Below are 72089 nucleotides of genomic sequence, written 5' to 3'. Positions count from 1 at the left end.
AACACCTTGACTGCTTTCAGTGAATATCCAGACTGCCAAAAACCAAATCAAACCAGAGAAAAGCTGAGCTGAGAGAACTGGCCACTCCCTTTTCATTGTACAAGTGTTTCTTTTAAAAGTTGAAAGCCTTTTGTCTGAAGCAGTATCTGTTAGCTATAATCAAACTGGCCCTAAAACCCATGCAAGCCCAGTTTTTAACAACCTCCTGAGAAAAAAAAAACAAGGACAACATAACTTTGTTAAAGGAGCAACATCTACACGTTCAACATCTACCATTTGCTTAAGGTATTTCCAGGCTTGCTGGAACAAATTACTAGGTACTGTGCTTTATTAATATTCAGCTACTGCCATTAGTTTAAACCTAATGCTCTTCTCCAATGAAGAAGTGTCTGCAGAACCTTGATCAGGAACTTATTTGCAATTAGCTACCAGGCTTGACTTCACAAACAAAACTTATTTGGTCTATTTCTCTAACAGGATTTTATTCACAGCCCAAAAGTCATCTTTAGTTCATAGTTCCCAGCTCCAAACCAAAATTTATAAAAGAATAAAGCAAAAATAATTTTTTAAATCAGCAAGGGTTCTACCATTCCTATTCAGCACAGTGAAGATGATATAGATATTTTTAATTAACCTGTTTAGGTGTGTTATGACACACCTTTGGAGAAGGCAATACTTGAATCTGAGGCTCCTGGAAGAGAGAGTTTTATATGCTTTGAGGTACAAGACCAGAAAACTTAATAAGGTTTGAATTTGTGCTTGTAGTGTTTGGAATCAGGTGGATCTTATTGACTATGAGATCCTCGATTGGAGTTGTTAATCTTAGCCAATCAGGAAGCCCTGACTATCCAATTTAAACAGAGGCTTACGTTAGGGCCCGGGTGTCCTTGGAGAAGAAGCACGCGGTGTCGACCAACACCCTGGAGTTGTTCAGGGAGAGGTGGGCGCCGCAGGGAGTGGAGTGCATCATTTCTCCCTCCAATTCTATTTTGATTTAGTCCCTACCCTCCCCTTCACTGTTTTTGATCACACAGCACTGCCCTTTGATGAGAAGGGCAGTGCTTGTCACTGGCCACCCGGGTGTTTTCCTATCTTCCTGGTGGTGGAAATTGAATAAAGATTCGTGCACCTTGTGTCTTTCACTGTGTCTCCCACCTGCACACACACACCATGGGTGCTGGGGAAAAAATAAGCACTACCGCACTTAGGTGGTAGTGTGGGGGTTAAAGGGGAAAAAAAATATATATATAATCAGGGGATCTCCGCGGTTACGAAGAAAAAAAAAATTTTAAAAAAAAGAAAAAAAAAAGAGAAAAAAAAATGTAAACAGAGGCTTACGTTAGGGCCCGGGTGTCCTTGGAGAAGAAGCACGCGGTGTCGACCAACACCCTGGAGTTGTTCAGGGAGAGGTGGGCGCCGCAGGGAGTGGAGTGCATCATTTCTCCCTCCAATTCTATTTTGATTTAGTCCCTACCCACCCCTTCACTGTTTGATCACACAGCACTGTCCTTTGATGTGAAGGGCAGCGCTTGTCACTGGCCACCCGGGTGTTTTCCTATCTTCCTGGTGGTGGAAATTGAATAAAGATTGGTGCACTTTGTGTCTTTCACTGTGTCTCACACCTGCACACACACACCATGGGTGCTGGGGATAAAATAAGCACTACCGCACTTAGGTGGTAGTGTGGGGGTTAAATTTAAAAAAAAAAAAATTAAACAGAGGCTTACGTTAGGGCCCGGGTGTCCTTGGAGAAGAAGCACGCGGTGTCGACCAACACCCTGGAGTTGTTCAGGGAGAGGTGGGCGCCGCAGGGAGTGGAGTGCATCATTTCTCCCTCCAATTCTATTTTGATTTAGTCCCTACCCTCCCCTTCACTGTTTTGATCACACAGCACTGCCCTTTGATGCGAAGGGCAGTGTTTGTCACTGGCCACCCGGGTGTTTTCCTATCTTCCTGGTGGTGGAAATTGAATAAAGATTGGTGCACTTTGTGTCTTTCACTGTGTCTCACACCTGCACACACACACCATGGGTGCTGGGGATAAAATAAGCACTACCGCACTTAGGTGGTAGTGTGGGTTAAAGAGAAAAAAAAAATAAAATAAAAGAATGATAAAATAAAAAAATAAATCCCCCCTGGTCTCTCTGGGGAAGAGGCACTGGCCCTCGGAGGGGAGGGACTCTCCTGTAGCGCGCCGGCGGTGCTGCCCCTCTCCGGGGGACGAACCAACGGTAAGAAAAAAAAAAAAAAAAAAATTAAACAGAGGCTTACGTTAGGGCCCGGGTGTCCTTGGAGAAGAAGCACGCGGTGTCGACCAACACCCTGGAGTTGTTCAGGGAGAGGTGGGCGCCGCAGGGAGTGGAGTGCATCATTTCTCCCTCCAATTCTATTTTGATTTAGTCCCTACCCTCCCCTTCACTGTTTTGATCACACAGCACTGCCCTTCGATGTGAAGGGCACTGCTTGTCACTGGCCACCCGGGTGTTTTCCTATCTTCCTGGTGGTGGAAATTGAATAAAGATTGGTGCACTTTGTGTCTTTCACTGTGTCTCACACCTGCACACACACACCCTGGGTGCTGGGGATAAAAAAAAAGAGAAAAAAAAAGAAAAAAAAAAATTAAACAGAGGCTTACGTTAGGGCCCGGGTGTCCTTGGAGAAGAAGCACGCGGTGTCGACCAACACCCTGGAGATGTTCAGGGAGAGGTGGGCGCCGCAGGGAGTGGAGTGCATCATTTCTCCCTCCAATTCTATTTTGATTTAGTCCCTACCCTCCCCTTCACTGTTTTGATCACACAGCACTGCCCTTCGATGTGAAGGGCACTGCTTGTCACTGGCCACCCGGGTGTTTTCCTATCTTCCTGGTGGTGGAAATTGAATAAAGATTCGTGCACTTTGTGTCTTCCACTGTGTCTCACACCTGCACACACACACCATAAAAAAAAAGAAAAGAAAAAAAAAAGAAAAAATTTTAAAAAGGGAAGTGTCACTGCCCTCTGATGTGAAGGGCAGTGCTTGTCACTGGCCACCCGGGTGTTTTCCTATCTTCCTGGTGGTGGAAATTGAATAAAGATTGGTGCACTTTGTGTCTTCCACTGTGTCTCACACCTGCACACACACACCATGGGTGCTGGGGGAAAAAATAAGCACTACCGCACTTAGGTGGTAGTAAAAAGAAAAAAAGAAAAAAAAGGAAAAAAAAATACACAGGAATGTAATAAGCACTACCGCACTTAGGTGGTAGTGCGGGGGTTAAAGAGAAAAAAAGAAAAGAAAAAAATATATACACAGGAATGTAATAAGCACTACCGCACTTAGGTGGTAGTGTGGGGGTTAAAGAGAAAAAAAAAAAAAATTAAACAGAGGCTTACGTTATGGCCCGGGTGTCCTTGGAGAAGAAGCACGCGGTGTCGACCAACACCCTGGAGATGTTCAGGGAGAGGTGGGCGCCGCAGGGAGTGGAGTGCATCATTTCTCCCTCCAATTCTATTTTGATTTAGTCCCTACCCTCCCCTTCACTGTTTTGATCACACAGCACTGCCCCTTGATGTGAAGGGCAGTGCTTGTCACTGGCCACCCGGGTGTTTTCCTATCTTCCTGGTGGTGGAATTTGAATAAAGATTCATGCACTTTGTGTCTTTCACTGTGTCTCACACCTGCACACACACACCATGGGTGCTGGGGAAAAAATAAGCACTACCGCACTTAGGTGGTAGTGTGGGGGTTAAAATAAAAAAAAAATTTAAACAGAGGCTTATGGGGGCTTGCTGGGTCTGTATTGTCTGCACTTTTGTATGTAACAATACTGTCTAATGTACAACTGTCATTGCTGTTGTCTCTTTATATCTTTGTGAAACTGGGATTTGAGGTTTGTCCTCATGTCCCTGTAAACTGTTTGAATGGTAGGTTTTGCTGCCTGGCATTGCTGCTCCTCTCCCTGTAAAATTGCTGTCTCTTGTATGCAGCTGTAAATGTAACTGTTTGTTGTAAACTGTTTTTGTAATTTGTTTAATAAAATATTAAAAAAAATTAAACAGAGGGTTGAAATAAAAAAAATATAAATAGGGATTTTAAATCTTAAAAATAAAGGTTAAACAGAGGGTTATTGTTACTGTTTGTAATGATTGAAAGTGGGATTTGAGGTTTGTCTTCATTTCTCTGAAAACCAGTTGAATGTCAGGGTTTGGGCCCTTGGTTTGCCATTCCTCTCCCTTGTAAAATTGCTATTACTCTGTGTACAGCTGCAAGTGTTAATTGTTTTGTTAACTGAATTATTTAATAAAATATATTAATGAGGGTTACAATCTCCTCAGTCCAGGGACTGGCTCCAATCTGGCCAGCTGGTACTGTGCACAAGCAAATAAGGGGTGACTTGGTGATGGAATACTGTCCTCTGTTAAGTTATTTTAATGTTTACTAAAGAAGACGAATCTGACAAATATCAGTAGAGTCAAAAATGGTGGAGACAATAGATTCTGTACAAATTGAAGATGGGAGAAGGTATTGGAAGGGAATGCTATGTTTAGGATAGATAAGTCATGCAGTCAGAATGCCAGCATCCGAGGTTACCAAAGGAAGATAGTGGGATTGTTTAAAATTCTTATTCAAGAAAAGGCATAGGGCAGTCCTAGAAACACCAAGCTTCAAAAGAGTAGAAACAAGTGGCAGTTAGTCAGCTTTATTACTTTTGAATCCATAATTAAGGATGCAAATCAGTAGACATTTGGAGAAGTTTCAGTTAATTGAGGAGAGCTTTAACTGATTTGTAAAGAGCAGATTGTACTTGGCTAACATAATTGAATGTTTTGATGAAATCATGGAAAAAAAACTGATGAAAGGATGAATTGGATGTTGTCCATGTAGAGTTTAAGGAAGTATCTGTCAACGTACAACAAAAATTTGGTTCACAAATAGGAGGCTTATACGAAAGTAGGGTCAGAATCCAATTTGAAAAAAAATGATTTCAGGACACAGAGCACCAAGTACTGATGGATTCTGGACTGGAGGGTGGTAGACAAAAGTATTCACTAAGGGCTAGTAGAAGATTCATTGCTTTATTTGCTATATACCTGTATAAGTAAAACTTCAAAACTTCCCAATGATATCTAACTTGGAGGAATGGCAATTAATGAAGATTATACACATTGCTTGCAAAGAGCACAAAGATATGCTTGCAGAATGGAAGGCAAGTGGCTGGTGGAATCTAATACAGAAAAGTGTGAAATAGTGCATTTGGTAGAAGGGATATGGAGATGCAATAAGGAAGAACAGAGGAAGATGGTGCTGTTTGTTTATAACCAGTTGTTAAAGGAGGAGACCAGATATCATTCTTCACTCACCTTTAGATTTATCTACGAAATAAAACATCATAAATGTACAGCTTTTATTTCTGTGTTTGACACTAGATTCAACATGGTTTTTTCTTTATGCTCAAATAATTATCCAAGTGTCTTCACCTGTAGATACTTACTCTTAACGTATACAATAGGAGTTATACATACATTAATCTTCAAATATGACAGACCATATTGAAAGAGTGGTTTTCAAAGCATATGGGCTTCTGGAGCTTTGTAAATAGAGTTCTCTGGTCAGATTCACAAAGGCATGAGAATTCCAGTCTTTGTAAATCTAGCCATTAAAAATAGTTGCCCCACTCCCAATTTTCATTCCCAAGGATTTGGTAATATTGGAAGTCTGACCAAATCACCCATGAAGAACTGAGAACCTGTTGAGCTCTGAGTTAGGTTGGGCAGAAAGGCTGCCTCTAAGTTCCTCCAATGTGAGCAAGAATTAATGTAATCCCTCACACTTTTCTATTCTTCCTCACATCCAAGCCAACCCATGCTATCTAATGGCCTCTCCATGTCCCCATAGTCCTACCTTCATGCCATCCTATGCCTCTGTACACATGCCAATAGAGCCTTATTCTCTATACACCAGCCTGCTCGCCTCTGCTCCTACTCCATGACCCTTTCTATGTAAAATTAATGCCTACGTCCACTCACAAACTAATCCCATTCACTTAGCACATGGATACTAGTTACCTTCACAAGTACCCATGCACAGGAGATAAAGAAAACATTTTACCTAAAGCGTTGAAAACTAAACTCAATTGAGAAAAACCAATCTCTTGCATAAGGTCACATTTTAAATATCTTGACAGTCTTGACACCTTTTGATAGGTTTGGCCCTCCTTGATAGATCTTTTACAGGTTTGTCAGTTCCAAGGGCTTTATTCACCTTTTACACATGAAATTCTCTACAATTAAGAATCCCAAAGAATACCTGACTGCACCCACAAAGGGTACTTCATCCTCCAAAGAATAAGAAATTTCTGCCACCCAGGTGGCTTGAGATCATATGCAGAGGGGTACCTCAGCTCTTCAAGAGAGTACCCAGGTTAAACAAAAGATTGCACTGAGAACAGACATGCTCTATTCTCCATTTCCACCTCCAGAGATGGGCTGTCCAACATGGCAAAAATCCTGGCCATTCAGAACAAAAGCAGGGAAATTTTGTTCACATTTATAAAATTCTAGTTAGGGCCCAACTAGAATAATGTGTTCAGGTTTAGTCACCACACCTGAGGAAAGATGAAAACATCCCTGATAGAAGATTCATCAGAATTGTTCGAGGGATGGAGAATTTTAGGTTGGTAAAACTGAAGTTTCTCTCTTTGGTGCAAAGGAGATCTGGGACAATAAGATAGAGGGGTCTAAGATTATGACAGATTTAGATAAGGTAGTCAAGGGAAAATCTCTTCCTAGTAGCTGATGGTACAAAGATGAAACAAACACCAATTTTAGAAGGTTAGATCACATGCAATACAGGGAGAACTAGCTTATTGGATACAGAATTGGTTTGAAGGTAGAAGACAGAGGGTGGTAGTGGAGGGTTGCTTTTCAGACTGGAGACCTTTGACCAGCAGTGTGCCACAAGGATTAGTGCTGGGTTCACTGCTTTTTGTCATTTATATAAACGATTTGAATGTGAACGTAGAAGGTATGGTAAGTAGATTTACAGATGACACCAAAATTGGAGGTGTAGTGGACAGCGAAGAAGGTTATCTCAGAGTACAATGGGATCTTTGTCAGATGAGCCAATGGGCTGAGTGGCAGATGGAGTTTAATTTAGATAAGTGTAAGGTGCTGCATTTTCGAAAGACAAATCAGAGCATGACTTATACAATTAATGGTAACGTTCTAGGGAGTGTTGCTAAACAAAGATCTTGGAATGCAGGCTCATAGTTCCTTGAACGTGGAATTGCAGGTAGATATGATAGTGAAGGAGGAGTTTGGTATGCTTGCTTTTATTGGTCAGTGTGTTGAGTATAGGAGTTGGGAGGTCATGTTGTGCCTGTACAGGACATTGGTTAGGCCACTTTTGGAATACTGCCTGCAGTTCTGATCTCCCTGCTATAGCAAGGATGTTGTAAAACATGAAAGGGTTAAGAAAAGATTTCTAAGGATGTTGTCAGAGTTTAAAGATTTGAGCTCGGGAGAAGCTGAATAGACTGGCGCTTTTTTCCCCTTGAGTGTCGGAGGCTAAGGGGTGACCTTATATCGGTTTATAAAATCATGAGGGGCATAAATAGCGTGAATAGCCAAGGTCCTTTTCCGAGAGCATAAGTTTAAGGTGAGAGGGGAAGAACTTAAAGAACTTGAGGGGCAACGTTTTCATGCAGTGGGAGCTGCCATAGGAAGTGGAGGCAGGCCAAAATAACATTTAAAAGGCTTCTGGATGGCCATATGAAAAGGAAGGGAGCGGAGGGACAACCTTTTCACACAGAGTGGTTTGTGTGTGTAATGAATTGCCAGAGGATGGTTGGTACAGTTATAGTACATGCAGGTACGGTTACAACATTTAAAAGACATTTGGAAAGGTACGTGAATAGGAAGGATTCAAAGGGATATGGACCAAACACAGGCAACCGAGATTAGTTTAAGTTTGGAAGACTTGGTCTGCGTGGAGGAGTTGGACCAAAAGGTCTGTTTCTGTGCTGTATAAGTCTATGACAATATGATTTGATCCCCATAACTATGCAAGATTACTTCCTTCAATGTTCCATCCAATTTTTGAAATCAGTCCTTGTTTCTGCTTTAACCACCCTCACGCACAGTGAGTTCCAGGTCCTGACCAGTTATATAGTCATTGAGTCTTACAGAATGGAAACAAACCCTTCGGTTCAACTAATCTACACCAACCGTACATCCCAATCTGACCTAGTCCCATTTGCAAGCATTTGGCACATAGGAATCCTTCCTATTCACGTACCTTTCCAAATGTCTTTAAATGTTGTAACAGTACCTACACGTACTATAGCTGTACCAATCATCCACTGGCAATTCATTCCACACACAAACCACCCTCTGTGTGGAAAAAGTCACTTCTCAGGTCCCTTATAAAATTTTCCTTCTCTCATCTTAAAAATAACCTCCCTGATTTTGAACTCCCCCACCCTAGGGAAAACAGCTTTGCTATTCATCTTATCTTTGCCCCTCATGATTTTATAAGTCTATGTAACATCAGCTCTCAATCTCCTAAATTCCAGCTTATCCAGCCTCTCCTTATAACTCTAATCCTCCAGTCCTGGCAACATCCTGATGAAATGGGATTGAGAAGATTCACAATGGAAAGGCATTGTAGACTCAGTGGGCCAAATGGCCTCCTTCTGAGCCATAAATGGCTCTATGACTCTATGTCCTTATTTATGTACACAAACAAATTATTGAGTAATTTCTTGAGAGTTTAACTTGCCAAGATACGTGACTTGAATGTAGAAATGGGATTCATTGATGTGTTTAGTAAAATATTACAACAAAATATTATCTGATGATTGAAATCACAAAGTTGTACTTAACAGCAGGTTATGTGGCAAATGTATAAAGCAATACATGAGATAATAGGTTTTTGACAAATACAATAAATTTGATACCAAAACTAATTGATACAAACAAACATTAACCTTAGGAATTCAGTTTATTATTGACAAAAAACATCTTGGCCCTGGTAAACATTATAAAAGCTCAACTAAGGGTTCTGATATGGTTCTGGGTATTTGGATCAAAAAATATCACTGGTATTTCACAAATATTCTCATTCAATATGTGATGGTTAGATGACAAATAAATTCTGATAAAGATTTGGATGCAGTAGGTAGTTAGTAATAATGTCACAATAAAATGTAGATATATCATTACATAGTTACCAAGTAATATATGTTAATCATAACATTGCAGAATTTCCATCAAAATATTCAGTTCTTTATCTTTGTAAAGAATAACTAATTAACACAACCTTATGTTATTTCTGGATTACCAATCATGATTTTATCACAGTTCACAATATTATCAAAAGGAAAAAGCTTTTGATAACAATCTCAAGATGCTTTATTATTTATTGTTGAATGACAATTATCTGCTGCACTTTAATTATAGCTTTTTTAATTCCAGATTTTTATTGAATTCAAATTTCACCATTTGCCATGGTGGGATTCAAACCAATGTCCGCACAACATTGATCCAAATTTCTGGCTTAACAGTCCAATAATATCATCATTGTGCCACTACCTCCCATAGATATTTTCAAATCAACCTGTTCAGATATGTTATTATACATCATCTGAGTAGGTGGTACTTGAACATATAAAAGCCTATGTTTTATATCAAATAAAATCCATGCTGGGATCATGAAGTATTCCAACCAGTAAAATTCTAATCCCTTGATACAAAACTGTCATTAGCCTCACAAAAAAGCATCCTGGCATCTGCCTCCGCTTATTTTAAATGACAAAGTTCTGTATACCTATGGCAAATACAAATTGATCTCCTAACTGAAAGTGAAGTCCAGCTACTTGAAGTTTCAACACACTTCAATAATATGAAGTAATTGATTGCTGCCAATCAACTTCCCTGACATTGCAAATTAACTATGCCTCAGATCAGTTTTCATTCTTGGTTCTGAATTGTTGGCTGAAATTTCACTCCAGGACTTGAGCACGAAAACCAAAACCCTGATAATCCAGTATAATATTGAGAGACTGCTGTTCTAGTGAGTTGCTTACTGTTACATGTCACATTAAATCAAGGCTCCATTTCAAGAGGAACAGAAGGGTTACCTCCAGTATCCAGGTCAACATTTATCCCAACCAGAATCCCAAAAAAATGATTATCTGGTCATTATCGCATTTTCTTTGTGGGAGCGTTTAGTACAAAAAAATTGGCTGTCAGGTTTTCTACATTGCAACAATGACTACACTTCAAAGTGACTTGATTAGTTATAATGCATGCTTAAACATTCTGCAAGGTTGTGCATAAATGCAAGTTAGGGATTAGAATGAGGTCAGCCAGGTGGATCTAATGAATACGAATTCCCTGATTGGCCCAAATTAAAAGCATCAATCAGGAAGTCCTGGCTGACAAAAATAAACAGAGATTGCGGGGAGTGTAGTGCATTATTTCCCCCTCCAACTCTATTTTGATTTAGTCTCTACCCTCCCCTTCACTGTTTTTGATCACACAGCATTGCCCTTCGATGTGAAGGGCACTGCTTGTCACTGGCCACTCGGGTGTTTTCCTATCTTCCTGGTGGTGGAAATTGAATAAAGATTTGTGCACTTTGTGTCTTTCACTGTGTCTCACACGTATACACACACAGCATGGGTGCTGGGGAAAATAAGCACTACCGCACTAAGGTGGTAGTGTGGGGGTTAAATTTTTAAAAAAAGAGAAACAGGAGTGTTTTGATGTGAAGGGCAGTGCTTGTCACTGGAAAAAAGGAAAAAAAAATTAAAAAATAGGAAAAATAAACAGAAACAGGAGTGTTTTCACTGTGTCTCACATGTATACATACACACCATGGATGCTGGGGAAAAAATAAGCACTACCGCGGTTAGGCGGTAGTGTGGGGGTTAATAGATATAACCAGAAAAAGAAGAACAAGAGTGCCCCTTTGATGTGAAGGGCAGTGCTTGTCACTGGCCACTTGGGTGTTTGTCTATCTAAAAATAATTTAAAAATATATAAACAGAGATTGCAGGGAGTGTAGTGCATCATTTCTCCCTCCAACTCTATTTTGATTTAGTCTCTACCTTCCCCTTCACTGTTTTTCATCACACAGCATTGCCCTTCGATGTGAAGGGCACTGCTTGTCACTGGCCACTCGGGTGTTTTCCTATCTTCCTGGTGGTGGAAATTGAATAAAGATTTGTGCACTTTGTGTCTTTCACTGTGTCTCACACCTGCACACACACCATGGGTGCTGGGGAAGAAAAAATTAAACAGAGATTCCTCACTGTCTCTCACACCTACACACAGCATGGGTGCTGGGGAAAAAAAAGCACTACCGCAGTTAGGCGGTAGTGTGGGGGTTATAAAAATAAACTTTGTGAAGGGCACTACTTGTCACTGGCCACTCGTGTGTTTTCCTTTTGAAAGTTGGATCAGTATGAGTGTGTGTGCACGCACGTGCAAGGACTCTCCTCCTTGAAGGGGTCTGAGAGGAAGGGGACTGTCCCTGGACCAGCTGCCCCACATTGGTGTGGGGGGCGGGGGGGGTGTGGGGTGGGGTGGAAGAAGGAAAGGAAAGGAAAGAAGGAAGGACTTTGAGTCCTGGGTGCAGCCTGGGCCTCACCCAGGTCAAGGGAGTGCTGCTGCTAACCTAGGGCCCACATCCACTTCTGGTCTCTGGGACCCTGCCTGGACCTGCCTCAGCTGTTGCTGCTTTGGGCCTGCCTCACTGCTGCTGCCTGGGACCCACTTCCACTGCTGCTGCCTGAGGCCTACTAACATTCAGCAGCAGAGTATGGCGAGCCCGAAGGTCGCAAGGCCCAGCCGCACTTATGCTGGGGTAGCTGCTGCCTTAGGCTCGGCTGTCCCAACCCTGGCTGCAACCGCAACCCCCTTCAGGCACCTAACTAAACACCTGGGGGTCAAGGCCTATCCTCACCCCAATATAACCATCGAGGCCTGCAGCAACGCCATGGCTAGTGTGGTCGGCCCACTGGCCATCATCGCTGCAGCCCGGATGTATGGGAAGGCCGTCATTTTCCTGAAGACCAAGCAGGCGGTCCACCTGGCCGTGGAGAGGGGGCTCACCAAGGGCGGGACACATCTGTCCATCGACCCTCTGGAGGTTACGGCCCAGAGGGTCGTGATCTCCAATGTCCCACCCTTCATTGCCAGTGAGCTCCTTCTCCCCCACCTCAGCACCTTGGGGGAGATCCGGTCGGGTGTCCAACCGCTCCTGCTCGGTCTTAAGGACCCCACCCTCCGACATATATACTCCTTCCGGCGCCAGGTGTTAATTTGCCTGGCCCGGGAGGAGGTTATCAAGGGCTCTTTCACCCTCCTCCACGAGGGCACGGCCTACCGTGCCTTCTGGATGGCGGACAGCGTGCGGTGCCACCTGTGCTGCGAGGTGGGGCACATTAGAAAAAACTGCCCCACCCAGAAGGCTGGCCAGCCCACACCAACGGCTGAGGGTGGTGCCGCCGCACCCACTCCCCCTCCCCCGAAGTCAACACCACAAGCCCCAGCACCGGGGGCTAAGCCAGAGGCTTCCAATGCTTCAGCCTCTGGCGGGGAGGGGGGTGAGCATCCGGCCGGCCAGAAGGCGCTCAGGAAGACGCGACGCATCAGGCCTACCCATGGGGAGACCACCCTATCCCCTTCCCCGCCCCAGCGCCATGCCAGCGTCACCCCAGCACGGGAACCCTGACCCCCAAACCCATACCTGATCCTGACCCCACATCCACCCCCCCCCCACCCCAATACAGAAACCCCTGGGGCTTCAACGCATGCCCCTGGCGCTGCAACACCTGGCCCGGGGGCCCCTGAGCCCTACCCTGCCCCTGCCCCTGCCCCTGCCCCGCCCAGCCACACCACACCCTGACACTAACCTGGGGGGAACCATCGCTGCCCCACTTCCTGCAGCAACTGTGTCTCTGGACCCCGGAGAGGGAACTGGGCCACTCTCCGCCCACCATCACCTGATAAACCGGGGCGGGCAGGACGTGACATGGCTGACCCTCCCCACCCTGGCCACGTCTTTGTCTTCCCCCAGCCAATCGTATTCTGGGAAAGGCTGGGGGGGGAGGGACCTCGGGCTCCATGACCACCAAGGTGGGCGGGAAGGGGAAGGCCCATAAGTTCCCCCCGTCTCTGGGGAAGAGGTGCTGGAGCTTGGAGGGGAGAGACACTCCAGCAGTGCGCTGGCGGCGCTGCCCCTCTCCAGGGGTCGAGCCAACGGTGCCTCTTGACTGTCCCACACTGCGGCCCGGACTACCCAAACCCCCAGGGGCTACAGCAGGGCCTCCTGCTGCCTCAACTCCTCTGGCCCCTGGGGAGGACTTTAATAACCACGCGGGCTGTGGTGCGGGCGACAACGGTGGACCCTCTGCTGGGTCGTCGAGTGACGGAGGGGAGGAAGGTGTTATCCTCGCTCCTCCCTCCCAGACTATTTTTCTGGGGGCCTTGGCCCTGGGGGATGACCTTTTCCTGGGGGAGGACCTTTTCCCCGAGGAGCTGGGCTCCCGGTGTCGGGAGAGGAGCGGGGCCCCGAGCCTCTGCCGCCCGATGACCCGAACTCGGGGCGTACTGGGAAGGGGTGCACCAAGGAAGGTACTGCCGGTGACCCTGGCGAAGCCACCTGGCTCCTGGAGTGGTGACGGGGGGGTCTACATGAGTCACCTCACCCGCAGATCTGGCAGGGTGGCTATCTTGTTGGCCCCGCATTTTCAGCCGGAGATCTTGGGGGTCAGGGAGCCCGTGCCAGGCCGTTTGCTTCACCTGACGGTTCGGCTGGGGGGCGCGGTGCTTCACTTGGTGAACGTCTACACTCCCCTGGCAGGGCCGAGGCAAGCGAGCTTCTTTGGAGAAGTGCCCGCTCATCTCGCCTCCATCGACAAGAACCAGTGCGTCATCCTCGGGGGAGATTTTAACTGCATCCTCGAGGGTAGGGACCACGGCGGTGCCCGCATGGATTGGGCGTCGGGGAGGAGGTTGGGGGACTTGGTCAAGTCCTTCAACCTGGTGGACATCTGGCGGAATCTCCATCCCGACTCCATCGCCTTCATCTTCGTGAGGCCTGGGTCGGAGCGTCCAGAATCGACCGCCTGTACGTTTCGCGGGCGTACCCCTCCTGTTTTCCGAAGGCCTCCAAGTGGCAGGTGTCGTGCACGGACCATCACCTGGTGTGGGCGGAACTCCTTCCGTTCGGCGACAGGCTCTGCTCCGCGTACTGGCACTTCAACAACCTGCTGCTGGCGGACGAGCGGTTCCGGGACTCGTTTTGTCGTTTCTGGGCCGGCTGGAGAAGGAAGCTTCCCCTCCCTGAGACTATGGTGGGACATGGGCAAGGCTCACGTCCGCGTTTTCTGTCAGGAGTACGCGAGGGGGTCGACAAAGAGGTGGAAATCCAGGATCAGGGAGTTGGAGAAGGAGATGCTCGACCTGGAGTCACGCCTCAGTCAGCCCGACGCGTACCCGGCCCTGCGCGGGATGTATGAAGAGAAGAAGGCCGTGCTCCGGGACCTGCAGCTTGTCGGGGCTTGGGGCGCTTTTGTGAGGTGGCGGATCCAGCTCCTCCAGGACCTGGACCGTGGCTCCCCCTTCTTCTACTCGCTGGATAAAAGGCGTGGCATCCATCAGCAGCTCCTTGTGCTGCTGGCCGACGACGGGTCCCTTGTCTCGGATCCGGAGGGCATCAGGGCCCACGTCCGAAATTATTACACGGCTCTGTTCTCTCCGGATCCGCCCAATGAGGATGCTCGCAGAGTTCTGTGGGAGGACCTGCCGCAGCTCAGCCCGGAGGACGCCGGAAGGCTCGACGCTCCCATCACCTTAGAGGAGCTGACTGGTGCCCTCGACCGGCTCTCGAGGGGCAAAAACCAGGGCTGGACGGGCTGACTGTGGAGTTTTTTTTAGATTACTTACAGTGTGGAAACAGGCCCTTCGGCCCAACAAGTCCACACCGACCCGCCGAAGCACAACCCACCCATACCCCTACATTTACCCCTTACCTAACACTATGGGCAATTTAGCATGGCCAATTCACCTGACCTGCACATCTTTGGACTGTGGGAGGAAACCGGAGCACCCGGAGTAAACCCACGCAGACACGGGGAGAACGTGCAAACTCCACACAGTCAGTCGCCTGAGGCGGGAATTGAACCCGGGTCTCTGGCTCTGTGAGGCAGCAGTGCTAACCACTGTGCCACATTGCTGCCCAGTTCTTCAGCGTGTTCTGGGATGTCCTGGGGAGCAACTACGTACAGGTCTTGGGGGAGTGTCTAAATGTCGGAGAGCTGCCCCTTTCTTGCCGCAGGGCGTTCATCATCCTGCTGCCAAAGAAGGGGGACCTTCGTTCTTTGAAGAACTGGCGTCCGGTCCCCCTCCTCAGCACGGACTACAAAATCTTCGCCAGGGTGTTGTCTTTTCACATGGCTTCTGTGCTGGCCCACATGATTCACCCGGACCAGTCCTACACAGTCCCGGGCCAGAGGATACACGACAACATCCACCTGGTCCGGGGCCTGATTAATTTGTCGACGGGCTGGTCTACCAAGCGCCTCCCTGTCTCTCGACCAGAAGGTGGTGTTCGACAGTGTCAATCACGAGTACCTGCTCAGGACTCTGCGGGCATTCGGGTTAGGGACGCAGTTCATTGCCCGGATCCGACTTTTGTACGCTGCCGCAGAGTGTCTGGTTAAAGTTAACGGGTCCCTGTCTGCGCCTCTTCGCTTCAGGAGAGGAGTGCGTCAAGGCTGCCCCCTGTCCGGCCAGCTGTATTCCCTGTGCGTGGAGCCCTTCCTGCACCTCTTGCGGAGAAGGTTGTCGGGGCTGGTTCTTCGCGGCGCGGGCACAGGGGTGGTCCTCTCTGCCTATGCCGACGACGTGCTCCTCACTTTCACCAACTCGGCTGACCTGGGGAGGATGCGCGAGTACCAGGCCATGTACTCTGCAGCGTCTTCCGCCTGGATCAACTGGGCCAAATGTTTCAGACTACTGGTCGGCACGTGGTGGGTGGGCTCCCTGCCGGAGGAGTTATGGGGGTTCAGCTGGAGTACCACCCATCTCCTCTACCTGGGGGTCTACCTCAGCCCGGCCATTGAATCCTGGCCAGCCAACTGGCAGGAGCTGGAGTCCAAAGTCTCGGCTTGCCTAGGCCGCGGACAGGACTGTTCCGAGTGCTATCTTACAGGAGTCAACTGCTGGTCATAAACCAGCTGGTGGCCGCCATGCTGTGGTACCGGCTGGTCACTTTGGTCCCTCCTCCTGGCTTTGTCGCTGACATCCAGAGAACGTTGGTCAACTTCTTCTGGGACAAAAAGATGCACTGGGTCGCTGCGCAGGTTCTGAGTCTCCCTATTGAGGAGGGCGGACAGTCGCTGGTGTGCATCTGCACCCAGGTCGCGACATTCCGCCTTCAGACCTTGCAGCGATACCTTTACGTCGAGTCTCCTCCTAGGTGGTGCGTCCTGGCGACGTATTTTTTCCGCCAGGTGCGTAACCTCAACTACGACACGCAGCTCCTATTCGTCAACCGTGATGGTTTGGAGGTCGTCCTCAAGAAGCTGCCTGTCTTTTACCAGGACCTGATCACTGTTAGGAACATGGTCGAATCGCGCCGTGCCGCGCCTACCCTCCGGCAGGAGTAGCGGCTGTCGTCAGGGAGCCGTTGCTCAGGAATCCGCACCTCCGTACTCGTGGGTTCGAGTGGCTGTCGGAGGGGAGGGCTGTGGCGGCGAGGGTGACCAGGGTCGGGGACGTGCCGGGGGCCTGGGCTGGATGCTGCCGCAGGACATAGCGAGCAGGGCAGCGGTAGACGTCCGGTACATGGCCACCGCCATCCGACGCCTTAAAACCAGTTGGAGGATGCTCAGGTGTGCGGTGGGATCCCGTCCACGCTCACCCCAGCCCAGACAGAATTTCACATTGGCCCCAAGGTCCCGTACTTCCCGCGGGAGCCTGTGCCCCACAACCTGAGCCGCCTCCGGAATTTTCATTTTGTCCCTTTTTAAGGATGTAAAAAGGTGAGCCCTGTATCGACTGCTGCTGCACACTGTCCACCTCTTCTCCCTCATCCACTGTCTGGACACGCCTTGGTGTGCCCATTTGCCACCAGGCGGTGGGGATCCCCAGTGGAGGGCTCGCTACGTGGGAGTCCTCCCCCTTTCTCCCGGGGATCTGGGGTGGAGGGCGCTGCACACAGCGGTCCCCTGCAACCGCAGATTGCAGTAGTTCACGGACTCCCAGCCCAACTGCTTGTTCTGTGGCGCTGTGGAGTCCGTGGACCATGTATACATTGGGTGTGGGCGTTTGCACTCCCTTTTTGATTTTCTTAAAAACCTCCTCCTCTGCTTTTGGTTGCATTTCAGTCCCACGCTCCTGATCTTTGGGCACCCAGTACGCAGGAGGGAGGGCAGGCCTGAAGACCTCCTCGTGGGTCTGCTCCTGGGCCTGGCCAAACTGGCCATAAACAGGTCCAGGCAGCGGGCCGTAGAGGGGATCGTTAGGGCCGACTGCCTGCCCCTCTTTCGCGGTTACGTTAGAGCCCGGGTGTCCTTGGAGAAGGAGCATGCGGTCACCACCAACACCCTGGAGTTGTTCAGGGAGAGGTGGGCGCCGCAGGGAGTGGAGTGCATTATTTCCCCCTCCAACTCTATTTTGATTTAATCCCTGCCCTCCCCTTCAGTGTTTGATCACACAGCTTTGCCCTTTGATGAGAAGGGCACTGCTTGTCACTGGCCACTCGGGTGTTTCCTTTCTTCCTGGTGGTGGAAATTGAATAAAGATTCATACACCTTGTGTCTCTCACTGTGTCTCATACCTGTGCACACACACACGCCATGGGTTCTGGGGAAAAAATAAGCACGAGCTTTGCTGCTCCTCTCCCTTCTAAAATTGTTGTTGTATACAGCTGTAAATGTTAACTGTTTTTTGTAAACTGTTTTGTAATTTGTTTAATAAAATATTCTAAACAGAGATTCACACACAACATGGGTGCAAGGAAAAAAAAGCACTACCGCAGTTAGGCAGTAGTGTGGGGGTAAAAGGGGAAAAAAAAGTAAAGAGATTCATACACAACATGGGTGCGGGGGGGGGGGGGGGAAGCACTACCGCAGTTAGGTGGTAGTGGGGGTAAAAAAAGAAAAAAAATAAACAGAGATACACACACACACAACATGGGTGCTGGGGGAAAAAAACCAAAAAAAAAAGATTCACACACAACATGGGTGTTGGGGAAAAAAGTAAGCACTACCATAGTTAGGCGGTAGTGTGGGGGTAATGGAAAGAAAAAGAAGAAAAAAAAAGATAAGAAAAAAAAACAGAGATTCAGGGGTTCTGTTTACTCTCAGAGCCAGTTCTGAGCTGTCATGTACTGTACACATATAAATAAAGGGTGACTTGGTAACGGGATACTGGCCTTCATGGAGTTATTTCAGTGGCAATGAGAGTGGGATTAATGTTGTGATCATGCAAAACTGGATTTCAAGCAAGCTGTACAACTGGCTTGGTCATTAGAAACTGTGGCAAGTGGAGTTTATGAGTTACAGGGTATGCTCATGGAAGTGGACACCCTTGCGCCCACACCTCCCCCCTCACTTCTCTCCAAGGCCCCAAAGGAAACTTCCATATCCGCCACAGATTCACCTGCACCTCCACCCACATCATCTACTGCATCCGCTGCAGCCGGTGTGGCCTCCTCTATATTGGGGAGACAGGCCGCCTACTTGCGGAGCGATTCAGAGAGCACCTCTGGGCCACCCCGGACGAACCAACCCAACCACCCTGTAGCACAGCATTTCAACTCCCCCTCCCACTCCACCGAGGATATGCAGGTCATTGGACTCATCCACCGCCAAACCACAACAACGCGACGGTCGGAGGAGGAGCATCTTATCTTCCGACTGGGAACCCTCCAACCACAGGGGATGAACTTGGACTTCACCAGTTTCCATCCCCCCTCCCCCCACCTTGTCTCAGCCGAATCCCTCCAGCCCGGCACCGCCTTCCTGACCTGCAGTCTTCTTCTTGACCTCTCCGCCTCCATCCTACTCCGACCTATCACCCTCACCTTGACCTCTTTCCACCTATCACATTTCCAACGCCCCTCCTCCAAGTCCCTCCTCCCTACCTTTTATCTTCTCCTGCTGAACACTCTCTGCTCATTCCTGAAGAAGGGCCTGTGCCCGAAATGTCGAATCTCCTGTTCCCTAGATGCTGCCTGACCTGCTGTGCTGTTCCAGCAATAAAGTTTCAACTTTGATCTCCAGCATCTGCAGACCTCACTTTCTCCTCGAAGTGGACACCCTTGCCAAGCCAACTGAGCTTGGGGAACACCATTTGAGTGAAGGCAATTACATAGACTCACTCAGGAATAATCCTGAACAATATCCAGGAAATTTCTTGGGTCAGCCCACAGCAAAACCCCAAAAAAAACCATTCCTCAGCCCAAACGGATAAAAGTTTCTTGAGGATCCAGGCTAGCAGGCCACTGTAGTTGCTGCCAGTATGTGGACTCAAGATAGTAAAAGTGTCCAACTAGGTCTAAATTGAGTGAGGGAACTAATAGGTCAGCATAGAAGTGTGGACACTGGAAAATTCACCTACAGTTGATTTGGAACAGTTCATTTGCTTAGCAACATCCAAATCCAAACCAATCAAAATAACAGTCTGGTTAAGTGGTCACCAAGTTCTAATAGAGGCCGATACCAGCCCGGCTGCATCAGTAATTGCGGAACCAGTCTTGACCAAAATTCGCGATGGGATTCCAACCCTTGAGTTTGCATAAGACCTCGGCCAGGCTGAGAACCTGTACAGGTGAAGCCATACAGATTAAGAGTACAACTTCAGTTCCAATCTCTTATAAAAAGCAGCGGGTTCAGGTATCATTGATTGTAGTAAAAGGCTTAGGCCCAAGCTTGATGAGGCAAAATTGATTTAGATTTTAGATTAGATTACAGTGTGGAAACAGGCCCTTCGGCTCAACAAGTCCACACCGACCCGCCGAAGTGAAACCCACCCATACCCCTACATTTACCCCTTACCTAACACTACAGGCAATTTAGTATGGCCAATTCACCTGGCCCTGCACATCTTTGGATGGTGGGAGGAAACCGGAGCACCCGGAGGAAACCCACGCAGAGAACGTGCAAACTCCACACAGTCAGTCGCCTGAGGCGGGAATTGAACCCAGGTCTCTGGCGCTGTGAGGCAGCAGTGCTAACCACTGTGCCACCGTGCCACCCACGGTGATTGAGAAATATTCAACTTGATTGTTTCAACATTTTTCAATTAGAAAATGGCTGCCTGAGTGAAGACTTAATAACTTCCCTAGAGTTTTTCAGGAAGGTCTAGGAAGTATCAAAGGCCATGACCACCTTAACATTGACCAAGAAGCAATTCCATGATTCTGCAAGGCCACTTGCCTTATGTGCAAAAGTAGAGGCAGAAATCAGGCGATTGGAAAGTGAAGGAATAATCAGTACAGTTTGCAAAATGAACAGCACTGGTCATACCAATTGTAAAGTACAACATGTTGATTTACCTTGTTGGGGTTTTCAAACAAATGGTGAACCGTTGTTTGCAGCTGGATAAGTACATAATCCCTCACATAGCGGACTTATACGCAAAACTGGCAGAGAGGCTGTCACTTACAAAGCTGGACATGAGCCATGCATACCTGTAATTGTGGTTAGAAGAGGATTCTTGAAGTATGCCACAGTTAATGCCCATAAGGGTTTGTCCCAATGTACAGGACTGTCATTTGGGGTATTATCAACCTGTGACATTTTCCAATGGATGATGGAGAACATTTTACAAGTTCTAGAAGTATGCTACAAAGAATACCCAAAAGTGTCTGTACTAATATATGAGACTGCCAATATCATCAGCCTGCGACATTTTTCAGTGGGCAATGGAGAACATTTTACAAGGTCTACTCCAGGTCACCATTTATCTGGATGACATGCTGATAGTCATAGAGTGATAGAGATGTACAGCATGGAAACAGACCCTTCGATCCAACCTGTCCATGCCGCCCAATCTAGTCCCACCTGCCAGCACCCAGCCCATATCCCTCCAAGCCCTTCCTATTCATATACCCATCCAAATGCCTCTTAAATGTTGCAATTGTACCAGCTTCCACCACATCCTCTGGCAGCTCATTCCATACATGTACCACCCTCTGCGTGAAAACGTTGCCCCTTAGGTCTCTTTTATATCTTTCCCCTCTCACCCTAAACCTATGCCCTCTAGTTCTGGACTCGCCAATCCCAGGGAAAAGACTTTGTCTATTTATCCTATCCACGCCCCTCATAATTTTGTAAACCTCTATAAGGTCACCCCTCAGCCTCTGAAGCTCAGGGAAAACAGCCCCAGCCTGTTCAGCCTCTCCCTATAGCTCAAATCCTCCAATCCTGGCAACATCCTTGTAAATCTTTTCTGAACCCTTTCAAGTTTCACAACATCTTTCCGATAGGAAGGTGACCAGAATTGCATGCAATATTCCAACAGTGGCCTAACCAATGTCCTGTACAGCCCGCAACATGACCTCCCAACTCCTGTGTTCAATACTCTGACCAATAACGGAAAGCATATCAAATGCCTTCTTCATTATCCTATCTACCTCCGACTCCACTTTCAAGGAGCTATAAACCTACACTCCAAGGTCTCTTTGTTCAGCAACACTCCCGAGGACCTTACCATTAAGTGTATAAGTCCTGCTAAGATTTGCTTTCCCAAAATGCAGCACCTCGCATTTATCTGAATTAAACTCCATCTGCCACTTCTCAGCCCATTGGCCCATCTGGTCTAGATCCTGTTGTAATCAGGTAACCCTCTTCGCTGTCCACTACACCTCAAATTTTGGTGTCATCTGCAAACTTACTAACTGTACCTCTTATGCTCACATCCAAATCATTTATGTAAATGACAAAAAGTAGAGGACCCAGCACCGATCCTTGTGGCATTTCACTGGTCACTGATAAACAGGAAGAATAATAAAGAGCCTTAGGAGAACTTAGACATAGTGTCTAAATGTTTCTCTAAGGTGGGTGTACACCTTTGGAGGAAAAAATGTATTTTCTAGACACCCCAAATGGGCTGGAGTCAACAAGATCGGGTGATACCCATTGGAAGATAAAGTGAGAATGATCAAAGGTGCTCTGGCTCCCCCATCTGTTCCAGAGCTTCGGACTTTCCTCAGGTTGGTGAATTATTTTGAAAAATTCATATGTAACCTGGCCTGCATCCTGGCAACCTTACATCCTTATTAAAAAAGGGTCAGCCTTGAAAATGATCTCATAGTCAAGAAGTCGACGTTAGGGAAGTGAAGAAGCAGCATAATCACCTAAGATAGCGGCACACTACGATCCCAAGCAAGATGTAGTGCTGACATGCAATGCCTCCCCATACATATCAGGGTAGTGTTGACTCACCAGTGGCCCAACTGAAGAGGAACACCTGATAGCGTATGTTTCTCGGACTTAGGCTAATGCCAAATGAAGATACGCCCAGATGGAGAAGGAAGGTTTGACGGTCATCTTTGGTGTGAGAAAGTACTACCAATACCTTTGTGGATGTAAATCTTTAATAGCGATAGACCACCAACCCCCGTTAAGTCTACTTAAAGAGGACAGGGCCGTGCCACCCATAGCTTCAGGTTGAATTCAGTGGAGGGCTCTTATACTGAGTGCATGCAATTACAAGTTGGAACACTGTCCGGAAGGCCAAGTAGCAAATAAAAATGCATTGAGCCATCTCCCACTGGTGCCACTACTAGAAGAGTTCATTCTGGTTTTAAACCTTCTGAACACTCTTCCGGTCACCACTGACAATATCAGATTGTGGACATATAAAGATTTTGTCCTGGCTAAACTAAAGCAACTGATGGTGATGGGAGAAACAAAAGTGCCATTACAACCACAATTGAAACCTTTCTGAACCCAGAGAGACCAGATCATCATAGAGGACAACATATTATGGGGAGCAAGTGTGATTCTCCTAGGCAAAGTTGGCACCAGATACTGGATGAATTCCACCAGGGTCATCCAGGTGTTTCCAAAATGAAGATGTTGGTGAGTAGTTGTGTCTGGTGTCCAGGATTGGATGCCAACATAGCCATGATGATGGGAGCAGTGCCAACAGTGCCAACAAGGTCAAACATTACCGGCTGCAGCTCCCCCACATTCTTGGTAATGGCCAGGTAAACCCTAGACTCAGTTACAAGTTGTGTAGGCTGGTTCTTTCATGGACTTTATGTTTTTGGTCATTGTGGATGCCCATTCCAAGTGGTTGGGCGTGCAATAGAGTTCATTCATCACACAGGCGACGACAATTGAAAAGTTGCGAGCATCTTTTGCAATACAAAGATTCCGGGAAGTGTTGGTCCCAGACAATGGAGCATCATTTATCAGCAGAGAATTTGGCATTCAGCATGTCTGGGCAGCACGGTGGCTCAGTGGTTAGCACTGCCAGGGAATTCAGAGCGCCAGGGACCTGGGTTCAATTTTAGCTTTGGTTGACTATCTGTGTGGAGTTTTCACATTCTCCCTATGTCTGCATGGATTTTCTCCAGGTGCTCCAGTTTCTTCCCACAGTCCAAAAATGTGTAGGTTAGGTGGATTGGATATGGGAGATGCAGGATTACAGGAATAGGGTAGGGGATGGTTCTAGGTGGAATGTTCTTTGGAGATTGGGTGTGGACATGATGGGCTGACTGACCTTCTTCCACACTATAGGAATGTAAGGTCTCCTTCCTATTGGAAGGATGTTGTGAAACTTGAAAGGGTTCAGAAAAGATTTACAAAGATGTTGCCAGGGTTGGAGGATTTGAGCTATAGAGAGAGGTTGAATAGGCTAGGGCTGCTTTCCCTGGAGCATCAAAGGCTGAGGGGTGATCTTGTAAAGATTTATAAAACCATGAGGGGCATGAATAGGATAAATAGACAAAGTCTCTTCCTTGGGGTGGGGGAGTCCAGAACTAGAGGGCATTGGTTTACGGTGAGAGGGGAAAGATATAAAAGAGACCAAAGGGGCAATTCTTTCATGCTGAGGGTGGTACGTGTACGGAATGAGCTGCCAGAGGAAGTGGTGGAGGCTAGTACGATTGCAACATTTAAAAGGCATCTGGATGGGTATATGAATAGGAAGGGTTTGGAGGGACATGGGCCAGGAGCTGGCAGATGGGACTAGATTGGGTTGGGATGTCTGGTCAGCACGGACAAGTTGGACCAAAGAGTCTGTTTCCATGCTGTACAACTCTGACTCTATGACAGCTCCATACCATCTGGCAGAAAGAGCAGTCCAACTTTGAAGGCAGACTTAAAGAATCAGCCTACGGCTTCACTTGAGACCCAGTTCCTGTTTGATTATTGGAGCACCCTTCACCAACTATGTAGACAGCTCCTGCAGAATTGCTAATGGGGAGAAGAGTTAAACCAGCTCTTTTTGGACCTGGGGTGGGGAAGTGTGAAACAGCATCAAGAATACCAATAAACGATACAAGATTTCTCTAAACAAGAGAGGCAGTTTACTTCAGGACACCAAGTCTGGTGTCAAACCACGAGGGTGGCCCTGCATGGATATGAGGTATGGTCAAGGTGAGACCTGCAACCTCGCAAATAAGACAGATGCAAAACATACCCGGCCCCTCAGAACATCTGCCAAGGCTGTCAGAACCCTTGGGTTCTCCCCCTCCACCTAGTGCCAAAGAAATCTCTGAAATGGACATGGCAAATGTCATAGCCTTGAGACTGTTACTATCTGAAGAAGATGAAATTCGGCTGAGACAATCTGGACGCAAGAGGCTGGCTACAGTCAGGTACACGCCACCAGTATCCAAGGCAGAGTTGGATGAACTGGACTTGTTGCAAAAACACCCAGGGAGAAGCTACAGAAAAAATAATGAGCCTACATCCCAGAACTGAGAAAGGGAGGATACAGTGATTGGAACGAGGTCAGTCAAGCAGATCTCATAGAATGTGAGATTGGGATTGCTAACCTGGTCCAATCAGAGTCCTGGCTGATAGATACAATAGGAATGTCAGAGATTCTATTCACTCGAGGAGCCAGGTCTGAGTTAGCTGGGTCAGTGTCATATACAGTGCACATATAAATAAAGGGTGAGTTGGTGATGGGAGTTATTTCACAAGTCTTCTTGTTTACATGGAAAGAGTCCCATTTCTTCTGATATTAAAAGTTGTTTATTTAACCTTTTTAACTATTCCTTTCAGGTTAATTTTCTCTCTCTCTGGGCGGCACGGTGGCACAGTGGTTAGCACTGCTGCCTCACAGCGCCAGAGACCCGGGTTCAATTCCTGACTCAGACTGTGTGGAGTTTTGCACATTCTCCCCATGTCTGCGTGGGTTTCCTCCAGGTCCTCCGGTTTCCTCCCACAGTCCAAAGATGTGCAGGTCAGGTGAATTGGCCATGCTAAATTGCCCGTAGTGTAAGGTAAAAGGGATAAATGTAGGGGAATGGGTGGGTTGCGCTTCGGCGGGTCAGTGTGGACATGTTGGGCCGAAGGGCCTGTTTCCACACTGTAAGTAATCTAATCAAAACAATTCTTCCTTCCTTCCTTCTCTTTATGTTGCTGATTTGACAGTAAATACATACATTTTAATTCACTCTTCCTGCTAAGCACTTACAATTTCATTTTCCAATCTTTCAATCTCACTGGGCTTGAGGTAGGAAGTTATGTGCCCTGTACTCCATCCCCAAATCCCCTTTATCTCACAGTGTTATTCATTCATATTTTGACAAACTGCCACAGAAGTGTAAGTGGAATCAATTGCAGATGGCATGCGATGAGCTTTCACAGGAATATTTGGCAAATCATATGGCACCATTATTATCTGTTTAACAGTTTAAATTCTAGGTATGATCAGTATAAAGACTTTCACATTGCACCATCTGGAACTATAGTTTATGATGCACAATGTCATAAGCAGGTTTACCAAGAACATGCTGATAATAAATATGAATATTTATAATGAATTTCTAACAGGCTAATTCAATTAAAACAAATTAAATAGAATGGATACAACATCATCATTCATGCTATTTCTCTGCCAGTATCAGTTTTATTAGTTAATGAATTTATATGTAGTAGTGGAGTCAATTGATTTTTACGAGGCCTCATTATCTGCCTTTGTAAACAGGTTATCATAAGCGGAATCACAAAGTGACTCTAAATACCATTTTACACACATACATAAAGTCAATGTGATCAGGTGGACTCATGACCTCCAGGATTGTTATATTGACAATTTTTCATGAGCATGGATTAAAAACACAAAACGTGGAAACTAAGTTGAAATCTAGTCAGACCCTGCAATTTGCGAACAGCAGAACAAACAGTACTCATGCAGCCAGGCCTTGGACAATAAATTTCTTGTTGAAACCAGACAGGCCTGGAAGTGCCTAGGTACTAACGGCCACATTGTTTTAGAACAAACAGTTGCTCACACTTCCAGTGATACTGCTTTGTAAAAAGAATGCTTGACTTGGTGGCGCCCTGCTCAATAGAAGGCCAGGGACATCGTGTGACAAGGACAGCATTTGACAGTTGAAGGTTAAAAACCATGTTCTTCGACCTCCAAATATGGAAAATAGTCATCTCATTGGATCTTCCTGCCCCTTCCCAATGCTAGTATTGGACACAGGCAAAGAAGGGGATAAAAAGGGTAACCTCAAACTTTCGCCAAAGGCATCTCCACGGACCATCTTCGCATGGCAGCCAAGGTGCACAACATCTCCAGCTCCTTGGACCTCATGGTGAACAGCATCAGACTGACCAGGTCCAGAAGATCAATTTGGTGAGAGAACCTGGATGAGAGGGGAAACCCGAATTGATGACTGCAGATCCTGAAACATCAGCCAACCCTCCAAGGACTGAGGAACAATCTGCCCTAACCTTACTGAATGGGTGTTACATGTCCTTTCATTCCATTTCATTCAAATAATGGTCAGGACCTGTGGGTAAGATGTAGATAATCCTCAGAAGCATGTGTCAGACTAGCTCGTGTATTTTTGACACTGTTTACTTAGAGATATAAGACTGATTACTGAAGAATCATGTGAAGAGATTAATAGTGTTTGATAGATTTAATTAAAGTACAATAGTAAAATCTATAAATATTGTTTATTCTTCATAAAGTGCTCAATAAAGTTGTGTTGGATCTTTCTCTGAGTCTTGTCCCTTTTGCCTACCTTATTACATAATACACCTGAGTTAAAAAAAGGTTACTGCAATTGGTCAAGATTAGTCTGGGTGTATTTACCCACCTTTCATTTCACAGCAGTGCAAAGAGACAAGGCTCTGCTACAAATGCAGTCATGTGTTTCTGCCATGAAAATGTGTTCAGTTACCAAAATTACTTCTTAAAAATTAACCTTAAAAATACATACCTATGATTAGGTATTATGGACCAGACCAGACCCCTCAAAATATTTTAAGAAGGTAGCCTCAACCCTAACTTGTTCTTATTTTAAAGGCAGATAGGAAGTGCTGTGATCCAAGTACAATTCAACTGGTCAAACTACTCAATGCAAAACAAAATACAATTTATTCAAACCTTTTAATTAAATTCTTCTTCCTTTTGTTGTATTTTAGAATAACTCCATTGGAAAACTTAACAAAATAGCACATGCAGTAACTAATACTAATTAACTGCCCTAATCTAGTAACATCCCCTAAGTATCGCCTTGGCAAAAGGTAAATTCAGTGAACAGATTTTCTTACGTGCAATGCCCACAATAGGGAGGGAAATGCCAGCTTTTAAGTATAATTGAGAGGGGAAAAAAATAACATTTAATTCTTCAATACTTTGGCAGCTTCTGCTGAATCTAAAAGCTAAAAAAAAAGAAATCCTGGTCTGTGAGAGCTGGCCACACCTATCCAAGCCGCTTTTATTGTCCCAACTTTAAAAGAAACCCAATGCCTCAATAGCTGTTTACATTACCACAGACTGCTCGACACCTCTCTTTCAATCTCTCTCTTAAATGAAACCAGGACAAAATACACCTCTTAAAACTACAGCATCATCATATAGGTTGGATTAAGTTGTTTTCAAAGCTGATATATAATGTATAAACTCCTCTGGATATCATAATATCATTATGTAATATGATGAAATATCCTAAGAGCTATCTCTGTGATTTTGTAAGCTTTCCCCCCTGATCTGCAAAGTGCAGTTCTGTGATTAGATAACCTGTCACTGCCCATAAATGGAGATAAGACTCTTGTTCCGGTGGTCAACTGCTAGTAGGAATATGCAATATAAATTGTATAAACCTATCAGGTTTTCCTTAATATTTCTTAATTTATTCATTCTGTTAAACCTTTCAAGTAAGGTAAGGTGGATTTTTTTTATATTCAATGTTTTGTCAAGTAAGATTCATGTTTTGAGATTTTAGAGAAAATTTGTAGTTCAGGTTGAGTATCAGGTTGTGAGTTTGCTTACTGGTAGGTTGGTTCTCAAACATTTTATCACCATACTTGGAAACGTCATCAGTAAGCCTCCGGGGAAGCACTGGTGTTCTGTCCCACTTGGTATCTATATGTCTTGGTTTGTTGTGGTTGATGATATCATTTCCAGTTCTGTTTCTGTGAGGTTGGTAAATGGGGTCCAAACTTATATGTTTGTTAATGGACTTCTGGTTTGAATGCCAGGTCTCTAGGAATTCCCACGTGGGTCTTTGTTTAGCCTGTCCCAGGATGGATGTATTGTCCCAATCAAACTGGTGTCCTTCTTCGTCTAGTTGTATAGTTGGTCATGTCTTTTGGTGGCTAGTCGATGCTCATGTATCCTGGTGGCTAGTTACCGGCCCATTTGTCCAGTGTAATGTTTGTTGCAGTCCTTGCACAGTATTTTGTATATAACATTTGTTCTGCTGGCTTTGTAAAGAGGGTCCTTTAAATTCATCAGTAGCTGTTTCAGTATGGTGGTACGTTGTGGGCTGCCATGATGCCTAGGGGCTGGAATAGTCTGATCATCATCTCTGAAATGTCTTTGATGTATGGTAGGGTGGCTAGAGTCTCTGGGTCTGATGTATCTTTCTGTTTAGGTCTGTTGTGCAGGAATCAGCAAACTGCTCTTATCGGGTAACTGTTGTTCCTGAATACTTTGTATACGTGTTTCTCCTCAGCATCTTGTAGTTCCTAGGTGCTGCAGTGTGTTGTGGCTCATTTAAATAATGCCCTGATGCAGCTCAGTTCGTGTGTGCTGGGATGGTTGCTCCTGTAGGTGAGTATCTGGTCAGTGTGTGTGGCTTTCCAGTAAATGCTGGCCTACAGTTCTCCAAAGGCTTTTCGTTCTACCATGACATCCAAGAAGGGGAGTCAGTTGTTGTTCTCTTCCTCTTTCGTGAACTTTATACCAGTAAGGATGTTGTTGTGTTTCATGATGACAAAGGTGTCATCCACATAGTGAACCCAAACCTTAGGCTGAATCATGGGAAGGGCTATTCATTCTAACTTCTGCATAACCACTTCTGCCATAAGTCCTGATATTGGTGATCCCATAGGCATCCTGTTGATTTGCTTTTCGATCTTGTCGTTGAAGGTGAAGTGGGTTGTGATGCACAGGTCTAGTAGTTTGAGGATGCTATCCTTGCATCATGGCAGCCCACAAACCTACTACCATGCTGAAACAGCTACTGATGAATTTGAAGGACCCTGTACCCACAGCCAGCAGAACGAATGTTATTTACAAAATACGCTGCAAGGACTGCAACAAACATTACTTTGGGCAAATGGGCAGGAAACTAGCCATGAGGATATATGAGCATTAACTAGCCACCAAAAGACATGACCAACTATCACTGGTATCCATACACATAGACAATACATCCATCCTAGAACAGGCTAAACAAAGACACGCGCAGGAATTCCTGGAGGCCTGGCATTCAAACCGGAACTCCATTAACAAACATATAGATTTGGACCCCATTTACCAACCTCTCAGAAACAGAACTGGAAACAATATCGCCTACCTCAACAACCAAGACACATAAACAGCAAGTGGGACAGAACTCCAATGCTTCACTGGAGCCTCACTGATGATGTTATCTTGCATGGTGATGAAACATCTGACAACAAACCCACCAGCTCAGCAAGCAAAAATACAACAAATTTCATGGTGCCTGGTCTACCATGACCTGGAGCAACTTTTCTGACTCAATCTTCCAGTCTTCATCTCAGTAATTATGCAGCTGGACTCTTTGGTCCCCTTCACATGGAATTGAGTATTAGAAGTAAAAGTACTCCTCACTACTTGGAATTTCCAGCATTCCTGCTGCTGCTGCCATAAGTAAAGCCCAGTTGCACAATGCTTCAGATGCTACAAGCCAGAAAATGGCCCAGAACTACTATTCCTAAACCAGGAAGTGGCCCAGAAAGGAAAGTTGAGAAGATGGCTGTCCTTTTTCCTGCAGAACAACAAAGGAGGCCACGCCATCAGACATAGGCAACCTGGACACAGAGGGCAGTTCTGTGTCCCAAGTTAAAAGCCATCCATAACAAGGTAAGAAGAAGGTTAATGACCTCCTGAGCTTCACAATGGTAAGTGTCTCAATCTTCTCTCTGTTACCACACTCACTGGGCCACCATTCACTCTGACTCTGCCATTGCATATGCATCTCACATTGGCTTATGGACTACAATATTCACTATTGCATGCATCATGTCAACTCAACAGCTCTCATCCACTTCATCCTCCCAAGCTACTAACCCTTCCTACCCTTTGCACTCCCTATGCACTGTGGCAGAAAGCACTAAAGCCTTCCAAAAATAATCAAAGAGCAAAAAGCAGATAGAAATTAATATAGTAACTGTCACCAGAGGAAAATGTATTAGGAAATTAATACGGCTAAAGACTGATAATTCTACTGGTCCTGGTGGGATGCATCCTAGGATGATAACAGAAGTAACTACAGAGATAGTGGATGCACTAGTAGTGATCTTCCAAGAAATGTTTGGTTCTGGAAAAGAGTCATGGGATTGGAAAACTGTCAACATAATACTTCTATTCAAGAAGATAAAAAACAGGTAACTATTGGCCATCAAGAGTGTTGCGTAGTATTTACTCAACTCTTCTGCCAATCCCTGATTCTCCAATATTTTCCTAGCCTCATTCTCTAAGGGCCTATGTTCACTTTTGTCTCTCTCTTCCTTTTTCATGTATCTTTTCAAAAGCTCTTACTGTTCATTTTGATATTAATTGCAAGTTTTACCTTCAAAATGTATTTTCTTTTTTTTAGCCATCATTGCTAGTTTTGAAACTTGCCCAATCATCTGGCTTACCACAAATCTTAGAGACAATAAAACTGCAGATGCTGGAATCCAAAGTAGACCATTTCCTTGGTTAACCATGGTTGGTTCATTTGAAGAAAACTTGGTGAGATTCAGTTTGTTAGTTGAATTGCTCAAGTCACCCATCAACACCTCCCACTCCCCCATAAAACCCACCAGATCCACCTCACCCTTTAGAGTCAGAGGTCTATAGAGTCATAGAGTCATAGAGATGTACAGCATGGAAACAGACCCTTTGGTCCAACCCTTCCATGCCGATCAGATATCCCAAGCCAATCTAGTCCCACCTGCCAGCACCCAGCCCATATCCCTCCAAACCCTTCCTATTCATATACCCATCCAAATGGCTCTTGAATGTTGCAATTGTACCAGCCTCCACCACATCCTCTGGCAGCTCATTCCATACACGTACCACCCTCTGCGTGAAAAAGTTGCGCCTTAGGTCTCTTATCTTTCCCCTCTCACTCTCTAAACCTATACCCATTCATATACCCATCCAAATACCTCTTAAATGTTGCAATTGTACCAGCCTCCATACCACCCTCTGCGTGAAAATGTTCCCCCTTAGGTCTCTTTTATATCTTTCCCCTCTCACCCTAAACCTATGCCTTCTAGTTCTGAACTCCCCAATCCTAGGGAAAAGACTTTGCCTATTTATCCTATCCATGCCCCTCATAATTTTGTAAACCTCTATAAGGTCATCCCTCAGCCTCCGACGCTCCAGGGAAAACAGCCCAGCCTGCTCAGCCTCTCCCTGTAGCTCAGATTCTCCAACCCTGGCAACATCCTTGTAAATCTTTCCTGAACTCTTTCAAGTTTAACAACATCGTTCCGATAGGAAGGAGACCAGAATTGCATGCAATATTCCAACAGTGGCCTAACCAATGTCCTGTACAGCCGCAACATGACCTCGCAACTCCTGTACTCAATACTCTGACCAATAAAGGAAAGCATACCAAACGCCTTCTTCACTATCCTATCTACCTGTGACTTCAAGGAGCTATGAACCTGCACTCTTTGTTCAGCAACACTCCCTAGGACCTTACCATTAAGTGTATAAGTCCTGCTAAGATTTGCTTTCCCAAAATGCAGCACCTCGCATTTATCTGAATTAAACTCCATCTGCCACTTCTCAACCCATTGGCCCATCTGGTCAAGATCCTGTTGTAAGTTGAGGTAACCCTCTTCGCTGTCCACTACACCTTCAATTTTGGTGTCATCTGCAAACTTACTAACCGTACCCCTTATGCTCAGCCCAGAAAAAAAAGGCCCTTTGGCCCATCAACTCTGCACTGGTCAAAAGCAACAACCTAATTATTCTAACCCCATGCCCACAGACACTGATCAGTGAGCACCCTCAACTATCACCCTCTGTTTTCTGCCACACAGCCAATTTTAGATCCAATTAGCCAAATTTACTTGGGATCCCTTGAGCTTTTATGTTTGTTATCAATCTCCCATGGAGGACCTTATCAAAAGTCCAAGCTGAAATCCAAGCAGACTAGGTTGATTGCTTTGCCCTATCTAAACGCCTGGTCACCTCTTTAAAAAGTTCAATCAAGTTGGTCAGACATGACCTCCCTTAACAAAACCATGTTGGCTGTTCTTAATTAATCCCTGACTCTGAAAGTGTTGATTAATTCTGTTCCTCGAATTGTTTCCAATAATTTCCCCATCACTGAGGTTGAAGTGATTGACCTGTAATTTGTTGGTTTATCCCTTTTTCCCTCCTTGAATAATCATCCCACACTGGCTGTCCTCCAGTCCTCTGGCACCTCACCTGTGGCCAGAGAAGAATTGAAAATATTGCCAGTGCCCCTGCTATTTCCTCATTTGCTTCACTCAACAACATGGATACAATTCATCCCCTCCTGTATATTTATCTGTTTTTAAACCTGTCTGAAAATTAAGACCTCTTTTTAGTGTCTGCTAATTTCTTTAAATATCTCACAGTATTTCTCCCTGATTTCTGTACCCACATTGTTCCTCTCACCGATACAAAGTATTTAATTAGAATGCTTATGTCCTCAGCTCCACACACAACTGACCACTAAGGTCCTTAATGAAACTCTGCACTTTCCCTAGTTATCCTTTTATCATTTCTGGTCCTTCCTCACCAAGTTGATACATTTATTGCCTCCATGGGCCTTCATTCCTCTACATATAATGTAGAGCCCAACCTTGTCACATTGAGGTCCCAACCAAAGCTGTTCTCAGGAAGTTAGTTGAATCATAATGCAAGTTCTCTTGGGACGTATCACACAGTGTAACCATACCTTCTTCACTCACTGTGGCTCTCCAGATTTTCTTTCCATTCCGCAAATAGAGGACTCCAAGTCTGCAGGTTTTATTTTACTTTGATCGCCATTCACTAGTTTAAATCCATGAAACCCCTTTGCATATTGCTGTGTTGCCATGTTCAAACTGAACTGGAAACTAAAAGAAAAGTCACACAGTATTATCTTACCTGATCAAAGATCTGTCACTCCCTGACCTCCAGTTTCTCCTAGATGTCTATGGTCCCAGCATAGGCCGAAAAGGTTCTGGGGTTGTAGCCCTAATTCACTGTAACCAAGAGATAATTCTGGTCCAACCTATACCCAGACTCCCTTAGAGTCAAGGTGTCACTGTGCCTCCTGAGCCTCCCTAAACTGTTCAGGGTGCACAGTACACAGTAGAAGAAGGAACACAAGAGTACCATAGAGCCCCTCAAGCCTGTTCCACATTCAGTGATTGCTGATCTGATTACTTCACATTCCAGTCTATCCTGATAATCCTCCACACCTTTATTTATCTAGAATCTTGATACCATGCTTTAAATATATTCAAAAGCTGTGATTCCACAGACTTTTAAGGAATTGAGTTCCAATAACTCACAATCCTCTCTGAGAAATAAATTTCTCCTCACCTGTGTTAAATGTGAAAACCCATAATTTTAAACAGTAAACTCCAATTCTCCTCCAAGAGCAAATGTGCTTTACTGATACCCCCTGCCAAACCCCTCAGGATTTGTTTCAGTCAAGTCATCTCTTACTTTTCTGAACTCCAGCAGATACAAGCCTAGCGTTTCCTCAAAAGACAACTCAACCATTTTAGGTATTAGTTTAGTAAACCACTGAACTGCTTCCAATGCATTTAATCTGTCATTAAATAAGGAGATAGATACTGTAATCAGTACTCCAAATGTGCTCTCTTTCTATTGGTATCTTATCACCTTGTGCAGATATTTCATATGTTTACACAACAGACTTAACATTGAAATCAGTCCTTTAATTGTCTGACAATTGGAAATCTGGAAAAATAGTTGGTGATTAGGAGAAACTTATTACAATGTATGATAAATAAATCTGAAGTGATTTTGGAACAAGGAACTGACTGGAACATTGTCTCTGATAGGAATGATTTCCTTGGAATCCTTTACCAAGTGAATCAACCAGTATCTGTGTTTGGTATCCAGCTTGGAGATGAATTTGGTTCTTGTGAATTTGCAATTCTATTCTTCTAATGCTGAAAGTTTTTTTTGGGCATCTCTTTCAAGAAAAGTTTGGACATTCTGGGTACCCTGGTTGTGCCTTCTTTCTTAAACACACATGTAACACAATTGTATCAGTCTGTGATGATGTATTATGCCATTAAATTCCATATTGATCAGCTTACTCTTAAGCTTCTCTTGAATGTAAGCACTGTATTTTCTGGGAGAATCAACATACAGAATTGTCTCTTCTCTGAAGTGAGAATACCTTTGATGTTTCCCATGACAGCAAATCAGTACAATTATTCTAAGACCTGGACTTATTCAGTACAAGTATTCTTGGTCTCTTTTGCTGCAATTAGTATTTTGGTGATCTCATGAATGGTCCCAATATTAAGACTGTGTATGTCACTGATCCACTCATGTTTAGCAGGTGTTTTCCAAGCAGAAATGACATAACTGTATTTCATCAACAATGTACCAATACAAAAGATGGGTATCCCATTAAATGCAGTGAATTTTGGTGTTGTACATTGTATCATTGGCCTACTATAATCCAGGCACATATCCTTCAGGAGTCTGACTAGTAAGATATTTGCGCTAGCTCCCATGTTGGCATTAGTCCTGTGTGTGTGTATTTGCCAGAGTTCTCTGAGTATATGATGTTAATAGTGGCAAAAGCTAATAAATGCTTGGCTTCATCCACACAATGTCGCACATACACATGTAGACTTTCTGGGTGACAACTCTACCACTCTGAATCTTCACCTGCTCAGCCTTGCTGCTGACTGCTTGTACATGCTAGCGATTATGGAGGTCTCCCTTGCACGCTGTGCTGTTGCTACTGGCATGCTACCATGCTTTTGTTTGGTTGCATCCTATTATTATCTCTGGTTGTATTTTTGGGATAATATTTCTTGTATGGACACAACAATGTCATTTTGCAGTGCATCATTTCCAAAGATCTTGGAACATGGGACAGCTTTGCAATGGGTGTAACCATGTGTACTTTCCACACAGCTTATTTGCTTTATGTGACCTGGCTCCTGCGTTGAGACTGATAACTGCACCAATTGCTAAAAGATATTGTTGTCTATCTGCAATGATTTTGTATTTTCTGCCATTTTAAGTAAGTGGCAATGTTATGATCTTGGTGTGTGGGAATATATAACCAGCTTCATTATTATCCACTATTCAGACAGCTTAACTTCTGACAACCTTCACCATTCATGCAGCAATTACTGATTAACTGTTCAATTGACTTTTGTGGCTATTGCCTGCAAGACATCAACTCTAGATGGTGAATTCTAAAATTTAGCTTTAAACAAAGTTGATATTCCAGTACTTAGCAAGCTTAGCAGGGTTTTTCTGGTTCTTCCGAGAAACGCCTGAAGTGTAGTCTTAATGCAACTCCTTGTTTTACCACATGCTAGTCTGGTTCTGCAACAGCTAAATCTAAAAAAAGTATAGTTTAATCCTTTGTTTAAAAGCCTAAATATAGTAGGACATCGGTATCTTTTAAATTCATGCTACTGGAAGTATTCTTTTTTTGTTCCTTATCTTTTGCAAATATCAATGTCCACAAGCTTCATAGTAGTCTTGCTATATAAGATTACTCTGTGGATGGATATTTAGTATTGGATCCGATGTATTTCTTTTCTTCAAATTCTTCCCTTTGCTGTTTTCAACTGCAGGTCAAACGTTTTTTTTTTGCCTTACAGACTTTTTATCTTTCTCGCACATGAATTATACCAGAGGTTGTCTTGACTACCCTGCAGCTTCACCATCCCAAGTTGGAACTAACCATTGGTCTGAACAGATTCATAAATCAAATGTCATTCTTTTTCTGGGATCATAGTATAAATGTAACTTTTACACTACTTCAGGTTTTGGCTGAGGTGTTGTCTTGTAGTTTAAGTTTACAACATTGTCTTTAATTCTTAAGAAATATCTCCACTCATGATCACCATGTCATATTTTCATGTGTAATTGATAAGCAACACAGATTGAATAACATGGATTCAGTTGACTTGAAAATCTCATACAGGATTATTTAACAGCTCAGAGTACAAATTGCAGTTACAGATGATTAGATATGTGGCTTCATCTTGGTTCATTAGCTCTGAAAGTAACACAGTTCTTAAGACAGTAATTTAATAAGTACGATTTTATTCACCACTGAAATAATCTATTAAAGACTTACTGTACTGAACAAACCAAAAAGTACAGTGTGTATTTTTTTAAATAACAAATCATGGAAATGATAAATAAAGTAACAATCCACATACCTATAATCACAATAAAGCAACAGAATCTGCAAAGTTCTTTGAGCCAAATGCATGCAGTGCCAGAAAAGATTATAAAGATTATAAAGATTTAGATTCCTTCTTACTATTTGAAAATTAAAAACATTCACAAGTAACAGATTGAATCTGTCATCCTAGCTGTTATTTCCAGTTACAAGTTTGCCACATCAATGATATCCATCATTCAGTGCTGTCATTGTAATTATTTGCCTTTATTGGAAGCATAATTTAAATGCTCACAAAGTTGAAAAGAAGAGGACAAGAGTGAGGAGTGGACTAATAAGATTATTTCTTCAAAGAACTTGCAAAGTTATGATGGCCTCCCTCAATGATATGAAGTCTTTAATTATTCTTTAACTAATTGAGTCAATGAATATCTCAATACCCTAATACAATACCTAACTCATTTGGAAGGTTCCCTTCCTAAATTCTAACTTGGTTACTTCAACTGCCAACCATTTTGAAAGACAGTGAATGTTGTCTGTCTATTTAACTGGGTGCTTAAAGGTGTCAAAACTAAATCTGGTCCTGTCCCCATCTGATATCCATAAACAATAGCAGGGTCAGGAAAGAAAGCATTGCTTGAACGTTCCTCTCCTTAGAATAGGCATTTTATAGAATTTTACTGCCAGTTTGAATTGGGCTACATAATTCAACCCAGTTTCAGAAATGGAATCTTGAATCCTTCAGATCTGCATAGGTCAGTAATGGCTATTTTCTATTTCAATGATAAGTTAATTCATGATAGAATAGAACGTGCAACTGGAGATTTAAAAACCCATTTCAGCCTCTAAATCATATTTCATAATAAAACAGCCAATTGTTATATTTGCAAGGTCAATACATAAAAACATGCTGAATGTTTATTTTGTACATGAAGCAATTTATCAAGATGCACAGAGATTAAATACAAATAGTGATTTTCTACAGTATTTATAAACATATTGGAGCTCAGAGCTCTTCAAAGAAAGGATTCAACATTCGTTATATTAGCTGTGGCTAAGAGGGCAGGTAGCATCCTTACCTGAGACCAGAAGGTTATGGTTTCAAATCGTATTTTATGATTTTTAAAGTATCATCCAGGCTAATAGTTTAATACAGTTGCAAGGAAGCAGAAATGCCACCTTCCAAATGCAATGTTGAACTGAGGCTCCATCTGCCTTCTCATGTGGTTGCAAAAGATCCCATGACAGAATGGAATCCTGATGTTCTGGCCAATAATTCTCCTCTATCAGCATCACTAAATTATTGATCTGATTATTATTAATTGTTATTTGTCTGATTTTGTTACACATAAGTGACACATATAATGGGTAGAGATCAGGACAGGAAATCTTTTTTATACAACTCTCACTCTGCCTAAAAAGAAATTGATTTGCTGTGACGTGCTTTGGGATGTTCTGAGGTCACAAAAGAATAATGGTTTCTTCTTGACTTGAAAAAAATGACAATTTTGTTTCTCATCAAGCTCTGCAGACATCTCTTAAATTGTCTGTAGGAGAGCTGGGTGTGTGGATTAGTGCTATGAGCCTGTCAGGCACATTCTATTGATGCTTTGTGTCAAGCATTTTGTGTCTATTGGACAGCAATTATCTTGAGGTTGGGACTGGGGTAGACATCCTTCTACTGTGGTTTGTGTTTCTACCTTGGACACGTCCAGTATATATGGTTACATCACTGATTTGGAGGACCCCACCATCATGTAAATATGTACAGGATACCTCTGTACTTCACACTTTGTCATTACAATCATTTCCTGCACTGTAAAATAAACTAAGCAACCCCTGAGGGTCAAAGTTGCAAAAAATTATAAGATTTCCATATTCTATATTTTGTTTTCTTTAAATGTGACTGTTCCAAATTCATCCTTTCACCGCTTCACTCAAAATATAAATTAATGAAATATAGAACAGATCACCTATTTAATTAAAATTCACAACTACATACTTGCAACATGATTGTTGTAAATAATGGATACCTTTAAGTATAAGGTCATTACCTTTTTGACCCTCTATCTCATTACACTCAGTGAAGCACCAGGAGGCACTAAGAACATAAACATGTGACAACAGTTGAATTACAAGGGCTGTCAAACATGCACCTAATCCTTCACTCAACGCACATCCATATGCACACACAATTTACAGCAAAGATCATTGGATAATAGTCAAGAACAGCACATTTATTTGCATTTTTCCCTTCCGACACTAGATGAAACATCCAGTGAGGAACTTGACAGATGCCATCTACCTCAGCAAAGTCTAGAGATTAATCTTAGGGCTTTTCTGGATTTTATGGCTCAGTTAATCATGATGTAAGACACTTCCTTACACCATCAGGGCTTTAAATTCTGATCATCTACAGAAAAAATATCTTTCAAAATTGATAAATGATGTGAATAATAAGTATATTTATTTCATGTGAAAACAGGATGATGTTACTGGCATTCCAGATAGTGTGGGAACAACAATTCACTGTAAAGTTTGAATGATACTGTTAATGGGTGATGGCACTTAGCCAACGAGAATGAAATTCTAATAATAGTTGATATAAAGTCTTCTATCAGACCTTCCTGGTTCAACTCACATATTTTCAATAATTAAGCAATATATCCCAAAATATCAAATTCCCTTATGTTCCAGATGAAACGAAATGCATCTCCGTGTTGCCAGCAGCATTTCCATTGTTTGTGTTCCCAACTCTCTGTTTGAAGATGAACGGGAATGCCTTTTTGAATGATTTTCTAAAGTTGTCTCCCATGAATGCATATACTATGGGATTGATGGAGGAATTTGTGTAGGACATGCAATGCGCCCATATCTTGACTTTGTATGTATAGTAATTCCTGTTAAAATTTGGAAGAAAAGATTGGAAAAGGATGTACAACTGGATGGGACCCCAACAAAGGGCAAAGAGAAGGACCATAACTGCCAACATCCTGGAGATCTTTGTGCGCATAGCCTCTGACCTTTCAGCAAGAAGTTGAACCTGCAAAATACAGGTATAGTTTGTGAAAAGAACTTGAAAGCATATGAAAACAAGGACTGAGAGAAGGGCAATCAATCCATCAAATTCTTTCAAAGACTCTGTAAAATCTACCTTATTATTGATTATACACCATTATAATATCTGCATACCTAGTCTCTTATCTCCCACAAATACTCCAGCAAAACGCCAGTTGTTCATTCATTCTTACATGTCCCTTTGACCTGCTGCTCGCCAGAGAACATTTGCCCATACTTTGCACCAGAGCAGAGAAACCAGTTGAGTGAATTTTCAACTCACTACACGGTTTAACATTAACAACAACGTATATTTATATAACTATTATTGTGGTGAAGTGTCCTAAAGTGCCATTATCAAAAACAATTTGACACTAAGCCAGATAAGGAGATAATAGGATGGATGGTCAAAAGCTAAATCAAAGAAGTAGCTTTTAATGTCCCAAAGATGAAAACAGAAGTAGAGATGTGGATATGTTTAAGAGGAGAATTCTAGAACTTAAAGTTTCAGCAGTTGAATGCATAGTTGCCATTAATGCAATTAAAGTTGCATGTTCAAGAGACTGGAATGAGAGACTTCTGAAAGAGGTGTAGAGCAGAAGGAGATTACAGAGACAGTGAGACCTTGTGAGGATTTGAAAGTAGGGATGAGAATTTTACAGCTGAGGTATTGCTGGGAGCCAATGTAAGTCAGTGAGCACAAGGGAGATGGGAAGATGAGTTGGTGCAAGCTAGGTCTGGGCCAATAGAAATTTGATAACCTCAAACTATAACTGAGGATAAAAGTATTGGGTAGTCAAAGCAGAGAAAGGAAAGTTGGATCAGAAGATATACGTATTTGTTACAGATCATCGAATAAACTGAAAATTTCATTTTATTGATGATCAACTAGATTTTTATCCTAATTTCATCCTTAGTTGAAACTCAATATCTGCAGCAAAATGGTATTCATTTCAGGTTTGAATCTATGGAACTTTAGCCTAGACATTCTGATTTAAATTCTGGTATTAACCATTTATTTTAATTATTTATCATAAATGTTAAAATAGTTGTGATTTGATAACCGAAGCCATTGTTTCTATTTTGCTAAAGGAATTAAAAATAGCATTCATCAGGATGAATTTTGAGAAAATAGTTTCTTTGATATTACATGAATCAAATAAATTACTTTTGTTAATTATTGTTTCTTTCCTCCACCTCAGCACTATGTTGAACTATTTTTAATTCCTGCTCTTTCTCCTTGATTGGAGCTGAAAAATGTGTTGCTGGAAAGCGCAGCAGGTCAGGCAGCATCAAAGGAGCAGGAGAATCGACGTTTCGGGCATGAGCCCTTCTTCAGGAACCTGAAGAAACACATTTTTCAGCTCTGATCTCCAGCATCTGCAGTCCTCACTTTCTCCTTTCTCCTTGATTACCTTCCACTTCTTTGATTCTTGCTCTCTTTCTCTATGCAGGAAAATTGTAGGCCACCACTTGATGTTAAAATCAAATCAAGAATCTTTCATACATTACATCACATTCATAAACCAATGTTTTATTTATTTGTAGTGCCACTTATTGGCAAACAGGTCTTCAGTACTATTGCCAGAATGTTGTCAGGGCATACTTGATCATTTGGGTATTTGCAAGTATATATGTAATCTAAAATTGTAGCTTAGCTCAACTAGTAGGCTTCCTATAGCACTATTGATAAGCTATCTAGAGCATGGGGGTTTATTTTAATTAATTCACAACACAAATAAAATCTACCTGGTAGTTGTTGTCAATGGGTTCCACAGCTGGTCGCCCCATCTGATGCAGCATGGCAGTATAAGACACACAGATCGTGACCAATGGGAGAAGATAGACAGCTAAGAAGTTATGTAGGATAAAGGCCTTCTCATGAGAAGCAGAAGGGAAAGATTCACTGCAATACACCTGGGGGCCAAACCAATATCCATTTTGAATCTTCTGATACATAGCCACTGGTATGGACACAATAAAAGACCCTGTAACAGAATACAAGAGGCAACTATTTCAGATAAAAGTATAATTTTTATTTCATTTTAGGAAGTTTCCAATTATTATTTTTTGCTATTTTAGAATAAGAAGCATAATTATTTTAAGAATATAGAATGTAAATATGAGTCAATAAAACAATGGAATAAAGATTTATTCATAGAGTGACTTTAACAGAGAAGAATATACAAGGCGCTTCATATAGCAAAATGATAAACAAATTCCGAAGTAGTGAAGGAAAGACTAGGAAGGGTTGACAAAAAATTGTTCCTGGAGGTGAGCTCTATGGAATGTTTTAAGAAGAGTAAGACGAAGAGATGTATGGATTTAGAGACGGAATTCCAGAACATAAGACAAGGCAACTGAAGGCACAAATACCTACAGTACTGCCAAATTAATATAATTAAAACATAATATTATTTTGCAATTTATTTACACATTTTATCTGGATTAAATTGTGTTCAGAAGGCTAACACTGAGCTATGTCAGGTATGAGTAGCCACTTGATTTATTGTACAGGTTTGTTTGTTTATAAAGGTTGCAAAAAAGTTAATATTTAATTGTTAAGCTAGATTTAAAATGATGAACTAGCAATTACCCTTTCCTGAAGTACATTTGTTAACAATTTATTATTGTCACTGAGGGCAAAAGAAAATGAATGAACATCCTCTAAAAAATACGAAACAAATATTCCTATTTTAGTCTTTGATTTCTTTTCACTTACCAATCCATATTCCAAGACTGACAGCCATTGCCACCCGGGGTGTTCTCTGCCTCAGGGATCTGAGTGGGTATACTGTCACATACCACCTGTCTACACTCATTGCAGTCAATGTGACACAGGTTGCCTGTACTGATACCTGCAACAACACAGTATACTTTCGAAAAAGAGACCACACAGAAAGCTTTCATATCAACGAGATGTGCAATGCTGCATGAACAAAGGTGGTGAATTCATGATTCATAATAAACTCCAGGTTCACCCACACGATCATTTGTCCAAGCCTGCATCAGATTTTACAATCCCCAAATTTAGAATCATTTCTTATCAATGGCAAATGTTGGCTCCAGAAACAAACACAATCAAAAGTAGCAGATGGAACAGCCATGCTATTATGAAGTACAGGAGTAGCAGCAACTATGAATGGGCATTGTGACTGCCTGAATGTGAGGTGACTTACGAATTCAAGACTACAGATAGATATATACAAAATGTAAAACGACCCACTCAAGGTTACTTTACAGCTCCACTGAAAGAAGAGTTAACAGATAAAGAAAGTTCTGCAAAAATTGTGGATTCACACATTCACTTTCCAAAGAAAAAAAGCTATATTGATGAACAATGAATATGTTTGCCCCTTGTCATGGATTGAAGAATTCTGATCCAAATTTAGTTCATAGCTCCAAGTCTCTGCTGACAATAAATTATGGGTTTCTTCCATTTGCCAGGAATGTGCTTATTAGTTATATGCTATGGTAGTAAATGCAGTAAGTTATCTAGCCATAGAGGGCTTCACAAAATATCCTATTTTCTACCACTTGGCCCATAGCCTTGAATATTACAACAGCTATAAAAGTACTTTTTATTCATTGTGCAGTCTCCTGCCTCAACTATCCTCCCAGTCAGTCCATTACAGATTTCCACCATCCTGTGGATGAAAAAAATTCTTCAAGTACCCCCTAAACCTTCTGTCCTTCACCTCAAAATTATATCCCCTTTTTATTAACTCTCTTATTATGATTATAGACAATAGACAATAGACAATAGGTGCAGAAGTAGGCCATTCAGCCCTTCGAGCCTGCACCGCCATTCAACATGATCATGGCTGATCATTCCTAATCAGTATCCTGTTCCTGCCTTATCTCCATAACCCTTGATTCCACTATCTTTGAGAGCTCTATCCAACTCTTTCTTAAATGAATCCAGAGACTGGGTCTCCACTGCCCTCTGGGGCAGAGCATTCCACACAGCCACCACTCTCTGGGTGAAGAAGTTTCTCCTCATCTCTGTCCTAAATGGTCTACCCCGTATTTTTAAGCTGTGTCCTCTGGTTCGGCACTCACCCATCAGCGGAAACATGTTTCCTGCTGCCAGAGTGTCCAATCCTTTCATAATCTTATACGTCTCAATCAGATCCCCTCTCAGTCTTCTAAACCCAAGGGTATACAAGCCCAGTCGCTTCAGTCTTTCAGTGTAAGGTAATCCCGCCATTCCAGGAATTGACCTCGTGAAACCTACACTGCACTCCCTCAATAGCCAGAATGTCTTTCCTCAAATTTGGAGACCAGAACTGCACGCAGTACTCCAGGTGTGGTCTCATCAGGGCCCTGTACAGCTGCAGAAGCACCTCTTTGCTTCTATACTCAATTCCTCTTGTTATGAAGGCCAGCATGCTATTAACCTTCTTCACTACCTGCTGTACCTGCATGCTGGCCTTCATTGACTGGTGTACAAGAACACCTAGATCTCTCTGTACTGCCCCTTTACCTAAATTGATTCCATTGAGGTAGTAGTCTGCCTTCCTGTTCTTGCCACCAAAGTGGATAACCATACATTTATCCACATTAAACTGCATCTGCCATGCATCTGCCCACTCACCTAACTTGTCCAGGTCACCCTGTAATCTCCTAACATCCTCATCACATTTCACCCTGCCACCCAGCTTTGTATCATCAGCAAATTTGCTAATGTTATTGCTGATACCATCTTCTATATCATTAACATATATTGTAAAAAGCTGCGGTCCCAGCACGGATCCCTGCGGTACCCCACTGGTCACTGCCTGCCATTCCAAAATGGAGCAGTTTATCACTACCCTTTGTTTCCTATCAGCCAACCAATTTTCAATCCAATCTAGTACTTTGCCCCCAATACCATGCGCCCTAATTTTACTCACTAACCTCCTGTGTGGGACTTTATCAAAAGCTTTCTGAAAGTCCAGGTACACTACATCTACTGGATCTTCCTCGTCCATCTTCAGAGTTACATCCTCAAAAAATTCAAGAAGATTAGTCAAGCATGATTTCCCCTTCATAAGTCCATGTTGACTCTGTCCTATCCTGTTACTGCTATCCAGATGTGCCGTAATTTCATCTTTTATAATAGACTCCAGCATCTTTCCCACCACTGAGGTCAGACTAACTGGTCTATAATTTCCTGCTTTCCCTCTCCCACCTTTCTTAAAAAGTGGTATAACATTAGCCACCCTCCAATCCTCAGGAACCAACCCCGAATCTATCGAACTCTGGAAAATAATCACCAACGCATCCACGATTTCCTGAGCCACCTCCTTCAGTACCCTGGGATGTAGACCATCAGGCCCCGGAGACTTATCAACCTTCAGACCTAACAGTCTCTCCAACACCAAATCCTGGCAAATATAAATTCCCTTAAGTTCAGGTCCTTCAGCCACTGTTACCTAAGGGAGATTGCTTGTGTCTTCCCCAGTGAACACAGATCTGAAGTACCCATTTAATTCCTCTGCCATTTCTTTGTTCCCCGTAATATATTCCCCTCTTTCTGTCTTCAAGGGCCCAATTTTAGTCCTAACCATTTTTTTTGCCTTGCACATACCTAAAAAAGCTCTTACTATCCTCCTTTATATTATATTTCATCATTGGTTGATGACACTATGTACTGTGGTATTTATTGAAAACAAATCTAGTCATGAAGATCTTTGACTTTTACTTTAGATCTGTTGGCTCAGTTTTGGATACTATTACATTGTTAGCAGATACTCCCAGCAATATCTTTATTTAATAATGTTACAAGTAGGTAACACCTAATTAGTTCTGAAAAATTACTGAGAGACTGGTAATTGACCTTTCCTTGACATCGTTGTACAAATAATGTGTTGTTAAGCCCATCTATTTAGATAGTTTAACTGAACCTACTTCTTGCAGTTGATTACTTCAAAACTAAAAATGAGCAATATAGAATATTTCTTATCAAGATATTCTAAACATGATCTATATAGAAAATTTCTCAAGCAGAATTAAAGGGCTGAATTTAGTCCTGATGGCATGTGTTCTGCCAGCCAGTGGTAGTGAACCCCTCCCCACTTCACTGCTTAATGGCACCCAGAGATACACCCTATTAGCAATTGTCAATTAATTCCCTATTAAGAACTGCTTATGACCTGCTAACCAAACAGAGTGCTGGTATCTCACAGGTCCCATCCACAATGGTGGGCACTGCTGGGACTGCAATAGGAGGAAAGTGCAGCGATGAATGTGTGTCTCACAGTCAGGTGCAGTTTGTTGAGATCAGGGCCAATCAGGCAGACCTGGGTGAGATAGACTGGATGTTGGTGAATATAGATGGCACCCTTCCCACAGGGGTGGGAGGACCTTCATGGGCCAATGAGTGCCTGAAAAGGAGGGCTCTCCACCTCATATACCTACCAGAAGTCCTCCAGGAATTACTCAGCCATCTCTCTGTGATGAAATGACAACAGAAACAGCAAGATGCTTTCAACTTGCCACTTAAGAGACTATGTTGGCCTTTTAGTAGAAGGGCCATCTTCCTCTATCCCCATTAGCGGCAAAATGGCTCAAAAATGGCAAAACAAAAGTCTGGTAAGCCACCAACACCTTCTGCCCTCCTCCTTCCCAATCTATTCCTAAAAGGCTGGCAAAATCCAGCCCAAAGCATTTCATATCTATATTATAAGGGGCCACATATACTTCTTTTTTGTGATTAAAATGATATAGACATTGGACCCCTAAAATTGAAATACCAGCTGAGGTTTGCAACTTTAAAAAATCAAGTGCTGTACATTGTTGAGCTATGCGATGCAATGTTGTTTTTGAAAAAGTGAGAGGAAGAGAATCTTTCAAGTTAAAGAAATTCTGTCTGACAATAACCTTCGGATTGGTTGAAATACAGTGCTAAAGTACCAAGGCAGCAGAGTGAAAGAAACATTCACTTCCTGTGTACAGAAAGAGTCTATCTCACTCTTTATGCCTCCATTGGCAGAAAATTTTAAAAAACTAGAACAATTCTAAAACAAGACCCGATCAACCATTTATTTAAAGCAGAGGTTTTCAACTTGTGTGCCGTAGCAAGGTGAGAAGTGCACCGTGAAATTCCTTGAGAAGCAGCACTGTTTTGCGCAGGCTTTCGATACCATGGTATGCATGAAGACTTGACACCATGCACTGCAGAAGATCGGAAATCTGTTCGTTATGCAGCCTGCTTGTGCCCAAACATCCAGTCTGACCATATGCAATGATCGAAGATCATGTCTCTGGGATGTGAAGAAACTGCGCATGAACAGGAAAGAGGCACGCTGTTGTTGAACGTCTGCTGAAGTGGCTTGCCTGCTTGGACATGTTTCCACATCAGCACAAATTTTAAGATGAAGATATTGTAATGTTTTTACTTAAGCCACTGCTCTAAGTCATAGAATACAATCTAAGAAGAAATGAATAAAATTCTTGTGACAAGAGTCAATTCCTAAGCTAACTCAATCAATTAAACATCTGAACCCAAAACCAAAAAGCAAGAACTGTTCAGAGACTATATAATGAGATCCAGCCTGTGAATTTTCATAGCAAGGAAATGTCACGTGCCGTACCTGAATGTCTCATTTGCAGAGAAATGTTGACAAACACTGTGATGATACCAAGTAAATTAAGATGTCATTTATAGATGAAACATCCATCTGTTGTGAACAGATACATTCAGTACTTTTAAGAGATTGAGAGAACAAAACATCAAGCAGACCCAATGTCAATGGAGCGTGTGTGCACGTATTGGTTAAAGCTCAAGAGGCTAGTTAGCAGGTGGATGAACTTGTAGCAAAATCAAATAAACACCATACCATTGCTGAAACCTTAACTGTGCCTGCATATAAACAAATCATAGCTGTGATTGAAGTTGAACTGAGCAGATTTTGAAAATGTGTCTGTGCTCACAGTTAAAACATTTGAAACATTAATACTTTTGATCTTTCTTTAGCTTGTTAGATGCACAATGTTGCAAAACTCTCTAGTAAGGCCAGAACCACAATAAATGCTAGTAGTATTAACAGGCCCTTTGGCCCGTCATGTCTGGTTTGACCATGATGGCATTCTAAATTAATTCCATCCACCTGCACATAGTCCCTATCCCTCTATTCCCAGTCCGGTCATGTGTCTGTCCAAATGCCTCTTAAATTTGTTATGAGCGATCAATTTAGCTGAAAAAAGTGGGTCATCTATGGAATTGTTTGTCTCATTGAAGTGTGCCTTGATACTGGAAACATTGGAAACTACTGATTGAAAGAACGACCATTACCCTAGACATGTCATCAGTGTGAAAAAAAAATCACAAAAGACTGTGTAAGGCATTATGATCAATACTTGCAATCAGGGATTTGTGACCTTTGAAATTTTGTTTACCCTATCCATGTCATTTTTCCAGCTATAGTATCTGTGTCAAACCTGCTGGCCATTGTCTATCTTAATTTTGAATGAGCATTTGTGTGTTTGGGGGTTTTGAAGGACTATAGTTTAAATTAAATGCTAGTAGATTAGAAATCTTTGCTTTTCACTTATCTTTAACGTGAGCAGAGTGTTACAATAGAGTTATTTTTCTATTAGTGACGAAACCTGGTGTGAGTTGCTTTTGGGCTGAATCTTATGTTTCTTTTTAAGCGAAGTCCAAGTTGTGTTAAGCTTTTCAGAGGGTTTCTTATTGCAAGGTCTAGGGAATCTTCTTGCTGCAGGGAATCAGGGTGTGGCTTGATTAGTCAAGGAAACAGCTTTCCCAGTTTGGCACTAGCCTTCAGATTTTGATAGGGAACACTTTGGAGGGTTGACAGGACTGAGTTTGCCATTTGTCAGTTTTAGTATTTTGGTTGATGTTGGGTGGTCTGTCCAGTTTCATCCCTTTGAGTATCTGTCTGAAGGCCCTCCTGCTCTGCATGGATACAAAATACTTTTCTCCCTTTCCATCAAAAGCTCCATTGCAGTGTTTGAAAACCTTGATGTTTGCTGTCTCATATACTTAACCATTCCTCAAAGTATCACAGCACAGATTCAGAAACATGAACCATGCGTGATATTAGGTCACCTGCTGATATATGCAGTCAATGAACCATGACGCTGCACACAGTACCAATGTTATCCAACAAACAGCACAAATGTACTGTTCTACACAATGAACAAGCACAGGATAATTATTTAACCTAATACCCAAGCCCATTTTCAAGGATAGGCCAATATTCTGAAGGACGAAGTTTAACAGAACTGCAGCTCTGATAAAAATATTTTCAGTGAAAATTATTCATTTCAAAAAAAAGCATCAAGGTTGACCCTACTAGAGTCACATTGACATAATTTTAGGGTTTACGTTCACAGCACACACAGCCATCAAAAATTACAGCATAGTTGTAAAAACCTAAAATAGGTTTCCTATATAGTTACCATTTACCTTAACATATAAAGTATAGTGCAATGTTGTTCAGTACATTTGCCAGTAACCACATGAGAACAACTGGAAATTTCAATTGTGGTTAATGGCATTTTATTTCATAAATAAAATATGATAAATAGACACCATTGTTGTTAGCTCACAGGACAGGCACTAAATTTGCTCAAGAACTCTAAATATGTATACAGGTAAAGGAATTTAATTAAATTAGATTCATTTCTTAATGGTTGAAATTTTAGGAGTTCCAAACATTTTTTAATTCTATTGTCAAATAGTTAAACAGAAAATTGCCTTGTGATCTCAGTTTGCAAAATTTCTATGCTTATATTTGTTCGCTTTCAAAGGGATTCCTCTGAATGAGAATATGAGCATTTAAGAGATCAAATTATCTTTTCACAAAGTAATGAGTCAGACGTCCTTGATGAGAAAATAATAGTTTTTTTTTAGAGTAATGCTCCATATAAATCTTTAAGGTTGCAGCAGAATCATTCAGGAATAGACATTGTCTCAACAGTATATTTCAGTTTCTGCTATTACAATAACATATAAATCTTTCATCTATAGCATTAAGATGCCATGTGAAACATAACAATCATAATGCTGGAAGACAAAATTAAAGATTGTACAAACTAAAATATATTTTTGTATGGTTTTCTTATAAATAGTGAGAGAAATAAGAAAACAAAATGTGTAAAATTGAGTGGTAGAATCATATGCTATAATCATTTACCCATAAATCCTCTATTCTTCTGTTAGGCTGTTTAACCATCCATATGGCAGGATATCAGTTAATTATCCCATTTCTATCTGAATCATAGTAAACAAATTAGCTGTTCAGTAAGTACTTGAGTTACAACAGATACAAATGGAAATTTAGCCAATTATACTGTCATAATTTAGTGTATAGATTTTGTACAGGGCAAACTGTGTGAAATCTACCACAAAACAGAAAGGGGCTGAAGGTTAAAAAAAGGATCTAGCAATGGTGGATAATTCATTGTTCCTGCAACACACAAGTATACATGCACACAGATATAAGAATAATTCGAATGTTCACATTCAATTCATTGACTTTTTTTAATGAGTGTGGTTAAGCCTGATGTTTAAAATGTATGTATAATTATCTGTTATTATGCATCCATCCTTTTGTGCACCTCCACTCACTAGCAAAGGTTGCACAAACAGACAAAAGAAAATACCATGTAGCACATCAAGCAGATCACTACAGCTCAAAGAAAAAACCTAAGACTGATACTGTGAGACTGATTGCTAGTATGACTGCAAACATTTACCCAGAAGATTTTACACTCAGAAACTACCCATAAGAACTATAGTCTATCAGTAAATACTTTATTTTTGACATTTCTGTACTTAATGAATTCAGGAATTCTGAAGGATTTGAGTCCTTCTGGGAGATGAGTCCTGGAGGCCAGTTGTGGGCAGGAGCCTGGAGTAGGAGGCAGTTCAAACTTAGGATGGCGTGGGAGATGAGTCCCAGAGGCAATTCACAGGCCACAGCCTGGAGTGTGAGGCAATCTGAGTCCAGGCTGGCCTGGGAGATGAGTCCTGGAAGAGAGCTGTGGGCTGGAGCATGGCTTGAGGAGGCAGTCCAAGCCTAGGGTGGCCTAGGAGACGAGTCACAGGCCAGAGCCTGGCATGTGGAGGCAGCAAGGCCTCGTGTTCTGAAGCCCGGCAGGCACAGACTCAGTGAAAAGGACTATAATTTGAGTACTTATTAAAGATATTTTTTATTCATATTCTGGACATTGTGTAATTCAAGTACATTTGAAAACTTTGTATTCCTATGCTAGACTTCTTTTTTACTCTTTCAATTCTGTAGCAAACACTTAAAGTATCTGTACTTAGGTACCCTGTACCGAAGATGGTGCCAAAGCAGCAGCATTACAATCTTTTCACTGCAATCATTCGAGTGCATGTGACAATAAAGGCTATTCTATTCTAATTATTATTTTTGTGATAAATGTTACTATTTGTAACAAACATGCTCCCATACACATTCCAATTATAAAGGGACCACAAGATAGCTTTAAAGGATAAATGGTCCTTGAACACATTTTTCCCTTGTTTTTCTAGACTGCCTATTTCTGACACTATTTAGTTTTCTTTCCAACGTTGTTTTGCTTCTTACAGCAGCTTGAAATTATACTGCATTTTTAAAAAAGTAAATCATTGCAAGACACTTTGCAGGAGTGGCAGCATGGTGGCTCAGTGGTTAACACTGCTGCCTCACAGCACTGGGGACCCATTTTCAACTCCAGCCTCGGGCAACTATCTGTGTGGAGTATGCACATTCTCCCCGTGTCTGTGTGAGTTTGCTCCGGGTGCTCTGGCTTTCTCCCACAATCCAAAGATGTGCAGATTAGGTGAATTGGCCAGGCTAAGTTGCCCATAGGGTTCAAGGATGTGTAGGGTCAGGGGTAAATATAGAGTAATACAGTAGGGGAATGGGTCTGGTGGTTTCTCTTCAGAGGATCTGTGTGGACTTGTTTGGCCTAATTCCACACTGTAGGGATTCTATGAGTGTTATACAAAATTTAACCCTCAATCAAATTAGGGATTATTAGGACAGGTGATCAAATGCTTGATTGAAGAGGTAGGTTTCAGGCAGCTTCCTAAAGCAGAGATGTAGAAGGATATATTTAGAGAAGGATGAGAGAGGAAAGGAGATTTTGAATCTTAGGCACAATGATCAATTACAAGATGAAAGATGCACAAGAGGCAAGAATTGGAGGATTGCTGGGTTATCAGAGGGTTATAATGCTGGAGGAGGATGCAGAACTGGGAAAGGATGAGGTCCTGGTAAGAACAGAACATGATTTAAATAGATTAATCCAATTTCATGGCAGATCCTGTTTGATCACTTTCTATATAAAGAAGCATTATCTGTGTCTCCTACTGTATTGAGCTCAAACACCTTAAGGTATTTTTAAGAGTTATTGCTTCACTTTTGTCAAGTTTTTTTTTCGAAAGTGAAGAATAATTGCTTACAAGTTAGTTCTCATATTTGACCTTCACAGACAACAAGTATACAGTAATTAAATAAAATATATGTTGTCATGCTGTATAACCCCTCAGCATGTAGCAGAGGCAGCATGGTTTGAGTTGAAGATTTTAACTTGTATAGAGATTGGAATAAGCAGAAAAGTAGCAAACTTCTTCAGTGTTTTTAGGATATTTAAAATATTCCAGTATGAATAAGAGTGAATAGAGTCACACAGAGTAGAAGAGGCCCTTCAGTCCATCAGATCTGCACTGACCTATCTACACAAATTCCACTTTCCAGCACTTGCCCAATATCCCTTTAATTGCTTTAGCCCAAGAACTGTGAAAGGTGCTCAAAAGTGTTGTATTATCATTCAGAACCAGTCCATTCTCCCAAGGGATAAGAGCTTTATTTGCCTGAAAAACTAACAAAATAACAGTAAAGAGTTCAGGGACAATCATACAAGAAAATGAGAAAATAAAATGTATGGATCATGGTGATTGGAGGAGATACAAACAACAACAAAATAGGCAATACGAGCAATGGAAGGGAATATGAAAAATATTTGCAAAATACATCTCAATCAGCACAAAGAACTTTACAATTATGTTTGGAGAAAAAGGTAATCAAGATAATTTGTGCTCCTCTAAAACAGATAACTGTAAATAGCAATAAGGAAAAGACAATTACCTCTAATAATTACAGAAATTGCTGGAAAGATTCAGCAGATCTGGTGAGATTAAACAAATTTAAGGTTTCAAGCCACGTGACCCTGTTCTGAAAGAAGGTCACCATACTTGAAACATTAACTCTGTTTTCTCTCCACAGATGCTGCCAGATCTGGTGAGTTTCTCCAGCAATTTCTATTTTTGTGTATTTCAGAGCTCCATCATCCACAATTCTTTGCTTTACCTTTAAAGTCAAAGAGTTATAGAGATGTACAGCACAGAAACAGACCTTCAGTCCAACTCGTCCATGCCAACCAGATATCCAAAATTAATCTAGTTCCATTTGCCAGCTCTTGGCCCATATCCCTCTAAACACTTCCTTTTCAGGTACCCATCTTGATGCCTTTTAAATGCTATAATTGTACCAGCCTCCACCACTTCCTCTGGCAGCTCATTCCATACATACACCACCCTTTGCATAAAAATGTTGCCCCTTAGGTCCCTTTTAAATCTTTTCCCTCTCATCCTAAACCTATGGCCTCTAGTTCTGGACTCCCCCAACCCCAGGAAAAGACCATGTCCATTTACCCTATCCATGCCCCTCATGATTTTATAAACATCTATAAGGTCACCCTTCAGCTTCTGACACTCCAGGGAAAACAGCCCCCAGCCTTTTCAGCCTTCCCCCATGGGTCAAACCCTCCAACCCTGGCAACGTCCTTCTAAAACTTTTCTAAACCCTTTCAAGTTTCACAACATCCTGCCTACAGGAGGGACACCAGAACTGCACACAATATTCCAAAAGTAGCCTAACCATTGTCCTGTACAGCTGCAACATGACCTCCCAACTCCGACACTCAATGCTTTGACCAATAAAGGAAAACATACTAAACGCCTTCTTCATTGTCCTATTTACCTTAGACTTCACTTTCAAGGAGCTATGAACCTGCACTCCAAAATCTCTTTGTTCAGCAACATTCCCTAGGACCTTACCATAATTCCTGCCCTGATTTGCCTTTCCAAAATGCAGCACCTCACATTTATCTAAATTAAACTCCACCTGTCATTCCTCGGCCCATTGACCCATCTGATTAAGATCCTGTTATACTCTGAGGTAACCTTCTTCGCTGTCCATTACACCTTCAATTTTGGTGTAATCTGCAAACTTACTAACTATGTTCATTCCTATGTTCATATTCAAATCATTTATATAAATGATGAGTAGCAGTAGACCTAGCACTGATCCTTGTGGCACACCACTGGCCACAGATCTCCAATCTGAAAAGCAACTCTCCACCACCACCCTCTGTCTTCTACCTTTGAGCCAGTTCGGTATCCAAATAGCTAGTTCTCCCTCTTTTCCATGTGATCTAATATTGCTAACCAGTCTACCATGAGGAACCTTGTCAAGCATCTTACTGGAGCCCATATAGATCACATCTGCCCTCATCAATCCTCTTCATTCGTTCTTCAAAAAAATTAATGAAATTAGTGAAACACGATTTCCCACACACAAAGCCCTGTTAATTATCCCTAATCAGTCCTTGCCTGTCCAAGTACAGTAAATCTTGTCCCTCAGGATTCCCTCCAACAACTTGCCCACCATCAATGTCAGGCTTACCGGTCTACAGTTCCATGGCTTTTCCTTACCCCCTTTCTTAAATAGTGGCACCATGTTAGCTAACTTCCGGTCTTCCGGCACCTCACTTGTGACTATCAATGATACAAATATCTCAGCGAGGGGAACAGCAATCACTTCCCTAGCTTCCCACAGAGTTCTAGAGCACACTTGATCAAGTCCTGGAGATTTATCCATCTTTATGCATTTCAAAATACCCAGCACCTCCTCTTCCATTTCCAAGATGTCACCATCTTCTTCCCCACATTCTGTGTCTTCCATGTCCTTCTCCAGATAAACACTGATGCAAAATACTCATTTAGTATCTCCCCCATTTCCTGTCGCTCCACACAAAGGCTGCCTTGCTGTTCTTTGAGGGGTCCTATTCTGTCCCGAGTTACTCTTCTGTCCTTAATATATTTATAAAATGCTTTTGGATTCTACCTAAGCCTATTTGCCAAAGCTATCTCATGTCCCCTTTTTGTCTTCCTGATTTCCCTCTTGAGTATATTCCTACTGCCTTTATGCTCTTCTAAGGATTCACTCAATCTCTGCTGCTATATACCTGACATATGCTTCCTTCTATTTCTTAACCAAACCCTCAATTTCTCTAGTCATCCAGCATTCCCTACACCTATCAGCCTTGCCTTTCACCCTATCAGGAATATACTGTCTCTGGACTCTCATTATCTCATTTTTGAAGGTGTCCCATTTTCCAGATGTCCCTTTACCTGCGAACATCCGACCTAATCAACTTTTGAAAGTTCCTCTCTAAAACTGTCAAAATTGGCCTTCCTCCAATTTAGAACTTTAACTTTCAGATCTGGTCTACCCTTTTCCATCACTATTTTAAAACTAATAGAATTATGGTTGCTGGCCCCAAAGTGCTTCCCCACTGACACCTCAGTCACCTGCCCTGCCTTATTTCCCAAGAGTAGGCAAGTTTTGCACCTTCCCTCATAGATACATCCACATACTGAATCAGAAAGTTTTCTTGTGCATATTTAACAAATTCATCTCCACCTAAACCCTTAACACTGTGGCACTCCCAGTCTGTGTTTGGAAAGTTAAAATCCCCTACCATTACCACCCTATTTTTCTTTCCACCGACTACTGGGGGGTCTATAGTGCAATCCCAATAAGATGATTATCCCTTTCTTAATTCTCAGTTCCACCCAAATAACTTCTCTGGACATTTTCTCAGAAATATCCTCCCTAAGAACAGGTGGAATGTTATCCCGCATGGGCGACATGGTGGCACAGTGGTTAACACTGCTGCCTCACACCGCCAGAGACCTGGGTTCAATTCCTGCCTCAGGCAACTGTCTGTGTGGAGTTTGCATATTCTCCCCATGTCTGCATGGGTTTCCTCTGGGTGCTCCGGTTTCCTCCCACAGTCCAAAAATGTGCAGGTTAGGTGAAATGCTAAATTGCCCGTAGTGTTAGGTGTAGGGGTATGGGTCTGGGTGGGTTACTCTTCGGAGGGTCGGTGTGGACTTGTTGGGCCGAAGGGCCTGTTTCCACACTGTAAGTAATCTAATCTAAAAACACCATTCCCCCTCCTCTCTTGTCCCCTTTCTATCCTTCCTATAGCATTTATATCGTGGAACATGAAGCTGCCAATCCTGTCCATCCCTGAGCCAGGTCTCTGTAATTACTATGATATCCCAGTCCCATATTCCTAACCATGCCTCTAGTTTATCTGCCTTCCCTCTTCAACCTCTTGCATTGAAATAAATGCAGTTTAAATTTACCTCGTTCTCTGATTTGGTCCTGCCTGCCCTGACTGTTTGACTTGTTCCCTTTCCCAACTGTACCAGTCTCAAACTGATCTTTTTCTTCATTATCTCCCTGACTCCCCCCCTCCCCACGCACTACTTTAAATCATCCTAAGCAGCTCTAGCAAACCTCCCTACCAGTATATTAGTCCCCTTCCAATTCAGGTGCAATCCATCCATCCTATACAGGTCACTTTTACCCCAGAAGAGATCTAATCCAAAAACATGAACCCTTCGCCCCTGCTCCAGTACCTCAGCCACACATTCATCTGCTCTATCGTCCTATTCCTACCCTCACTAGCTCAAAGCACCAGAGTAATCCTGATATTACTACCCTTGAGGACCTCCTTTTTAAATTCCTGTCTAAATTCCTATGTTGTCTCATCCTTTTTCCTTCCTATGTCATTAGTTCCAATGTGTATAATGACCTCTTGCTGGTCCCTCTCCCCTTTTTGAGAATATTTTGCACTCTCTTTGAGATATCCTTGATCCTGGCACCAGGGAGGCAACACACCATTCTGATTTCTTGCTGCCAGCAGCAGAAACGTCTATCTGTGCCTCTGACTAGAGAGTCCCCTATTACAAGCAATCGCTTGGAACCTGATGTACCCCTCATTACATTATAGCCTGATTCGGTACCAAAAACTTGGCTGTTTATGCTACATTCTCTTCAGAGTCCATCACCCCCTACATTTTCCAAAACAGCATATTTGTTTGAGATGGGAATAGCCACAGGAGGCTTCTGCACTCCTGCCTCCCTCTTCTATCTTTCGTGGTGGTAGCCCATCTACCTGGCCCTATCTCAGTTTTTCTCCCTTCCTATAACTGCCGTCCATCACACCCCTTTGTCCTGTAAATTCCTCATGCTTCTAACTGCAACTCCAACCGCTCCATGTGATCTGATAGGATTCACAACCAAACACACTTACTGTAGACATAATTATCAGTAACATGGAAATTCTCCCTAATCACCCACATCCAACAGGAAGAGCACATTACTCTACTAAAGGCCATTTTTGCACCCTAACATCTACACACCCAGAAAGTAGCACAGTCTTCCTGCTCTAAAAAAAAAATTCCAGGGTAACTTAGTACTTATGTTTTATATTTTTAAATTTTAATCAAGACAGATGTCCATAAAACATATAACCAAAAAGAATTTGTTCTACTCATTGTTAAAAAAAAAGACAGCAAGGTTACACCTAAAAACCATGCACTTATCTGCTCCTGTGCTGTGAGCTCTCCCACACATATTCCTCCAGCTGTAAATTTTGCTGTTTGTTCATTTTTCTTAGATGCACTCTGATGTTCAGAAATACTTGAACTCAAACTGCAAAAGCAGTAACTGTGCAGATTCACTGGTTTGTCAGACAGCAGTGTAGGTTTCTTTCTCTTTCTCTCACTGATCATGTGGTCAATGCTTTTGTTCTCTACCCCCTTTTTAAAGTGCCATTGTTTTGATCTATCTTTTCCCCGAAGTTCCAAAACAATGCAACATCTTATGAAATAGCAATTATTGCTCCTGGAATTTGAGAAAATTACCTCCAACGCCTAAAATACCTCAGGAAAGAAGCAGCTCTCACAGCCTCAATGTTTTCTTGTCCTCCATCATGGATTACCCAGAATCCTCCTATTTAATAATTACTTTGTAATTATCAGTAATTACAGTTGAGATTAGGATATCATGCTGTACACCACAAGGAAACTAATGTTGAATAAAAGACATGAAGTCACCAACATTATTATGACAAAAGTACTATTTTTAAAAAAAACTAGAGTGACCAATCTCTAGGTTCAAATGGCTTCCAACCCATGATTTTAAAAGAAGTAGTTGAGAAAATGGCAGATGCCCTATGCATAATCTTCCAAAGTTGACTCAATTTAGGCATTTTCTTTTCAATTGGAAAATTGCACATGCCACTCTGTTACGTAAGAAAATGGATGAGAAAACCAAAGTTAGAGACAAGTTAATCTAACAGCTCTTGCAGAGAAATTACTTGAATCCATAGTTAAGCATAGAATGATTGAACATCTTGAAAAGTATTAGTTGACTGGAAAGAATTAACATTAATTTGTAAAAGTGTAGGTCTTGCGTGATAAATCTGACTGAATATTTGTAAGGAAAATCCAAGGTATTAAATGTGTGTGAATGTTTATTATGTGAACTGCCAGAAGACATTTGATAAATCTCTCATTAGAGATAACTAAAGTTGAAGCCCATGAAACTAAAAGCACATTATTGACCTGGTTAGGAATTTGTCTGAGTGGTAGGAGATAGTGAGTAGGAATAACAGTAAGATATTCTATACAGCAGAGCATAATAAGCAGCAACTCACAGGAATCTGCGTTCGGAACTCAAATATTTACTGTATTTAGTGATTAGATATTGAGATAGAGAGCCACATCTTCAGTGATCCAAAGTTAAGCAGTGTTGATGATTAAATGGCAAGTAGATGCTAAAGATTAAGTGATTCAGCAAAAACAAGGCAATAGAATTCAATATAGGCAAATGTGAGATCATCCACTACAGAATAAAAAAGGATGGCTGAGGGAATTTTCTAAATGGTGTAAAATTAGAAACAGTGGAGGTTCAAAAGATGTGGTGGTGCAAATACGTAGATCATTAAAATGTCATGAACATATAGAAAAGATAATCAAAATAGCATGGTCACACGGACTTTAAACTAGTAAATGGCCGGGGAGAGGTCTTGGGGGAAGTCAATACAGTTTCAAAATCAAGTAACATGATAGACAGTAAAGAACCAGTAAGGAATCCAACTTCAGATATGGCAGGTAATGGCAAAACTGTAAGAAGTGCATTGATTAAACCAAGAGAGAGAAAAAACAAACAGATGAATAAAGCATCAGTGCTGAGAGAAAGGTCACAGTATATGATCCAAATAAAAGTCCGATATACAAATGCATGGACTGCAAGGAATAAATTAAGTGAATTGTAGGCACAAATTCAAATTGGAGATACTGACATAGTAGCCATTACTGAGACATGGCTGCAGGATGGTCAGCATTGGGCATTAGATATATCATGTTATGAGGTTTACAGGACAAACTGGGAAAGTGGCAGAGGAAATAAAATTTATTCAAGGATGAGGGAGAATATAATGATTGGAAAGCATTCAATGGAGACCATGTAGTTGGAACTGAGGAGCAGTAAAAACATCTAAAATTGTAATAGGTGTTGTGCACAGATTGAGAGTGTGGTGCTGGAAAAGCACAGCCGGTCAGGCAGCAGCCGAGGAGCAGGAGAATTGAGGTTTCGAGCATAAGCTCTTCATTTGAAATGAGACCCATGGGTGAAGGGGGCTGAGAGATAAATGGGAGAGGGTGAGGCTGTGGGGAGGGTAGCTGAGAATTTGATAGGTAGATGAAGGTGGGGGTGATGGTGATAGGTCGGAGAGGAGGGTGGATCGGATAGTTGGGACTGAAGATGGACAGGTAGGACAGGTCAAGAGGGCAGTGCCGAGTTGGAAGGTTGGATCTGGGATAAGGTGAGGGGAAGGGAAATGAGGAAACTGGTGAAATCCTCAGTGATCCCATGTTCAACCACAGGGGATCAATGTGGACTTCACCAGTCTCCTTCTGAATCATCTTTATTCATTTTAAGTTTGATTTCTGTTTACTAGAATTTTTTTTTGTTCTTAAAAAAACCCATTGAATGATACTATATTCAATCAGATACTGTCTTGATATTGAATGCCACTACTTATGTTTTAATAGTTACACCCATGCCGAGGATTAAAACTGTTCTGGACCTAAATGAATATGGCGGTGAAATATAGATTAGCAGTAAAAATTTCTTTACAGCCTGATTTATTATTGCTGCAATCACCTTGCAGCCAACATTTCCGGCACTCCAAACAGACCCCACTATCAGGGATATATTTCCCTCCCCACCCCTTTCCGTCTTCCGCAAAGACGGTTCCCTCCATGACTACCTGGTCAGGTCCACGCCCCCCTACAACCCACCCTCCCATCCTGGCACTTTCCCCTGCCACCGCAGGAACTGTAAAACCTGCGCCCACACCTCCTCCCTCACCTCTATCCAAGGCCCTAAAGGAGCCTTCCACATCCATCAAAGTTTTACTTGCACATCCACTAATATCATTTATTGTATCCGTTGCTCCCGATGCAGTCTCCTCTACATTGGGGAGACTGGGCGCCTCCTAGTAGAGCGCTTTAGGGAACATCTCCGAGACACCCGCACCAATCAACCACACCGCCCCGTAGCCCAACATTTCAACTCCCCCTCCCACTCTGCCGAGGACATGGAGGTCGTGGGCCTCCTTCACCGCCGCTCCCTCACCACCAGACGCCTGGAGGAAGAACGCCTCATCTTCCGCCTCGGAACACTTCAACCCCAGGGCATCAATGTGGACTTCAACAGTTTCCTCATTTCCCCTTCCCCCACCTCACCCTAGTTCTAAACTTGCAGCTCAGCACTGTCCCCATGACTTGTCCTACCTGCCTATCTCCTTTTCCACCTATCCACTCCACCCTCTCCTCCCTGACCTATCACCTTCATCCCCTCCCCCACTCACCCATTGAACTCTATGCTACTTTCTCCCCATCCCAACCCTCCTCTAGCTTATCTCTCCACGCTCCAGGCTCACTGCCTTTATTCCTGATGAAGGGCTATTGCCCGAAACGTTGATTTTGAAGCTCCTTGGATGCTGCCTGAGCTGCTGTGCTCTTCCAGCACCATTAATCCAGAATCTGGTTTCCAGCATCTGCAGTCATTGTTTTTACCTCGTTGACATAGCAATTTGCTGTGCAGCAAGATCTCTGCCCTCTTGAATGAGGACTGCCATTAGCAAGGCGTCCTGCCTGGTTGTGTAACACTGCTAATCAACAATGCAAGGCAATGCAGGGATTCTCTGAACTTGCAGGTAGTCGCTGACTAAAGCACTGACAGAAAGCAAATATCCCTGAGACACAGCCAGGCCCAGTCCATCAGCTGGGTGTCTGCCTAGGAGTAAGAAGCATCACTGTTGCAGTCTTTCAATGCTAATTATTAGTTCACCCTGAAGTACAGGTCTCAACTTCCTTGGCATCATGAAAATGTATTGGAGAGGTGCCATGAAGATCCTGAACAGTTGGCAATTATCAGTTGCCAATATCTGTGGATAAGTTAGTGATGAAGCTTGTGGTGAGCTAAATCACCACGGATGCCTTCAACTTCCATGTCAAGAATTCTCGGTTCAGTATTGCTTGCAATATATGGTAAGATAGAATGGTGCATATTAATTTGGCAAGATTTGTTCCTATTAAATCATCAACAAGCAATAATCCTCCTGGAGTCACATTGTTGCTAGATCAGGTAAGGATGGCAGAATTCCTTCCTTAAAAGACATTAGGGGTATTTGCAAACACTAAATAAATAAATGTCTGAACTGTGGCCCATGAAATTTGGACTTAGCATGGCTCAGAGAATGTATCCATGTTAGGTCAGTTCACAGTAACAGGCATTCATCAGAAAAACTTGGAAACTCACCTGTTGTATGTAATTGACAAATTTGCACATGAATTCCCCGAAAATCCAGCTCGGGAGTGGGTATAGGACTGCAGTGAATGGGACACAGCATATCAAAAAAATAATGTCAGTTGTAGCCAAGTTTGCTAGAAAAAGAAAGAAAAGCTTAGAATAATTTCAGTCTAAAAGAGAATTGGGAAATCAACCAAGTTACAGTCAAAGCAATTACCCACCATTGTTCTCATAATTATTATTATAATTTAGAAAACTCAAATACTACAGTGCTATTACCATACTTAGATAAATAGATTAGAATGTTTTCACAGAGCACTGTGTGCTGGGTTAATATAACCTTTTAATCAAGAACTGAAGGATTGTGTATCAAAAGTGATATTTATACAAAGATTATTTTTAGATTTACAAACATAAAATGAATACTTTTTCTGAATTTTTACTGCTACTGGTTTAATTTAAAACAAAACAAAACATTAACTCAGAAAATTTGCAATTACAAATTTAAATCTGTCTTTTGTTAAAAAATTTAAAAAAGCTTACACTTAATCATTATCTAATACATGTTGAAATAAAATATACCTTTCCCCTCACATTAGATTTTCATTAATTTCAGACTACCTCTGATTGTAAAAATCATAGTTTGATAGTTTTAAAATTACTCATGCATAAATCTGCACGTAATTTACAGATCCTGATTGCCGTTATAAATCAATCACTGTTTATTCTTTTGAAACAACCCAGGCAGTGATGCAGGCCTGCCAGCATATATCAGAATCGGTCCCCAGCCTGGATTGATGGGGTAGTTATCTGGTTGCAAGAACAACGTTAACTAAATGCAAAAACAAAAGCTTATGTGAAGGGCGATTAATTAGTATCCTGGCATCACTGAAAAAGTCCAAAAAGGGAGATGAGATACTACTAAAACTCGATGGATTTAGTTATCGATGCTATTACCTATGTAAAAGTTGGTAACTGTGCGCATCTGCTTGTGCTTCGTTACCACATAAATCACTAGCGAGTTTCCAGCCAGACCCACCACCATGAGAATCCCGAAGAAGAGAGGCACCAGCCAGGCGTCCATCAACACTGGGGGTCTCGGAGCGACTGTCGTGTTACTACAGACGTTCCCCAAACATGAAATGTTCAGATACTCGAAAGACTCATTGGTGGAGGAGTCCACAGAAGCTCCCAGCATCTTCCTAAGGAATCAAAACCAGTGCAGTTAAAACCACTTTACACAGAGGGAAAAAATAACAATCAGTAATCTAAAATTCCCCGAGAGATTCAGCCAGGTTTTCCTGTCCAGTAGGTCATGGTACCTGTCCAGATGCTATTCTGACTTTAACACTTGGTTAACGAAACGTTTAGCCATTTATCGATTGAGCCAAATCAGTTCTCTGCATCATCCGCGATCTCACTCCGAATTCACTGGCACGAATCAGAGACGGAGCAAAGGAAGGCGGGCTTGATGCCAGGCGAGTGCAAACGGTTTTTTTTTATTGTAGACGTTGACGTGATCGATAATGTGTCTTTGAAATCATAGCCGAGGATCAGAATTGCGCTCTCCTCAAATCCGATCTGACGCTGCTCAAATCCTTATAAAAAGAAAGAAAGGTTTCTTTAAAGTCAAATTATAACAAACTACTCGATTTCTTCAGTTGTTTCTGTGCTTGTACTTATACAAAGATCTTGAACAAAAATTATTTTCTTCTGTGTTTTATGTAAATATATTTTGTTAACTGGATTCATGTCACTGGATTAGTGAGTCATAACTCCAAGATATGGATTCAAATCCCATCATTGCTAATGGTAAAATTTTAATTCAATAAAAATCCAAAATAGAACAAACAATAGCCTAATGGTATTTTTAGATTAGATTCCCTACAGTATGGAAATAAGCCCTTTGGCCCAACAAGTCCACACCGACCCTCTGAAGAGTAACCCACCCAGACCCATTCCCCCTACAAATGCACCTAATACTATGGACAATTTAGCATGGCCAATTCACCTAACCTACACATCTTTGGATTGTGGGAGGAAGCCCACACAGACACAGTGAGAATGTGTAAACTCCACACAGACAGTCGCCCGAGGCAGGAATCAAACCAGGGACCATGCTGCTGTGAGGTAGCAGTGCTAACCACTGAGCCACCATGCCACCCTTCATGTAAGCATCTTTAACTGTCTTACAAAATCCCGTCTAATTCCCTCATCCTCTTTGGGGAGGGAAACCTGCTATCCTTACCTTGGGTAGCTTTCATATGACTCCAGAACCACAGCAAACATAGTTGACTTTCTTTTGCCCTGTAGGCAATAACTTGTGGCCAATGACACCCACATCCTGTAGACAAATAAAACAGAATTATTTAATTTTGGGGGTTTAAATCTGTCCCTTGCATTCATATTAGACTAAAACCAGAAATAGTTATCCCAACTCACTTAATGGTTGTGCTGTGGTACAATCAGTAAACTATTAATTCAGACGTTCAGGTTACTGCTGTAAGGACATGCAATAAATTGCATCACCAGTTGGTGGAATTTAAATTCAGCAATAAGTCTGGAATGTAAATCTAGTCTCAATAATTGTGGCTATGAAGCTATCTTCAATTATTGTAAAAGCCCATCTGGTTCACTAATGTCCTTTAGGCACAGAAATCTGCCATCCTTACTTGGTCTGACCTACATGTGACTCCAGACCCAGAGAAATATGGTTCACTCATAACAGCCCTTTGAAATGACCAAGAAAGCCACACAGCTTAAAGGCAATTAGGGATGAGCAACAAATACTGGCCTTGTCAATGACACCCACAATCCATGAAAAATTAAAGAACAATTAAACAAAAAATAGTCTACTAGTGCGCACACACCCACAGTGTGTAGCAAGCAGCTAGTACTTTGGGGATTCCACTGCTTTACATGTTCACTTACAAATATTTAATTATTCTATTTGCACTCAGTCAGTAAATTGAGTTAACATATTGCACAAAGGAATTTCACATATATGGGTGTGTGATCAGAGGAAATAAAACTCCATAGGAATTCTGCAGTTAATCTTAGGATATATAAATCTTGAACCCTTGTATTTACATTATATTGTGTTGTATTTTGGCATATTGTCTATTTTCCCTTGAAAGGTTAAATATGGATAATAGAATCAACTAATTACTTGGTTTATTGGGGAAGAGTCTATCCATAGCAGGTGTTTGCCACGATTTAAACATCCCAATTCTCAAGCATCGTGGGCTAATAAAAATGTGGGTTTACAAACTGTCCACAATGTTAAAGCTCACAGTTTTCAAAGAAGGACATCATTAGCTTCTGATATATTGCCATGTCAACTATGCAGAAGGTTTAGCTACTATCAAAACTCCAGGAAATCATCACATATATTAAAATCATATTTTACTGAGGGAGCAAGCCAATGCTAAGAATAGTGAGAAGTAAATTTAAAACATTCCTTAAGTCAGCAATACTCCCTAGGACCTTACCATTAGTGTATAAGTCCTGCTTTATCAAAATGCAGCACCTCGCATTTATCTGAATTAAACTCCATCTGCCACTTCTCAGCCAATTAGCCCATCTGGTCAAGATCCTGTTGTAATCGGAGGTAACCTACTTCGCTGTCCACTACACCTCCAATTTTGGTGTCATTTGCAAACTTAGTAACTGTGAGGTGCCAGAAGAAGTGGTGGAGGCTGGTACAATTGCAACATTTAAAAGGCATTTGGATGGGCATATGAATAGGAAGGGTTTGAAGGGATATGAGCTAGGAGCAGGCAGGTGGGACTAGATTAGTTTGAGATTATGTTTAGCATGGACTGTTTGGACCAAAGGGTCTGTTTCCATGCTGTATGACTCTATGTTGCTATAATTTTAATACACGTACAGAATTTTAAATCAAACGTGTTAAGAATCACAATTTTATGAGTTGTTAATGATGAATCACTGGAATTCAATCATGCTGATTTTTAATCTTGGCAGAAATGGAATAAGTGAACAAATGTAACAACTGCTGAATTTACCTGCATTGATTATGCCATCTCTCCATGGATTTTGATTTTAACTAGAAAGAACACACTTCTTGTAGGGACAACTTAAAATATGCAGATCAGGCTCTGAAAATTTCATGAGGGTCTGACTGAACTTTTAATTAGAGATCTGTGTAGGAAAACTGTTGTGTTGTTTTTTTCCTCATCAGACCAATTTACCTGGAAGAAGTTATGGACCAGAAGAGGCCCAAATTGAGATATAGATTTTTTTTATTTTTGCTTGCTAGTGTGTTTAGCTGTTTAGGGTTGATGCTCTGAATTCCTTCCCCTCCAGCTCTTCGTTATGTCGGTACCCTACTGTAATCCTTGCAATAATTTACCTGAGTGCTAAACTCCATGGAATTAAAATCTCTTGTGTATTATTCAGGTCCAGACATTTTGAACCAAAGCAAAAACAGAAATTGCTGGAAAAGCTCAGCAGGTCTGGCAGCATCTGTGAAGAAAAATCAGAGTTTACATTTCAGGTCCAGTGACCCTTCTTCAGACCCAGACACTGTGATGTTCATCTTGGTCTCCACCCACACACTTGCCCAAATTCTAATTGGGCATATGGTTTTACATTTTTGTTATGCTCATTTTGATTTACTTTCTGTTTAATTCCTAATTGATTTTCTTTCTGAATTGCTAATCAGCCCCTGTAAACCAATATGATTAATCTAACTCATGATGTCACCATAACAATTGAAATCTTTAAGACATCTGAACAACATGTCTCATAGCTAGAACAATCATATTTTTCATTTCAATATAACCCAAAACCTCTATTGCCTAGAAGAACAAAGTTAGTAACACATATTCCCTTTCTTGAATAAGCTATAATCCTGGGAATTACAGACCAGTCAGTCTTATGTCGGTGGTGGGCAAATTATTGGAGAGGATTCTGAGAGACAGGCTCTATGATTATTTGGAAAAGCATAGAGTCATAGAGATGTACAGCATGGATTCAGACCCTTCGGTCCAACCTGTCCATGCCGACCAGATATCCCAACCCAATCTAGTCCCACCTGCCAGCACCCGGCCCATATCCCTCCAAACCCTTCCTATTCATATACCCATCCAAATGCCTCTTAAATGTTGCAATTGTACCAGCCTCCACCACATCCTCTGGCAGCTCATTCCATACACGTACCACCTTCTGCGTGAAAAAGTTGCTCCTTAGGTCTCTTTTATATCTTTCCCCTCTCACCCTAAACCTATGCCTTCTAGTTCTGGACTCCCCAACCCCAGGGAAAAGACATTCCCTATTTATCCTATCCATAATTTTGTAAACCTCTATAAGGTCATCCCTCAGCCTCCGACGCTCCAGGGAAAACAGCCCCAGCCTGTTCAACCTCTCCCTGTAACTCAGATCCTCCAACCCTGGCAACATCCTTGTAAATCTTTTCTGAACCCTTTCAAGTTTCACAACATCTTTCCGATAGGAAGGAGACCAGAACTGCATGCAATATTCCAACAGTGGCCTAACCAATGTCCTGTACAGCTGCAACATGACCTCCCAACCCCTGTACTCAATACTCTGACCAATAAAGGAAAGCATAGCAAGCGCCTTCTTCACTATCCTATATACCTGCGACTCCACTTTCAAGGAGCTATGAACATGCACTCCAAGGTCTTGATTAAGAATACTCAGCATGGCTTTGTGAGGGCAGGTCATGCCTTACAAGCCTTATTGAATTCTTTGAGGATGTGACAAAACACATTGATGAAGGTAGAGCAGTGGATGTCATGTATATGGATTTAAGAAAGGCATTTAATAAGGTTCCCCATGGTAGGCTCATTCAGAATGTAAGGAGGCATGGGGTACAGGACAATTTGGTTGTCTTGATACAGAATTGGCTGACCTATGGAAGACAGAGGGTGGTATAGATGGAAAGTATTCAGCTGGGACCTCGGTGACCAATGGTGCTCCTCAGGGATCTGTTCTGGAACCTCTACCCTTTGTAATTTTTATGAAGACTTGGATGAGGAAGTGGAAAGGTGGGATAGGAAGTTTGCCGATGACATGAAGGTTAATGGAGTTGTGGATAGTGTGGAGGACTGTTGTAGGTTGCAGTGGGACATTGACAGGAAGCAGAGCTGGGCTGAGAAGTGGCACATGCAGTTCAACTTGGAAAAGTGTGAAGTGATTCATTTTGGAAGGTCAAATTGGAATGCAGGTAACAGGGTTAATGGCAGGATTCTTGGCAGTATGAAGGAACGGAGGGATCTTGGGGTCCATGTCCAGAGATTCCTCAAAGTTACCACCCCAGTTGACAGGGTTGTTAAGAAAGTGTATAGCGTGTGGCTTTCATTAGCAAGGGGATTGAGTTTAAGAGCAACGAGGTTATGCTGCAGCTCTATAAAGCTCTGGTTAGACCACACTTGGAATATTGTGTTCAGTTTTGGTTGCCTCATTATAGGAAGGATGTGGAAGCTTTAGAGAGGGTGGGGAGGAGATTTACCAGAGTGCTGCCATGGACTGGAGGGCATGTCCTATGTAGAAAGGTTAAGGGAGCTAGGGCTTTTCTCATTGGAATGAAGAAGGATGAGAGGTGACTTGATCAAGGTGTACAAGATGATAAGAGGGGTAGACAGAGTGGATAGTCAGAGACTTTTTCCCAGGGTGGAAATGGCTATCATGAGGGTGATTGGAGGAAGGTTTAGAGGAGATGTCAGAGGTAGGTTCTTTACACAGTGAGTGGTGGGTATGTGGAATGCACTGCCAGCAGTGGTAGTAGAGTCAGATACATTAGGGACATTTAAGTGACTCTTGGATAGGCACATGGATGGTAGTTAGAATAAGGGTATGTAGCTGAAAATGTGTTGCTGGAGAAGCGCAGCAGGTCAGGCAGCATCCAGGGAACAGGAGAATCGACGTTTCGGGCATAAGCCCTTCTTCAGGGTATGTAGGTCAGGCCTACAACGCCCACATCCCAAGATGAATAAATGAATACTCAAATGAATCTCCCGCATGCATAAAAAGAGAGTTAGGGAATTCTAACGTTAGCAACTGAGAAGATTCACACACCAAGTGTTAGAAACTGAGATAGAGTAAATACTAAAATCAATTGAAGTACCTTTACTCAATACGAACCAGAAAATCAGTTGAGATTTGCTGCTGCTCTCAGATTGCAGGCCTTGCTTTGTGAAATGTTTTAGTTTTCGCTGTGAGTGCTTCAGGGTTTGGGATTTTGCGATGTATATTATAAAAGTACCTAGATGTATTGAGTGTCACACTTTTTGAATCATCTGATTCAGGGAATGGAGAGTAAAGGGGTACATTTTCTGTTTACAACCAGGACATGTCCCTTTTGAACAGCAGCATGCCTGTGTAAACTGAATTCTCTGTATCTGTTCAAATGTACATTTTAGCTGTCACTTTGGGCATATCTGGAGAGTGCATGTATGTCGAACTGGGAAGAAAGGGTTAAAGAGCTATGAAGTCCCAAATGATTAAATAGCCAATGGATATTCACGATTCACGATATGATGAATGGTTACTTGGCAAGATGAATGAATGGAGCCAGTGTTCATGAAACTGCAATTCAATAAGAGCTAGTGTTCAGAGAAGAGAAGAAAATGGGTGTAAAACATATTTTAAACATGTCAAGCCATTCTCTGAAATATAGCACCTTAATAAAACTTCCATAATCAAATCTCATTTCATATGTTTAAAACATTTAAGATGCCTTAAAGCATTCAAAGCAGTTGATGGCTCTGAGACAATTATAGAAATCAAATATTAGTCTACTTTCCAGGCAGATTTTTACAAAGAAACATTGCATACCAGCATTGTGCGCTATAAGAATAATGGGATGTAATTATTATGATAGTATGTGTGACTCCTGTTGTAAATTCAAAATGGATAATAACAATGATGGTTGAAAGCAAATCAGCAGACTCCAGTCTTAAAGCAAAAGACATACAAAATTAATGAATACAGCCAATGTGCAGCCATAATTACTATTGAAAGCAATGTTCAGTATTTCTCTCCTTGTACCCAGATCTCTGCCTCCTTTGCTTGTGAGTTAACTGCAAGAATGTATGTAAAAACAATTCTTTCTCTCTTGGACAATGTATGTGATCAGCATCGAATTGCCTCTCTCTGCCCACATCAACTGCAGCTGAGATGACACTACAAATTCACTCACTGAGTTGGTAGACTGCTGAGACTACAATTCTGGATCAATGGTGCTGGAAGAGCACAGCAGTTCAGGCAGCATCGAGGAGCTTCAGCAAAATCGACGTTTCGGGCAAAAGCCCTTCATCAGGAATAAAGGCAGAGAGCCTGAAGCATGGAGAGATAAGCTAGAGGAGGGTGGGGGTGGGGAGAGAGTAGCATAGAGTACAATGGGTGAGTGGGGGAGGAGATGAAGGTGATAGGTCAGGGAGGAGAGGGTGGAGTGGATAGGTGGAAAAGGAACTAGGCAGGTCGGACAAGTCCGGACAAGTCAAGGGGACTGGAAGTTTGAAACTGGGATGAGGTGGGGGAAGGGGAAATGAGGAAGCTGTTGAAGTCCACATTGATGCCCTGGGGTTGAAGTGTTCCGAGGCGGAAGATGAGGCGTTCTTCCTCCAGGTGTCTGGCGGTGAGGGAGCGGCGGTGAAGGAGGCCCGGGACTTCCGTGTCCTCGGCAGAGTGGGAAGGGGAGTTGAAATGTTGGGCCACGGGACGGTTTGGTTGATTGGTGCGGGTGTCTCGGAGATGTTCCCTAAAGCGCTCTGCTAGGAGGCGCCCAGTCTCCCTAATGTAGAGGAGACTGCATCGAGAGCAACGGATACAATAAATGATATTAGTGGATGTGCAGGTAAAATTTTGATGGATATGGAAGGCTCTTTTAGGGCCTTGGATAGAGGTGAGGGAGGAGGTGTGGGCACAGGTTTTACAGTTCGTGCAGTGGCAGGGGAAAGTGCCAGGATGGGAGGGTGGGTTGTAGGGGGGCGTGGACCTGACCAGGTAGTCCACACCTCCATCCGCCATGACCAGGGCCTCCAAGCCCTCCGTTTTTTCCTCTCCAGACGTCCCCAACAGTACCCTTCCAAGACACTCTCATTCGTTTGGCCGAACTGGTCCTCACCCTTAACAATTTCTCCTTTGAATCCTCCCACTTCCTCCAGACCAAAGGGGTAGCCATGGGCACACGTATGGGCCCCAGCTATGCCTGTCTCTTTGTTGACTACGTGGAACAGTTGATCTTCCGTAATTACACCGGCACCACTCCCCACCTCTTCCTCCGCTACATTGATGACTGCATTGGCGCCACCTCATGCTCCCGCGAGGAGGTTGAGCAATTCATCAACTTCACCAACACATTCCACCCTGACCTTAAATTTACCTGGACCATCTCTGACACCTCCCTCCCCTACCTGGACCTCTCCACCTCCATTAGTGACGACCGACTTGACACTGACATTTTTTACAAACCCACCGACTCCCACAGCTACCTGGATTACACCTCTTCCCATCCTATCTCTTGCAAAAATGCCATCCCGTATTCCTAATTCCTCCGCCTCCGCCGTATTTGCTCCCAGGAGGACCAGTTCCACCACAGAACACACCAGATGGCCTCCTTCTTTAGAGACCGCAATTTCCCTTCCCACATGGTTAAAGATGCCCTCCAATGCATCTCGTCCACATCCCGCACCTCTGCCCTCAGACCCCACCCCTCCAACCGTAACAAGGACAGAACGCCCCAGGTGCTCACCTTCCACCCTACAAACCTCCGCATAAACCAAATCATCCGCCGACATTTCCGCCATCTCCAAAAAGACCCCACCACCAGGGATATATTTCCCTCCCCACCCCTTTCCGCCTTCCGCAAAGACCGTTCCCTCCGTGACTACCTGGTCAGGTCCATGCCCCCCTACGACCCACCCTCCCATCCTGGCACTTTCCCCTGCCACCGCACGAACTGTAAAACCTGTGCCCACACCTCCTCCCTCACCTCTATCCAAGGCCCTAAAGGAGCCTTCCGTA

General features: G+C 42.7%; 1 protein-coding gene across 1 annotated transcript; it reads right to left on the bottom strand.

Annotated features, from left to right (window-relative positions):
* Positions 1–36948: 36948 nt before the first annotated feature.
* Positions 36949–63553, bottom strand: LOC122565251 (G protein-coupled receptor 54-like). The gene is made up of 6 exons (XM_043721026.2): positions 63404–63553; positions 63039–63283; positions 62091–62215; positions 42821–42956; positions 41848–42086; positions 36949–40084 (listed from the first exon to the last, which is right to left on the bottom strand). The coding sequence occupies exons 2-6, from the start codon at positions 63277–63279 to the stop codon at positions 39728–39730; spliced, it is 1098 nt and encodes a 365-aa protein (XP_043576961.1). The 5' UTR covers positions 63280–63283; positions 63404–63553; the 3' UTR covers positions 36949–39727.
* Positions 63554–72089: the final 8536 nt, after the last annotated feature.

Source organism: Chiloscyllium plagiosum, unplaced genomic scaffold (genome assembly GCF_037043375.1).
Source record: "Chiloscyllium plagiosum isolate Xiang-an unplaced genomic scaffold, Cpla_swu_hap1 HiC_scaffold_28, whole genome shotgun sequence".
Taxonomy (NCBI): domain Eukaryota; kingdom Metazoa; phylum Chordata; class Chondrichthyes; order Orectolobiformes; family Hemiscylliidae; genus Chiloscyllium; species Chiloscyllium plagiosum.
Note: the sequence above shows the minus strand (reverse complement) of the source record. Positions and strands in the feature narration are given on the sequence as shown.

Excerpts from the sequence above, each read along its gene's own strand:
- LOC122565251 (XM_043721026.2), bottom strand. The coding sequence starts at position 63,279 with ATGCTGGGAGCTTCTGTGGACTCCTCCACCAATGAGTCTTTCGAGTAT. Across the intron at positions 42,957-62,090 it reads TTGTCAATTACATACAACAG|GTATCAGTACAGGCAACCTG; the intron begins GTGAGTTTCCAA and ends GTGTTGTTGCAG. Across the intron at positions 40,085-41,847 it reads CCATTGACAACAACTACCAG|GTTCAACTTCTTGCTGAAAG; the intron begins GTAGATTTTATT and ends TGTATTTTGCAG.